We start from the raw sequence: 72,089 nt of genomic DNA on the forward strand, positions 1-72,089 counted from the left end.
AGTTGTGCCCCCTCCAATGAGCTGGCAGTGTTCCAAAACATGACCATATATGTACATAAATGTGTCCTAACTTGTGCCGCCTATCTTTTATTGCCCCAAACTGTATATAAATTGGGGTCACACCGGTGTTCGGTGTGATACCTCTTGCATTACCGAAGGGTGCTGTTTGAGTGTACCACCACCCCATGGGGTCCTAATAAACTTGTTCTTTGCCTTTTACAGTTTCCGTGCCAACAGTTCTTGAATGTAAGTGGGTTATCTTCGGAGCATGTAGGCCTTGGGAACCCTGATTTACTTCAAATTGGCGACCACGAAGGGACTCATCGGCGACTCGGATGCCCGAAGGAGAGGTCATGACGAAGGCTTGGAAACTCGCCATGGACGCGCGCTGCCACGAGTGACCCGAGTCTTGGCCTACGTTTTGATTTGAGTTAGCTAACATTGTGAATTTGTGATCTTTGAACTTATATGTGTAGTGCACTTCACATAGGCAGGCATGTAGAGATGTTTCTCTAACTTTGTTTTTTTTTCCTCTGAGCGGCACAATCGTGTGAAGTACTGTAAGTGCCATTTTGTTCGGTGTCACGCTTTCGTGATACTTTTCGAACATGCCTGTTTTCAGCACACTCCGAGGGATGTGCTGTCTTGGAGAGGGTACCTCAATTAGGTTAGCAGAAGCACAGCCGGCTCCCCCAGAGGGAACACCAAATCGTGAGATGTATATAAAATTTGGCCTTCCCCCTATAATGTACAGCAAATTATGGCATAAGTATACAAAGTCGGAACCTGAATTGCAATGGCCTCTACATGGGTCGTTCGATTTACGTAAAGTACAGTTTGTGGAACAATGTTTGTTTCAACGTAGGTCTAGACAAAATATGTTTGATTGTGTGCGAATGTGGGAGAAAGCGGTGCGTGAGCGAATGAAGCGTGAAGTTGCCTTGGCGGACAAAGAGCAGCGCAAGGCTGCTCGGGATAAGGCTTTACAGCTTGAGGAAAAGGAGGCTCAGGAGAAGAAAGAGAGGGAGGAACGGGAACGTAAATTGCAAACGACTGGTCAATTTCCTATCCGTCGACCGCTTTATCCTGTCCTTAATAATGAGACTGATGATTTTTCATTGCTAGATCGGTCACCGCCTCCGTATGTTTCGCCGACGGCACCAGCTGCAGATTCGGAGGACGATGGACAGGATAAGTCGGAACAGAAGGGGGTATCTGCTCTCAGGTTTACTGCGGAGAGGTCCGCACATTTACGTAGTTGGGCTCGTAAAGTGAATAAGAAGTGTGTTTCTCAGGATCAGTTGCTTGCGGAGAAAAGGGCGTGGTCGGATCTTGAATTGATGTATTTTTTATCTAGTTTGGCAGATGAAGTTGTTGCTGCATATCGTGAACTTTCTGTCACGTTAGAACCTAAATCGTTGTCAGTGTATCGTGAGAATTTGGTTAAAGGTGTATTTGATCTTGCAGATGTTGATGACCTATTCACGCAACTGATCCAGCTGTGAGACGAAACGACGAAATTGCGGGAGGAGCGGAAAAGGAGGCAAAAGGAGTCCGAATTGGAGAATAACGGGCAGGCTAAGGAGTGTTCTCTCCGTGGTTCAGATAAGAGCTCTGCGTTGCATGTTATGCCTATGCGTGAAGCCGCGCCTTTGTATGTTCCACCTAAAGGGGACGGTACAGATGATGATAAATTATCAAAAGATGCGAAAGGGTATTTTGTATATAACTGGGTATACACGCCTTGGAATAGAGCAGATGTTATGGCATTGAAAAACTCTTTACCTGATCTTCGGAAAAATCCGGCGGCATTTTATGAAGGGGTGGAAGGGGCTATTTCGTCTTGTGTGATGACTCTTGTGGATATAGATTTGTTCTTTGGGCTAATTCTGCCACCTGATATGTGGAGACAAATTCGTAAAAATAATGATGAAACGATACTGGGGGGCACATGGAAAGAAATAAATGCTGCCGATTTAGATAGGGAACCGGCATGTAAGCCTTGTCAGTTAATTCTAGATCTCCCGGCGGCTATTTTGAATAAATTAAAGACGCTTGTTCCCTCTAAAAAGATTGATTGGACTATGCTAACGTCGTGCAAACAGAAACCCGATGAAACGGTCTCAGACTTCTTTACACGCTTCGAGGAGGCATTTCATGATTACAGTGGTCAATCTTTAACGGACGATACGGGTCGGCATCTGTTTGTAGATAAGTATGTGACTAATCTCCTACCGGAGATTGCAAAGAGATTGAAATCGAGCGAAAGTTCCTGGGCCACGGCGACCCCTGCGTCCTTGTTAACTATGGCTCAGTATTATGAGCGGCAGGAATTGGAGGCTAAAGAAAGTGTTGAGAAAAAGGCGAAGGAATTGAAAACGAAGGTGATGTTGGCGCAGGTTCGGGGAACACAGGGTAGAGGGAATGATAGAGGTAGACGGGGTGGAGGAAATACGTCGTATGGTCGTACGGACATTGCGGAGGATCAGTGCGCTTATTGTAAGGAGTTTGGGCATTGGGCCGGAGATTGTCCGGTACTTCGTGAGCAGCGTAGTCAGCGTGGTCGAGGAGGTGGAAGGTCGAGAGGAGGTTATACGGGAGCGAGAGGTAGCGGAAGTGATCGTGGAAGGGTTGAGGAGAGGGGCCGTGGCCAGGATGAACGCAATACGTTTGATAGGCGGAATCAATATCAGATTTCGGAGGGAGAGAATGTGGAACACCAGGATTATGTGCATGCATAGGACTGCGTAGGATGGGGTAAGGAATCAGTTGAAGTGCCGGTAGATCAGCAGGGTCCATATGTAACAGCGGGTATTCTGGGTTCTACTGATCAATTTCTTGTCGACACAGGGGCTACACGTAGTGCTTTGCCGAAAAACTTGGTTCCGAGGGCTCCCCTGTCTGGCGAAATGATTACATGTGTAGGGTTTGATGGCACACCCTCCCCCAGCCCATTGTCCAAGCCCCTTGCACTATGTCTTGACAAATACTTTAGTTTTGGTCAATTCTTGTTATCACCCCATACACCAGACAATATCCTGGGTATTGACTTGCTTAAATATTTTCGAGCAACGATACGTTGCGCCCCTGAGGGAGTGCGGGTTATCCTGAATGACAATTATCCTGACCCCGATAGGTTTTACGCCATCTTAGATGTTCCAGCTTTGGCCTCTTTACCGCATACGTTATGGGCGATCTCAGATACGGATGTGGGAGAGATGCGTATTCCACCAATACACATTACTGTTAAGGAGGGGGCCCCTCTACCATGAGTGCCACAATATAAGATCTCGAGAGAGGGTGAAATTGCATTGACACGTATTGTTCAGGATTTGATTTCTGCAGGGGTTGTGGAGGAGGTCCGTTATAATGTTTGCAACAGTCCTATTCTTCCGATTCTTAAGAGAGACACTGACGGCAAAATCTATCGCTTTATTATTGATTTGCGAGAGATCAACAAAATTGTCATTCCCCAATACCCGGTGGTGTCCGATATCACAACCTTGCTTACCTTGGTTCCACCAACGGCCACCACGTTTAGCGTCATTGATTTAAAGAATGCGTTCTTTTCCATCCCTGTTCATCCTGATAGCAGATATCTGTTTGGCTTTACGCTAAATAATAAATCGTATAGATTTTGTCGTGTTCCCCAAGGTTATACTGAAAGCCCTAGCATCTACAGCCAGGCTTTGAAAAGGCAGCTTGATTCGTTTAAATTGCAGTCTGGCGTTGCTCTCATCCAGTACGTGGATGACCTTCTGCTTGCTGCTGACACTTATGCACAATGTGAAGAAAGTACAATTGCGTTGCTTTCCTTTTTGGCACAGAACAATCATAAGGTTTCGACAAAGAAGCTCCAATATTGTAGACCCCAGGTGACCTACCTCGGTCATCTGTTGTCTAAGGAGGGGCGTGCATTAACATCTGATCGAATTCAAGCAATTCTAGACACACCAGTCCCCTGCACGCAGAGAGATGTACGTGCCTTCATAGGGTTGACGTCCTTTTGTAGACAATGGATTATGGGTTTTTCACACATTATAAAACCCTTGCTAGCGTTATTGTCCAAAGCTACACCAATGCCCTTAGCATGGACAGATGAATGTCAGAAGGCTTTTGAACAGTTGAGACAGGCCCTTTGTTCCGCACCCGTGTTAGGCACACCAGACTACACAAAACTTTTCACATTGTACGTGCACGAGAATGATGGGTGCGCGTTGTCAGTGTTAGTGCAACTACACGGGGATAAGCAGAGACCATGTGCATACTTCTCTGCCATTCTGGATCCTGTAGCGCGAGGGTTGCCTGGGTGTTTTCGAGCGGTAGCAGCAACAGCAGTGGCCATACGGCAGAGTGAGTGAATAGTGTTATCACACAAACTGTTGGTGTTAGTTCCTCACGCAGTAGATGCCCTGCTAAACCAAACAAAGACCCAATACCTTACGAGTGCACGGCTAACAGGATACGAGCTGACACTCTTGGCGCCACATATTACACTGAAAAGATGCGCTACTTTGAACCCTGCCACTTTATTGCCCTATCCGGCCGAGGAGGGTCAGGAAGAAAAACACCATGATTGTGTTTTCCTGACCGAGGAGCAGACAAAGGGTCGTGTCGATTTACAGGATGTCCCACTTCCAGATGTGGATGGGGAACTGTGGGTTGATGGATCGTGTGTAAGGCTGCCAGATGGTACGACTTCCGCAGCCTATGCGATCACGACACTTAAGACAGTGGTAGAAACAGCCAGGATACCACAAAAATTGGCTCAGGCAGCAGAGCTGATAGCCTTAACAAGAGCCTGCGAATTGAGTGCTGGTCTATGTGTGAACATATACACGGACAGCAGGTACGCCTTTGGAGTGGCACATGACTTCGGGGTACTCTGGAGAGAACGTGGGTTTTTGACATCACACGGAGAGCACATTATGCACGGAGAGCTAGTGCGTGATCTCCTAAATGCGTTGCTTGGCCCTAAGAAAGTAGCGATAGTAAAGTGCAGTGCCCACAAAAAGATCACGGATAAAGTGGGCCAAGGAAATGCCTTTGCAGACAGCATAGCAAGACAAACGGCTATGTCCCGAACTAGCTCCCCCATGTACGTGATACAGTCGCAGGCTGAGCGATGGAGTGACGCTAGAGCAGAAATACTGGATATTCAAAAATCAGCTACTGAATCTGAACTTGCGGCATGGGCAGTAGATGGGGTACTAGATGACGAGGGTTGTTGGAGAAGCAAAGACATGGAGAAGTGGAAATTGCCTGCGGCTTACTTGCAGGCGATGGTCCAGATGACACATGAACTGGCGCATGTCGGAGCTCTTGCAATCACTCGGCTTTTAACACGAGTTTGGGAACATCCTGAGATTGCTAACACTGCGAAGAGAGTAGTGCAGACCTGCCTGGTTTGTTTACAGCACAATCCTGGAAAGGGGACCCATACTCCGAAAGGAGGGTTCGTTCCACCTTCTGCACCATTTGAGGTACTCCAAATGGATTACATCCAACTCGAGCGCTGCAATAACCTGAAGTACGTCCTAGTGGTGGTATGTGCTTTTAGCAAATGGGTTGAGGCCTACCCCACGAAAGACAATACGGCTCTGACAACGGCTAAGGTGTTGCTTAAGGAATTCTTTCCTCGCTTTGGAGTTTGTAAATTTCTATGGAGCGATAATGGGCCCCATTTTGTTGGAAAGATTGTGGAATATGTACTGAAGGGGTTAGGGATTCAGCAGAAGTTCCACGCTGTATTCCACCCTCAGTCAGCAGGTCTGGTCGAGCGGTATAATGCGACGTTGAAGCTTAAACTGGCCAAAATGGTGGCGTCTACATCGTTGAAGTGGCCTGATGCTTTGCCGCTAGCACTACTCTCTCTTAGATCAGTACCCCACTCACGAACTGGCCTTACGCCCTATGAGGTGGTGTTTGGGCGCCCGATGAATATCTGGGGGGTGCCCAAGCCGCGATTGATACATGATGTGCCTTGCGTTATGATGAATGACTATTTGGCACGATTAACAAATGATTTGCTCTCTATTCATCAACAGGTTCGAGAAGCGCTCCCTGACAACTCTGCTGGAGAGGGCCATGATCTCCGCCCTGGTGACCATGTGATGATTCGCTCGTTTGAGAGAGCAAGCAGTCTGGAGCCCAGGTGGAAGGGCCCCGAGCAGGTCCTCCTTGCAACCCGCACCGCTGTACGAGTGACCAACAGGAAGCGGTGGGTGCATTCGACACATTGTCGTCGTGTCTCCCCGGATCTGGTGACTCCTGCTGTATTGACCGACTACAAAGAGATCTTGGAGAAAGAGAAGAGCCCAGCTGTGACGTCGGCCGAAGTTGAGGGAGCCTTCCCGGACCACGCTGTTGCCGGACGAGAGCGCTACAACTTGCGCCCTCGATAAGAAGATTTTTGTTTTTTATGACTGGTTGGTTACCGCTCCAGGTTTGTGAAACGGAAACCGGGAATTCCAAGGGGGGGGGATCAGTTCTGCCAGTGTAGCGACACCCGTCTTGGCCCGGAGAAGAAAACAACGGCTACCTCGGAGTTCAGCACCGTATTTTTCTTTTTTAGGTATACACGCATGTGTATCTGAGACTTTGCGAACAATTTGTGCTACTTAAGACTTTGCACGAACATTTCTGAACTATGGCATCAATGGCTTCACGTGATAAGAAAGTATTGGGTGCCTTTCTCTTTGTTCTGACTATCGTGGTGATAGCTGTTATAGCCTGGGTAGTTGAACTTGTGGTGCCTGTACGTGAACATTTGCTGCCGACTACCCCGGCTCCGTCTGAACATTTTCATTTTACATTACCCTTTCATGAAGAACGTCATAGGCAAACGTATCTAAATAACAGCTTCATTCAGATTCTTCACCACACACATAACATGACCAATACCTCAAACTGTTGGGTGTGTGGGATGTTGCCAGGGCACCAAAAGAGAGGGGGCACCCCACTTATTCCACTCCCGTTTTCACATAATGGATCATGCAACACCTGGTACACCCTCCTCTTTACTTTGAGATGGCCAACCAAAGGGGGGGTGCTTTTCCGTTTGAATAAAGTATGTTCCCATGACAAGGATGGGTTTCCACGGGCTGAGGGTACTCGATTTGAATGGGAAGAGTACAGGCCCGATAACGTGTCTGCCCCACGTGTGTACAGCAACCAGAGGAATATTAATGTATCAAGTGCACATGTTATTAATGTCATTGCCACAAAAGCCGATTTATGTATCAGAAATAAGGGTTCGATTGCAGTGGGGAAAAGCGAATGTAATACCACTCTCACTTTTGATAGCCCGAATGGCATCTCATTTGTTGCATCACGGAATACGTATTTTATTTGTGGAACGAAGGGTTACCATCAGCTTCCATTGGGGTGGTTGGGCACATGCTATGTATCGTTTGTACTACCTCCTGTATTTATTGCCCCACCAATGTATCACAATGATTACACGTTATATCATGACTTCGTCCTGAATAGGGTTAAGCGAACTGTTGTTCTTGATGACATTGACCAGACTGATACTGCCTTGCAACAGTATGTGGACTTTAATCTGGGACTATTCTCCTTTGTGGGGGCCGCACTGAACAGCCGGAAAATCAGACGACTGACACGTGTTGTTGAGGCTGTAGCGAATGACACTGCCATTGCCCTGGGAAACATTACCGAGGAACTTCAGATTTCTAGGATTGTTACGCTCCAAAACAGGGTGGTGTTGGATGTCGTTTTGGCTGATCGTGGGGGGGCATGTAGAATTATCGGAAGCAGCTGTTGTGTATATGTTCCGGACAATTCTCCATCTGTTTATGATGCCATCTCCAAGCTTCACAAGATTGCGGCTGAAATACACCCAGACAATGGAACTTGGACACTTTCGGGATGGTTCTGGTCCATGCTTGCTACTTGGGGCTGGAAACTGTTGACGATTCTGTGTATACTTGTGGGAGCAATGTTTTTCATATGCCTATGTATTCAATGTGGCCCAGCCCTATGTTCTATGTGTCTATCAGCCTGCATACCATCAAGACGAGCTCTTGCTCATGACAAAATGATGCTTCATAAAGAAGTAACACAAATCATGTTAATAGATATCGAGGACGAACATCCTGATTATGTTCACTATGAGGTAGATTCAGCTAAACGCTAAAAGGGTCGTCTGTCGTAATTGGCCTGGCCGCGTTAGCGATTAGCTGAACCTACACGTTGTCCTCCTTAACTTGGCTATATACGAAAACGCCATCTTGAATACTGCGGCGGCCATCTTAGATCATAAGCGGCCTCGTGGCCGGCGTGCCCTTTAGTCCATTGTCCGTTTCACTGACCACTTCAGTCTGCCCAGCAACAGGCTATTTTTAGTACCGGTCAAGCTTGCACATGCGCAGTCCCCACTGACCAGTAAGCTTTTAGGAATGTGCGCCAAACTGACCAGCGGAGTTGTGCCCCCTCCAATGAGCTGGCAGTGTTCCAAAACATGACCATATATGTACATAAATGTGTCCTAACTTGTGCCGCCTATCTTTTATTGCCCCAAACTGTATATAAATTGGGGTCACACCGGTGTTCGGTGTGATACCTCTTGCATTACCGAAGGGTGCTGTTAAGGTGTACCACCACCCTATGGGGTCTTAATAAACTTGTTCTTTGCCTTTTACAGTTTCCGTGCCAACAGTTCTTGAATGTACGTGGGTTATCTTCGGAGCATGTAGGCCTTGGGAACCCTGGTTTACTTCAGGAGAGCGGTGGAAGATAGAAAGAAAGTGATCAGATCAGAGAGGAAGAAGAGAGACATGGGAGGAGGGAGAGAATGGATGGGTGGAATGGAAGAGATTGTGCGAAGAGACGATGGGAGCAGGGCTGCATTGAGCTTAATTTGCCAGGGCTGCTTTTGGTTCTCTAACTCTGTTCTGGGAGATGAGCTCTCCGAGGCCAGGCAAGGTACACATTTATAGTAAACACTGGAGCATAAAGGCAATATTTCCCCAACCCCACAATTACCAATACCCAGGGTCCCCGTAATTCTGAGCGTGTGGAAGTTAGGATTCCAATAATCTGGGGAATAGCAGGAGTTGGTGTTTTCACCTTCATTTGAGTATGTTTTTCTCAGGTGTTTTCACAGGACAATATTTCAAGCATAATTTATGTACGAAACATCACAGTTTGAAGTCTTGGTGAGGCCAGTAACTGTTGTTAACAGCCCGGTCACACTTACCAGGGACACTCATCATGAGACCCCTGTAGGCAAATGTTAGAATACGACCATAAGAAAGAGTGTAATTCACAGCAAACGTAATTCAATTGTAGCCAGACAGGAAACTCAGGCAATTATTGTTTTACATAGAAAGCAGAACATTAAACATAAAAAGACAGAAAGACACTAAAAGACAGTACATCTTCTGAATTCAGCATACCAAGATGCAGAAAGATATTGGAGCCAACATTTTCAACCCCATCCCCTTTCACTCTGAACAAATCCTCAAGTCGCCTCCCCTACTACTTAATACCATCTCCATCCAACAGAGACTAACCCTTCATCTTCCCTTTGAGATTGTGAGCCCCAACATAGTACCTTCACGCTCGCCCCCCATCCCGAGCCAAATACACTCCACCACATTATTTTATAAGGGTATACTTTCAATGTTTAATGTTATTTGTAATGCTTGTTTCAGGCACATACTATTCCTAATAAAAATCACAGGCTACTTAGGGTGGCGATCCTAGAATCTTTTGCTTTAAACATGGGTACAGTGGAGTCACCCGGGATGCTCTGGGAAGCTTTCAAGGTACCCATAAGAGGAAAGTGTGTGGTCCCAACCGACCGGATGCCCAAATCCTTGGGAAACACTGTTAACAACACCCGAGCGACAGGTAGTGCACATGGATTAACAGGCCATACATACTGCTGAGGTATGGAAGACATGACACAAGGTACAGGGGGAGCTGGATAAAGCCGGGGACTCCCTTGGGAAGCATGTTTACAAGATGCATATAGAAACACTGCACATGCAGGGATACCATCTTGGTAGGCTCTTAGTTTGGTTAGTTTATGTGAGAGAGGCTGCAATTTTGTGGTATCCAATAGAGTGCACATGGGATATCTCTAACTTCCCAAGTAGATATTCTGGCCTGATTTGCGGAATTTTATGAACTACCATACGCACAAACAAGCCAGGATGCTGAGGCAGGATTTACAGCCATTCTTGACAAAGCCCAAATACCTGAGATAGATGCAAATGGAAGAGCAGCACTGAATGCCCCAATTGACAAATCTGATGTCAGATGGTCAATTAAGCACCTGAACATGAGGAAAACACCAGGAATGGACGGGCTGAGTGTTGAGTTTTACCAGACATATGGAGAACTATTGTGGCACCACTACTAGCCCTGTACAGGGAAGCCTGCGAAAAGGGCACACTCCCAGCATCCCTGAGGGAGGACAATATTGTAGTTTTGCCCAAATGAGGTAGGGATCCCACGGAGTGCAAATCCTACCGCCCCCTATCGATGATTAAGGTGGATGCAAAATTATTATGGAAAATATTGATGCACCGCCTCTCTAAAGTAGCTGAGGGGATCATGCACACGGATCAATAAGGGTTTGTGGGCAGCTGTACCTCCACCAATATCCAGAAGGCCTTCCTAATTATGGAGCAGGCAAAAAAAGGAATGGAGTTCTGTTTGGTGGCCAGTTTGGACGTACACAAGGCATTTGATAACTTGGACTTTATTAAACAAACGCTGCGCAGATACGATCAGAGAATGAACTGCTTACAATGGGGGATTTTATTATACAAGAATAGCAGGGCTGGAGTGAAGACAGGCCAGAGAATTTTCAGATTACTGGCTGATAGAAAGGGGGACTCGGCAGGGGTCCGCTCTCTCTTCACTAATATTTGCTATGAATATTGAACCATGAGCCATACTTATACGTTCCAGACATGAAGAGGCCGGGATTCTAAGCAGGAGGTTATCTCACTCTATGCAAAATAAATTTTTCTGATTGTAATGCAGAGGTTGTGTCCTACTCAGGGTTTAGATTGAATACAGATATATCAGTCCTTTGTCCAATCCAGGTGACAAAACCCAGGGGGACGTCTTCAGCCTGTATCAGAGTAATGACAACACCTGTTAAATATCTAGGGGTATACCTAAGCTCAGATATGTCTGAAACCTACACCACAAATGTGGGAGTGCTGTTGGATAGTCTAGAACAAAGCATATGAAAATGGCTGCGATTCCCGATGCCCCTGACGGGACAAATAGAGATAAGCAAGATAATATCGCTCTCAAGGGTACTCTGTGCTACAACATATACCAATGCTTATTCTCAAGTCCTGTTTCCTTAGATTGGACAAGTGGCTCCAGCTGTTATACTGAGGGCACAGGAGAACATGAATCAGCTTGGAGGTTCTACAGCTCCCATGGTATAGTGTGGGATTACAGGGCATATTAAAAGCCAAAGAAGCGGAGATAAAAATATAGCCCTATCAACAACAGTGTGCTAACATGCAAAATCGCATATTACCACCCTTTTTCACTATGCTTCCCTTTGCATCTCATTAGAGATGCAAAGGGGGCAATTCAGTGCAAAATAATAGGAGAAATGTCGCTAAGCGATTAGCCTCCCAAAATGCCGCTTTAGCTAAATTTAGCTAAATTTTTTATCGCCTAGGCGATTATCGCTAGAATCTAACGCCTGCTAAAAAGTTGACTTACCTGTATAGTCAATGGGGCGTGGATTATCGGATTAAGCCCCCATTGGCGTTAATGCAAGAATATTGCTGGATTTCCAGCGACATTCTCGCATTTTGCCGCTATCTCTGGATATTTTAGCACAATGGAGAAAAATGTTGCTACTAGCATGTTTTCCCTGCTAAAATATACATCAATAGACAGGGATAAAAAAAATCATTAAGCGCATTTATCAATAAATATTGCTATTTTTTGCTAATATACCCCCAGATGTGTCCATGAGAGGCTTCATCCAGAGGGTGGGACTGCAGAAAGCTTTGAGAGTCTGTGCAGAGGCCCAGAATGCAGGGAATGATGTCCCAGAGGAGGAGCAGCAGGAAATTGAGGAGGAGAATGAGGAGCAGCTGTGGATTTGGGACTGCCTGTGGAGGGGGGCAACAATTTGCTGGAAACAGTAGTGGTATGCTTACAAGTCCCATTCCAACATGACCAGATAACCACCATTAGCGCTTATTGCTTCTAAGCATAAGAACTCTTTTTATTCTTTAAAAATTCATAACTCAACTTCTATCAATTGGATTTTTGTTGTTTTGGTATAGTTTTATTTATAGGAAGTTGAATTCACCAATCAGGTTACCAATGCTCATTCTCAAGTCCTGTTTCTTTAGATTGGGGTCCCGCTTCGTGAGCTTCTGCTCACCGTGTTCAGAGCTGCTGCCTCCCCAGGCGGGGGAGTAAGGAGAAGTGTCCGCAGTGCCCGAGGCTGTTTCCATCGCAGGGGCTTAGTGAATTCATCAGCGCACGGGACTCCAGGAGCCAGGAGTCCCTGTGGTAGCCCACCTACCCACCTGAGCGGAGGACCGCCCCCTAATTACCGGCCTTTCATTAGAGCTCGCCAGACCTGCTGGTGCGGGTCCCGCTTTGTGAGCTTCTGATCACCGTGTTCAGAGCTGCTGCCTCCCCAGGCGGGGGAGTAAGGAGAAGTGTCCGCAGTGCACGAGGCTGTTTACATCGCCGGGGCTTAGTGAATTCATCAGTGCACGGGACTCCAGGAGCCAGGAGTCCGTGCGGTAGCCCACCTGCCCACCTGAGCGGAGGACCGCCCCCTAATTACCGGCCTTTCATTAGAGCTCGCCGGACCTGCTGGCGCGAGTCCCGCTTCGTGAGCTTCTGCTCACCGTGTTCAGAGCTGCTGCCTCCCCAGGCAGGGGAGTAAGGAGAAGTGTCCGCAGTGCCCGAGGCTGTTTCCATAGCGGGGGCTTAGTGAATTGATCAGCGCACGGGACTCCAGGAGCCAGGAGTCCGTGCGGTAGCCCACCTGCCCACCTGAGCGGAGGACCGCCCCTTAATTACCGGCCTTTCATTAGAGCTCTCCGGACCCGCGGCGCGGGTCCTGCTTTGTGAGCTTCAGCTAACCGTGTTCAGAGCTGCTGCCTCCCCAGGCGGGAGAGTAAGGAGAAGTGTCCGCAGTGCCCGAGGCTGTTTCCATCGTGGGGGCTTAGTGAATTCATCAGTGCACGGGACTCCAGGAGTCCGTGCGGTAGCCCACCTGCCCACCTGAGCGGAGGACCGCCCCCTAATTACCGGCCTTTCATTAGAGCTCGCCGGACCCACTGGCGCGGGTCCCGCTTCGTGAGCTTCTGCTCACCGTGTTCAGAGCGGCTGCCTCCCCAGGCGGGGCAGTAAGGAGAAGTGTCCGCAGTGCCCGAGGCTGTTTCCATTGCGGGGGCTTAGTGAATTCATCAGCGCACGGTACTCCAGGAGCCAGGAGTCCGTGCGGTAGCCCACCTGCCCACCTGAGCGGAGGACCGCCCCTTAATCATCGATAGAATTTAAACAGCTTCCGGGTCACGCAGCGCGGGACGCAGCGCAGGACCAAAGCCGGACGAAGCCCGGACAAAGGGCGGACAGACTGTGACAGTCCGGGACAGGAGGTGACAGAGCTGGGCCAATCCCTTTTTATCTACAACTGAGGTACTCTGTGTGATTATTAATTTTTAGCAGAACAGATTAGTTATCCAAGAGCATGGAAAAACGGAAACTGACAGAAGACTCTGGCGAAGTAGTAGGGGGAGCGCCTAAAGGCGGGAAAAAAGCAAGAAAATGCAAAACCAAGTCATCCGGCAAGCGGCTGTCTCATGCTGGAGCCAATTCTGTCATGGATCGAATAGATGATCTGATACAAGACTGTGGGGACATACTGACTCAAGCTCCTAAAATTGTTGAGCAAACATGTGAGGATATTGCGAAACTGGGGACTAGCACAGGTAAAAGGCAGGATAAGGGGGTGGTGATAATTCCCGACATGTTTCTAAGTAAACCTGCTGTGGGGGTAGGGACAAATATTGTAACAATTGATAAGAAGGAGTTAAGCATAGATCAGTTGAATCCACCTGTGGAACTTGATGTCAGTGTTGAGGACTTAGAACCCTTATTTAGTAACAATAGGTTCTCTGTTTTGTCTCATATGGAGAGTGACAATGCAGTAGGAACCTCGTTGATTGCCCCCCCCCCCCCTTTGAAAAATCCCTCATCTTTGTCTGGAACTATCGGTGTGCATATGTCCCCTGAGATAACAGCCAACCCCCTGTGGATAATTATTAACCAACTGTGCGGTTTGGTTGAGTCATTGCAAGTCAAAGTTGATCTTTTACCTGTTACAGTTAATACCTTAAAAAACCACTCAGGGCAATGTTCACCTAATTTTGTAAAAGCTTGCCTGCCAGGCCCAATGAACAAAAGCGTGGCTGGAGAGAAAAGTACCTGTTCTATCTGCCCCTTTGACTTTCACCCCACCTACACGCAGTCTGTTGGTGAGGAAAGAAAGGGGGATCACGCAATCCATAGGCAATCCAAATGTAAAGGGGAAAAATTTTGTTAATTCGCCCAAAAGAATGATTTCAAAGCCAAATGTTAAGCCAATGGCTAGAGCTAGTATGGGGGAGAATACAAAAGAAAGCTGCCGGCAAGAATTAAGATCATACTCCCTTAAGCCACACCATCTTCATCGTAACGATTATCAAAATCGCTCACAGGCTGTGTATATGGTGAATGTCCCAAAAATATCTATAGGACGAGGCTATGAGACCCCGGACTCCCTAACGAATAAGGCATTCCATTGGATTAGGCACACTAGGGGGTGTAGGTCTGTTATCAGGGAGGACATTGTAAAAACTACAAGAATCACATCACCAGGCGATATCGATGATTGTATTGAGGTGGTTCTAAAAAACCCACAGATAGTGGAGGACTTGCTGGCCTTGGAATATAGAACCTGTTCCCCAGATAACTCCCGGATTCAAATGAGATCACAACCCTACCAGAGAAGGATACTAACTAGCGAAATCCCTGAGAGGAGCATAGGTATGGCCTGTTCTGGATTGGATAATAACGATTGACTGCAGACCCAGATTGGAAAAGTAACACCCAGGGAGATAACTAGTGATGAGGCCCCAGATCACACATTAATTATCCCAATGGATCTCGCTTCTTTTTTAGAACCCCTGCTTCCAGGGGTGCCATCTGTACAGAATAAATCATTAGTCATCACCCAGGAGATTCCTAAATCTATAGAATCTCCTCTACTTACCGGATTAGTTCTTTCATGGAATATTGCTGGCCTGAGAACGAAAATGGATTCCCCTGAGTGGGTTTCTTTTATCAGCCGGCATGAAATATGCTTATTCCAGGAAACCTGGGCTCTGGAGCAGTTGTATTTCCCGGGGTATCTAAACTATGGAATCCTAGCAGAAAAGAAAGGAAAAGGCCGACCGTCAGGTGGCCTGACAATCTGGATCAAGCAAGATCTTGCTGTAATGGTTAAGATAATACCCACTAATCATAGGGATCTCCAGGCCCTTTTGTTGGAGTTTGAGAACCGAGACCCTATTCATATATACAATGTATATGCCAGAAGTACCGGGGGAAAGAACTCGGAAATCTTAACACTTCTGGAAGAACATTTAGAGAGCAATCTTCTCCATTCTAATATTAATATAGGGGGAGATTTTAATGTAACTTTTGAGCCTCTCCTGAATGATAACTGGAACCTTTCAGATGAAGAAGATAGGGTATGGGGGGTTCCTAAATTGGATCTAGTGCCCATTAAAAGGTGGACGCAAATTGCAATACAGCTTAATTCACTCTGCCTAAACAAAGGAGTTAGATCCGCCAATGGTAGAACACCAGGTGATAAAAGTGGGGCTAAAACATTTAAGAACGGCCCCCGGCAGAGTAGAATAGACTATATTCTTGTTAGTTTGAGCCTGTGGAGGTATCTCCAGGACATGCAAATTATAGATAGAGTAGAGAGCGATCATAACCCCCTATCGGCAAAAATGTCATATTGGGAACCACCAGTTAGTCTGGAAAGGGTGATTGATACCATTTCTCCAGTGGACGTTGTCATTAATAATGATATGCGCCATGTCCGCCTGTCTAAAGTTGTAGTCATTCAGGAGAATATTGATTTCATAGCTAGCAAGCTTACTCAGGCAATAAGTGTGTAGTGAGTGAGGAGTGCTCAACTACTAGTATTTAAAGTGGAACCAGAATTCATGAGGCTTTTTTTAAGGACCTGCGTATGCTGTTTGTTAAGCCCTCTCAACAAAGTGGTCCCTGTACTCCCACCTTCCACGTTGGTACTCAGCAGAATGTAGGCAGGCTCGCTTGGATTTAGGCGGAGACCTTAAAAGTGGCTCGAGTGTGAACGTACGTATAGCCAGGGCGGCGTATAAATCTGCTGTCTTTAAATCCAAGCGTCTATGGTATGAGCAGAGGTGGTTAGACCTGCAAGAAGCAGGACGCCATCAAGATCCCAGAAAGTTTTGGAGTGTCTACAAGTGGGGTGTGGATAGTAACTCCGATAAACCACAGAACTGGGTCCCGCAGGATAAATGGGTATCCCATTTCAAACCACAGTTTGCGATGTGAGATGGCTAAGATTCTTCCATACAGGTGTCTTTTATCCCCTTCTTGGAGGATCCATTCACTTTGAGGGATGTTCAGCTGGCTTTGGATGTCATTGTTCCTGGTAGAGCGCCAGGAATTGACGGTATCCCAGCTGATCTATTCTTACAAGACAAAGATTCTTGGGGCCCATATATATTATTACTGGCAAATGCGGTTGCTAGGGGAGCACCGATTCCCCACTCATGGAAAGGGGCCAAAATAATCCCAGTTTATAAGAAAGGGGACAAGTCCCAGCCTGGAAATTATCGACCAATTAGTCTGATCGATACTACCCAGAAGATCATTGGTAGGCTTATTTTAAATAAGGTCCAGGTTTGGGAAAGGAATTACAGCATCTTGTCTCATTTGCAGGCTGGCTTTATAACTTCAGTTAGCACGGTCAATCAGGTCATGCATTTTACTATGTTATACTGGAAGACCGTGCTAATTGGTAATGGCAGCCTTTATGCTGCTTTTATAGACTTAAGGGCAGCATTTGACCCGCGCTGAATGTTGTGGAAAGTGCTTAACGATATGGGTATGCCAGGGGACATCTTGTCTTTAATTAGAAAGCTCCACCAGGAGAATTTTGCCCAGATTAGGTGGGGTAGTCCTGGCAATGTTACATCTCAGTTCCCAGTTGAAACAGGTGTGCGCCAAGGTTGTGTTCTGGCTCCAACGGTATTTTCTTTATATATAAATGATATTGCCAAAATTCTAATTGGTTCTAATGTTGATGCACCTATTCTTGCCGGAGCAAAAATCCCTATTTTATTTGTTTGCAGACGATTGTCTCATAGTATCAAAAACCCTGAGCGGGCTACAGAAGGCTTTGCTAATTTTCGAGGACTTCTGTGTCGCTTGTGGTTTGGAAGTTAATGTTCTTAAATCCAAGTACATGTCTTTTAATGCGCCTAATGCCAACAGGGGTACTGTATATATGAGTAACGGGCCACTTGAGAAGGTACAGGCATTTAGTTATCTGGGTGTCTGTATTCAACAGGATTTATCCTGGAGACAACGAATTGACTTGGCCACCCTGAAGCATCGCCAGATCTCAGGAGCATTGAGCCTAGAGCACTGCAGGTCCTTGACTAGGCCGATAACTCCGGTGTTATCGGTTTATAATGGCAAGGTAGTTAGTTCTACTCTGTATGGTGTGGAAATGTGGGGAAACAAAAAACTAAAGGGGATGACTGTTTCCGAAAACACATTTCTCAGAAAACTAATAAGGTTACCCCAGAGCACCCCATTGAATCCCCTATTTTACGATCTGGGCATAACACCAATAGCTTTAATTGCATCCTTGCGCCCAATCCTATATTGGCGGCGGATTTGGACTACACCTGAACTGGATACATATACCAGGGGGCTGCTGGACGTAGTTAAAAGTGATGGTTCCCGGAAAGTCAAATGGTTGGGACACATCCGGAATCTTTTAAATGATTTAGGTCTAGAGGAATTGTGGGAAGATCCATTGCACGCCAGGTTTCCACCAAAGAAGGTACTTAAGAACTTGTACTGGAACTTGGTGGCTACAAAGGTTTTCAGTACCACCCCTTCACATTCTCTTGTTGGTTTATTTTTAGAAATTAAAGATTGTTCCAAACTTGAGGAATTTTGGGATATCATCACGAATCCCCTTGACCGCAAGCTCTACTTTCAGCTAAGAGTGGGAAGTCTATCGGTAAGGGCTTTCTCTAATAGATGGACTAGTGGGGGCAAGGTGGCTTGTCCGGCTTGCTCAGATGTTCCTGAAACCATTGGCCATCTTTTGTTTGAGTTCCCAACGTATGCGGCGCCCCGTCAAAAGTGGTTACGACCGATGTGTAGGTTATTGGGAACGAGAAGAGGATTGGTTGCAGTTAGAATTATTCGCACCAGCCCTAATATGTTTGTGTATATAGCAGTGGCGAAATTTTTAGGTTGGGCATGGACGATCAGAGCCCAATTGCTGAAAGCATAATATATATTTTATAACCTTGTAGGCCAAGTATCCTTGTCAACTATTGTGTAACAATATTACCCATATTTTGTATTGGTATTGGAATGATTTTATGTATTTTATGAATTTTTACAATCTGGATTTTAACCTGGTTTTATTTTATTTATTGAATTTATACATGTACTTTTATATATATGGAATATGCTTTTATGACAATCGTCGGATAAAGTTTGCTTGCCTTGACTTGACTTGACTAGATTGGACAAGTGGCTCCAGCTGTTATACTGAGGGCACAGGAGAACATGAATCAGCTTGGAGGTTCTACGGCTCCCATCGTATAGTGTGGGATTACGGGGCATATTACCAAGGGCTTTATCTCCGCTTTTTTGGCTTTAAAAGCCAAAGAAGCGGAGATAAAAAAATCGCCCCATCAACAACAGAGTGCTAACATGCAAAATCACATGTTAACACCCTTTTTCACTACGCTTCCCTTTGCATCTCTAATGAGATGCAAAGTGGGTGTTCCAGTGCAAAATAATAGGAGAAATGTCGCTAAGCGATAACCTCCCAAACTGCCGCTATCGCTAGATTTTTTACCGCCTAGGCGGTTAGCATTGTTAATAACGTGATAACCAGGTGATATTATCCAGCTATAGCGGGCGTTAAAAAAATTAACGCTAAGCATCCTTAGCGTTAATTTTCCCTGTTCCTTGTTAATATGCCCCTACATTCGCTGAACTTCAGGGCATATTACTGGGCAGCTCATATGCAGCACATAATACCATAGTTTCAAGGAGGGAAACAGGCCCTGTTGCAGAACTGCTAGCCCAAATGACCAGGCCCGAAAGCTCTTGGTCCTGCCACTAGCAACTCACAAATATAGATTGATTTTGCCGGAAAAGATTCGGACATTATTAACCATCTGGTAATGCACAACGAGGTGAGAGAAGGAGGTATATATTTACTTAGAGCAGTTAGTTCCAATGTACATGGCCATAAGCCCCTCAATACCAATGCCCCTGATGCGAGGGAAGAGGGCACTGTCCCGGCCTGTTTGGGGGATTTGTATGAGGATAGTAGCATGATGGGTAATGCAGACTTTTGAAACCAATGGGATGTCAAGGGCGGCTGCTTCTTCGGGTATACCGGATTTGAGACAGCGATATGGAAGGCTTGGCAGGGGTTTCCATAGGAACCAGACATGCACATACTGAATAAAACACTGCCGGACATAGAGGGAGAACGTAAGCTAATTTTGCGCCTGTATGTGCACTTGTTATGTGCACGGCTACCCGCTTCAGATCACTGAAAACACAATTTGAGGGGATAAGGCTGAGGTGCTCAGTGAGCGTGACTGGGCTTCTGTGCAAGGCAACTGCAGCAGGGTGACCTGTACTTCGCTGTTTGAAGCTGATGCATTGTAAATGCATACAAAGGGATTATGTCACACCACAGTGGTTACATAGATTGGATCCGACAAACTGTACCAAATGTCGATCGAACCCTGTGACCTATATTCACATGTGGAGGACGTGCTCAACAATGGGAACCTTCTGGGGTGAGGTGACTCAGGTGCTTGGAAACTTGACTGAATTACAATTGTCGTCCATGATATGGCTGTGCCTGTTGGGTCTGGTGACCTGATCCAGGCCCATTAAGGGGCTTATTTACAAGCCCATTGCACCGCAGGTGCATCCCTTGTATTGACGCACCAGCAGCGCAATGGGCTTCCCCACATTTATAAGGCCATGTAAAGTCACCCTGTGTGTAATATGTATGTATGTAAATATGTTTCCCTTTCACACACAACTCTACATGAGAGGTACATTCCATGGGTGTTTCTGTGGGTGTTCCCGCACATCTATGAAACTTGACACATTCCCAGATTTACAACATTTTGTAAACCTAGAAATGCATCAGAATTCTACGCCTCCCAAGAGCATTCAGCAGCACACATAGAAAGAGGAAAATGCCTTTAATGATTGTTTTTGTGCAGGAAGGTGTCAATCAAAGAATCATCCCCTCAGCGCAAGTACCCATGCAAAACGAAACAAGGGTGTCTGTGCTGGTGCAGGGTGCTATTTGTGCACCAGCGCAGGAGAGAAGGACAGGAATGCACTGTCTCTTGTAGATACAATGCATTCCTGACCTTTTATTTTGATGCCTCAGCAGTGCAGCAGGAAGGCTTGCTGCGCTGCCGTGCATAGAAATATTGTAAATGAGACCCTAAATATGCAGAAAAGGTAGTAGAATTGTGTTTAGCTGTAGTGAAGAAATGTATAGCATCAATTAGTCACCTACTAAGAAACAGTGGCTGTGGGAACTTGAACAATGGGTGCGTAATGTGGAGTACGACACAGATTGATATACAGCAGGACTGACCAGTGTGGCAGAATAAAGTGGGATATGGTGGAGATCCATTTACAGCATGAGCTTGGGGAATCTAATGTTGAGCATGTGACAGACTCAGAGGATGAAATGTATTTGAAATATATTGATAGATATAGACCTCATCTGAGATCCACAATATAGTAAAATAATATATACAAGTTTCCAAGCCCATTGTATTACAATATATCATAAAAGTCTTTATAAACAACATTGATTATTGTTCGTAGCATATATATCTCTAAAAGAGTGGGAGTAACACTATAAAAAAGTTAAAAACTTTGTAGGATATAAATTCGTCAGGTGGGGTTCTTATGATCTCAATCAGATCCGCATTTATAAGAATATTATATTTTATACAAATAGGTTTTAAAAATCCTGAACGTACCTCAACCAAACTGCTATTTGGACAGACAAATAAAACATGTGCCAAGTCTTGGATTCCTCCATTACACTAATCATATTGGCCTGTTTTATTAAAGTTACCGCCCAACTTTTTTGTTACATCTTTTAGCGGGAGTATCCTCAGCCTTAACAACAGAATACAACGCCTAACCTTGTTTTACAATGTAAAATTCAAATAATTTGGGATCTCTTTATACTCCACACTAGCTAGCGCCAGATTGTAATGCGATAACCGTTGACAATAAAGTTTATCCATTTCAAAGCTAATCCTCTGAGTTAATTTTTTCAAAAAGAACTTCAAGACTTCTGGTCACCAGCTTTGTAAAACGCTCTCTGAGTATTGAAAGTGTTCCAAAGAGAACTCTAAATTTTGTTTAAAAGTATATACTCCTGGATCAGCCTTAAAAGTTTCCTGACATTAAATTGCTCTTAATGTACCATCAGGTACATGTAGTATGTTATATGCCCATCTGACAAGGTTTGCCATAGCTCCTGTGTATGCACTGATTACCCCTAATTCCGAAGTGTCTGAACGGGAGTGGCTTGGCTTGTAGTCGTCAGCATGCACAAGAGTTTTCCGTCCGTGAGATTTAAAAAACCCCAATGATTTATTGGAATATATTCTCAGCCATATGTTAGACTCAGGGTGATCTTTGTTTGATAAACTTCAAGGAGAGCTACAAAATGTCAACTCCCGGTAGAAAGATAAAACGTTTTTATAGCACTTACGTGAGATACTGTCTTTCTGACTCAGGTAAGATGTGTTGGCGCTACCATGTGCGATATGTACAGCTGCAATGATGTCAATTGAACGTTATGCCCTATTTTTTTGTAAAGTACGTCAGTGAAGCATCTGGTTCTTTAGGGAGTGAGGGGAGAGTTGGAGGAAGGTGTAATTATCTTTTGTATTGTTTTATTGGAAAACCAATAAAAGAAATATATAAAACAAAAACAGAGGCTAAAATATCTCTTAATAATTCCCAATATATATATATATTCACTGAAAAAACCATAGGTTTCACACCAGTTATAGTTAGGAATTAGCATTTAAAAAACCTATTAAATTCACTGAAAAAACCATAGGTTTCATACCAGTTATAGTTAGCTGGAAATTTTACTGATATAAAACCATTGAAATTCCCACGTTATAGTTAGATGGACTCACTATAACTTGCGCGTGCAATGCACTGCTGATGACATCACATATTACATCACTCATGACATGGTCAGTGACATCACTCATGACATCACTGATGACACCATCCAGTGAATGTGTGTCTTTCTGAAAAATAAATATATTTTATATATGTATATGTAAAAGTTGATGGAAGAATAAATGTTTAAATAAGTGTCTAAATGGATGGTTTTTAAAAATTGATTGGTTAACTGGCTTAATAAGACATCATCAGCAGTGCATTGCACGCGCAAGTTATAGTGAGTCCATCTAACTATAACGTGGGAATTTCAATGGTTTTATATCAGTAAAATTTCCAGCTAACTATAACTGGTGTGAAACCTATGGTTTTTTCAGTGAATTTAATAGGTTTTTTAAATGCTAATTCCTAACTATAACTGGTGTGAAACCTATGGTTTTTTCAGTGAATTTCATAGGTTTTTTAAATGCTAATTACTAACTATAACTGGTGTGAAACCTATGGTTTTTTCAGTGAATTTCATAGTTATTTAAATGCTAATTCCTTTGTATATCGAGTTTCTAACCTTTTTTTTTTTTACAATTTGCTGTTTTTTTTTAAGTATTCATTTTTTTTATAATTTTTTTCTTTTGCGCTCTGGGTGCGCGCTCCGGGAAGCTTTCAGCTAAGCTCTCCTGTAAGCTTCTCCGAGAGCTCATCTGAAAGCGCACCCAGAGCGCAACTGTCGTTCGTGAAAAAAAAATATGAATGAAAAGTTAATAATAATGCAAAACATTTCGTACCATACAAATAAAATTTGTTTTTTTTAATATGGAAAATGATTATGCATTTCTATTAAAGATTGATGACGTCACTTCGGCGCGCAACGTACGTGCCCTCGGAAGCGCCTACGTGCGCGGCGCCTAAACGCACGCAAAAGCGCCTACGATCGCGCCACGTTTGCGCCCCGGAAGCGCCTACGATCGCGCTGCGTAAACGCACCCGGAAGTGCACCTGAGCGCGCAGCGTAAACGCGTCGGGTCATGTGACCCTAAAATAACACTTTTCATTGGTTGCTAACAGTTTTTTTTTACAATGAATGAAATCCCCACCCATTTCCTTCACTTCTTCTTTCACTTTTGTGACTGAAAGACCTGCCTTTTTTGCTGCTCCATATTCCTGGATTCATCATGGCTGCCAGACCATCCAGCAGTGAAGATGACTCCAATGATTTCATTGATGAAGAGCCTCCTACCCCAAAGGTGAAGGGACATTTCATCTGGAAATTTTTTAAGTTTCCAGCAGACCAGAAGAAGGTGAATGCACCAAAAGTAGAGTGCAGGATCTGCAAAAAGGTCCTGTCACGGGGTAACCCCCTAAAAAAATACTCTTTTGGCAACTTCACCATGATTCGCCATGTGGAGACCAGGCACCCCCAGAATTTTGCCCGGGAAAGTGTCAGGGCTCTGGCACAGGAGGTTCCTAGAGATGGGGCCTCTACATCAACAGGAGGAGCAACTTCTTCCAGAAGAGAACAATCTCAGGGGCAGGTAGCAAACATTCAACCTGCATTCAACCATGGGGTCGTCAGATGCAGATACTGCAATCAACTCCTCACCTATGGGGAGCAAAGTGTCCTGCTCATGGTTCGGGCATTAGAGAACCATCACTGCCCTTCCCACCCCTAATTTTTTTCTTTTCTTTTTGCTCCTGTTGAGCAGTTTCTATTCCCTGTTTTTGTTCCTCTTCAGTTAAAAGAAGAAAACCAAAAGTTCTTTTCAGAACTACCTCCAATTCTCATCAAAGAGCTATAATCTTAAAAAATGAAGAGTAAGTGAAATATAGTGCATTGATAATTGAAAGGAGAATGAGTAAGAAAGAACAGAAAGGTATGAGAGGTGAAAGGAAGTGAAGTAGGAGGACTGAAAGAAGGTGAGTGTTAGAAAAGAAAGTTATGACACAGTGAATAAACTGGAGGCCTCATTTCTGAAAAGTGACGCATCGCTACGTGAAAATAGCGATGCGTCACTTATCTGGACGCACTCCTTATGACATTCCACATATGTCATATTTAATATATGACTAATCAATTCGCAAGGAGTTACAGATATGTCAGTATTTCTGACATATCTGTAAACACAAAAGTAACGCATTGCAGGAGTGCGTCACAAAAGTGACGCAACTCCAGTAATGTGTCCTTTCACATGGAAAAAGCACCATGTGAAAGGTTTGCTGTGAAGCAGGCGCAAGATTTTGGCGCAACTGCATCCTAAAAGTGACGCACTGCGTCATTATTACCAAGCTTTTTGCAAGGAACACCCCCTCTGCATGCATTATACCTGACACTATTTTTTAAAAAGTGACGCATCTAGGTACATGGGTCACTTTTTAAAACTCTGCGCCATATTGTATCTGCATCAGGTATAATGTATGCAGAGGGGGCAATCCCTCGCAAAAAGCTTGGTAATAACAACGTACTGAAATCTATGAGATTTCCCTGCGTCACTTTTAGGATGCTATTGCGTCAAAATTTTGCGCCGGCCTCGCATCACTTTTATGTTTACACATATGTCAGAAATACTGACGTATCTGTAACTCCTTGCAACATGATTCGTCATACATTAAATATGACACATCTGGAATGTCATAAGGACTGTGTACAGAAAAGTGACGCATCACACCAGCAGTGTAATAAAATGTGCCTCGTTGCACTATATTTAAAGGATGCAACAGCATCCTAAAAGTGACGCAGTGAAATCTCAAACATTTCACTGCGTCGCTATTACAAAGCTTTTTGTGGGGGAACACCCCCTCTGCATGCATTATACCTCACGCAGATATAATGTGGCGCTTGATTTTAAAAAGTGACCCATCTACCTAGATACCTCACTTTTTAAATATAACGCAACGCAACACATTTTTTTACACTACTGGTGCAATGCGTCACTTTTCTGTGCGCACTCCTTATGACATTCCAAGTAACGCATTGCTGGAGTGCGTCACAAAAGTGACGCAACTCCAGTAATGTGTCCTTTCAAATGGGGAAAGCAGCATATGAAAGGTCTTGCCTCAGTCTAACACCTGCTGTAAAGCAGGCACAAGATTTTGACGCAACAGCATCCTAAAACTGACGCAGTGAAATCTCAAAGATTTCACTGCGTCGCTATTACAAAGCTTTTTGCGAGAGAACACCCCCTCTGCATACATTATACCTGACGCTATTTTTAAAAAGTGACGCATCTAGGTACATGGGTCACTTTTTAAAACTCTGCGCCATATTGTATCTGCAACATGATTCGTCATACATTAAATATGACACATCTGGAATGTCATAAGGAGTGCGCACAGAAAAGTGACGCATAACACCAGCAGTGTAATAAAATGTACCTCGTTGCACTATATTTAAAAAGTGACGCATCTAGATAGATGCGTCACTTTTTAAATATTGCATAACAATGCGCATTTTTTTACACCGCTGGTGCGTCACAAAAATTGACGCACAGGAAGCGCAAAACTAACAGCGCAAGGCCTTCATAAATATGGTCCTGGATTTTCCCCGTGCTTCCGGTGCGCGTACCATGCGCTTCCCCCGCGCAAAACGAAAAAAAATTTGTAATGCCCTGCAGGACCCTATTTTAGTCCCTACATCAAACCTAGGGGGTCAGAGGGGGTCTACTCTTCCCCCTTATAGTCATTTGCCCCTTTTTTTTTCAAACCCCTTGTGTCTCGATTTTACCGAGACACAAGATGGCGGCCGCTCCGCACTGTTTAGAATGTTTACAGACAACTGAGATCCAATCAGCTTCCTGCGCGCAAGTCGCGTGTCGCGCCTGGAGCGCACTCCCGTGCGCGCACGGGAGAGCGCCTATAGATATATATATTTTTTTGAACCTAAATTACTCAAAATCCACTGGAGCACATATCTTGAGACATAGCAAAGGCACATCGGGCTACCAGTCCCTACAATTTTGCCAAGTTTGGTGGAAATCCATTCAGCCGTTCGGGCTAAAAGTGAAATCGACCGCCCTATGGAAATTAACATGGGGAAAACGCGTTTTGGGACCCCCCTTTTATCTCGGCCCCCGCTTGACGAATCCCCCCCAAACTTTCAGGGAAGGACCGGACCGCCATGAGACCATTTTCCTGAAAATTTCAGGCAGATTCGTCAACCGGCGCCAAAGTTATTCAAAATAGAATGTTGAGATTTAACATTGAAAATTATCCTAACTATAACTACCTACTGGCGACCGCCAGTAGGTAATATATATATATATATATATATATATATATATATATATATATATATATATATATATATATATATATATATATATATATATATATATATATATATATATATATATATATATATATATATATATATATATATATATATATATATATATATATATATTACCTACTGGCGGTCGCCAGTAGGTATATATAGTTAGGATTTTTTCCCTATGGGATTTTTGAAAATTCTATGTCTAATAACTTTGGCGTTTGTGGACGGAATCGGCTGAAATTTTCTGGAAAATGGCACATTTTGTTTCTGAGCAGCCCCTGAAAATTTGGGGGGGGGTTCGTCAAGGGGGGGCCGAGAAAAAATGGGGGTCCCAAAACGCGTTTTTCCCATGTTAATTTCCATAGGGCGGTTGGCCTGACTTTTAGCTCGAACGGCTGAATGGATTTGCACGAAACTTGGCAAAATTGTAGGGACTGTTAGCCCGATGTGCCTTTGCTAGGTCTCTATATATGTGCTCCAGTGGATTTTGAGAAATTAACGTTCAAAAAAAGATATATATCTGTGACAGCGCTCCGGGCTGCGCTCCGGTTCGCGTACTTGACGCGAAACGGAACTTCGCGAAGCGAAGCTGATTGGCTCTTCGGTGTCTGTCAACATTCTAAACAGTCCGGAGCGGCCGCCATCTTGTCTCTCGGTAGGATCGAGAGACAAGAGGAGGCCAAAACAAAGGGGGAAATTACCATAAGGGGGCATAGTAGATCCTCGTTGACCCCCTAGGTTTTATGTGGAGGTTTTAAAAGGGCCCAGCAGGGCAAAAAAAAAAAATTTTTTAATTTTTTTTGCATGGGGAGCGGCCGGTTCGCGAACCAGAAAGCGTTCTGGGCAGCGTACTATAAGGAAAAAAGAATGATAGACTTTTCAAATACTGTATGTTAATTGATTGTTGGTTTTGTTGATTATTTTTTAATTTCTTTATTTTTTAAGCAATTTTTATTATTGTGATTGTGTTTCATAATTTAATAAACTTTCTAACATTTCACTGTCAGAAATGTTATTATTTTAATTGAACATAGTTTGTAGTCTCTGAGGGTGTAAAATGTCCTCATTTTTAAGGAGGTTATCTACTGCTTCCACACATTGCAGTAGTTCTTGGTCCCAAGTTACATTCATAAATTCAATATCATTTGGATCATTGATTTCTTGGCTGCTCTCTTCCAGGACAATTTGAAATTCAACTTTCTGTTCGCCTTCCATTTTGCCTGAAATATGGATATAAAAAATATATATTAGTAGAGATAGGGCACTGTTGGGATTAATTTTAGATTGGCAGTTTTTATCAGTGAATTTATCTTTTGGCAGTGTATAGTATCAGAGTGGAAGTAGGAATATAAAAAAGTGTATGTGATTTAACGTAAGTAAATTCATAATTATACAAGAGAAGCCTAACTCCATCCATAACTATAACAGAGAAGTCTATCTAAATCTATAACTACTACAGAGGGATAGTATATAACTATCAGAAAAAGTTTACCATATTAATTTATAGTGCACAATATACTTCAGTTTTAAAAATAACAACTTACCTTTACAAACAAGTTGAAGTGTTTAGTGATAATTCAATTGAAATGTACAACAAGAAGTAGCAGTCAAAATGGCTGTGTTTCCTTCTCTTCCTTTATATATATTCAGGTATATAACGAATCAAATGTCAGGTAATAAAAGTAGAAAATGAAAGTAACATTTTCATTGGTTGTCAATTCCAACACTTCAGATGTGTTTTGTGAAGTAATTTACCTCACGGTATTTAGAGAGGTCTACAGGCTAAATGGCTAAATGGAATTTCAATCAAATTTGTGAAAATGAAAGGGATTGTTATGTAGTATGAGCTAATCTAAATTTGGTGAGAGTGTCTCTAGTCGTTTTTCTGTAAATTACTTTCCCACCTTTTTTTTTGGACCGCTTCCCGGAAAGCGGTCCGGTTCGCGAACCAGCAGCGTTACGGGAGTCCACCATTTTGTGTTTCGGTCGAATTAAGATACAAGATGGAGGGCAAATAATGTTCAGAATGGGTAGAAGGGGGCACGGTACAAGTATCTTGACCCCCTAGGTTTTCTGAGGGTGGAGGCCCATATGTGCGGGAAAAAAACATTTTTTTTCGAAATTTTGCGCAGTTAGCTTCTGGTTCGCGTACCGGGTAGCGCTCCGGGGAGCGTAGTTTGTTGAAATTTAGAGAAAAAAGTTAGAGTAAAATAATAATTGTGAGTGATCAGATGTAGGGTAGCTCTGAGAAGAGCTTTTGGGTTTATGGTACATTTTGGTACTTATAAGTAGGTACCAATGCACAGTCTTAAATTCAAAATGAAAATTCTGTTGCCCTCATCTGAGAAGTGAACTCCATCTCCTCTGTAGATATCTTGCATGCAGTAACGCAAGTTATTGTTGTACATGGAGCCCATTCCATGGTCTCTCATGTAAGCTGAAACAGATTTGTTTACATGCTTCCTCGACTTCTCAATTTGTGGACAAAATTGGTTGGACCACCTCCATTTCTGTCTTTGGCATATATTTGAATATACCAAGGCAGTTTGAGGAAAAAGTGCCATTAATTGCTCAAAGGTGTCCTTTAAAAGCATTTCCAGACCTACCCCAGTCAAAGTGCCCAAATCATTACCTCCACAGTGCACAATTAACAGGTCAGGTTTTGGCAAATGCATAAAGGTTTTCACCAATGGTATCAATTGGTGACATTTTAATCCTCTTTGGCCCAACCACTTAATTTCCACTTCTTGTAAATTGAGGTTATGTAAATTTCTGTTCTCAGCATACCTTTGAGCCCAGTAGATGTAACTATGTCCAACAATCCAGACATAAAACATGGTGAGAGAAGGTTGTGCTGCAGTCAGATGAAGTGTGGTAATGAAAGGGCAGTTGAAACAGTAGGAGTTTGTAAAGAAAAAAAACTGTGGATTTCCAGTGCTAATGATTCATTAGCAGTGATTGGTGCATTTCCATTTCTGAAAACAGAAAGTTAGGGTGCATGGATGTGTTCTTTGAAAGATGTAATTTGAATGGTCAAGGAAAAAACATTTAATGAAAGATTGCACTGGATACGCAGGTGCACTGAGAGTTCAGAGTTCAATTGAAACATTGTTGTGTGAACTTGCAAACATGAGAGGTCTTTCAGGAGGTGGTTGCTAAGCAAAAAAGGCAGAGAGGGCAGAGGGGGGAAGGGTTTTGATTTGAAAAAAGTGAGGGAAGAGTTATGATTGGCTAATATGAGAGATATGTGTAATGAATATCAGCATTTCTGTGCTTTCTATAGCTGCAGCCTCTGGAGTGCATCGTCTTTGTTCTGCTGAAGACAATTTGGTGTATTTCTGAGACTGTTTTGAAACTCAAAAAGTATTTGCTAAGGTGAGAAAAGATTTATTTAATTTAGATAGAGAATAGTATAATTTAAGGAGAAAATGATGAAGAAAGCTGTGTTTTTAAAATGTTGTTTTGTCTCAAGTGATATACAAATAGATTTTGTTTCTTGGAGAAATTGTAATTGCATATTCTGTGTAGAAATCTTGCATGCAGTAATGCAAGTTATTGTTGTACATGGAGCCCATTCCATGGTCTCTCATGTAAGCTGAAACAGATATGTTGTGTTTAAAAACGATTTTTGAAAACAATTACATTTCTGGATATGTTCTGCTAGAGCTTCATAGGTTGTTTGGGCCATATTTATAAGGCATTTGAGTGTCTCTGATGTTATTTTTCCCATTTTAATTGAAGAGCTTTCTCCATGGGGCAAGTTTCTTGTAAATATGCTCCCACCTGTGCTTGGCAAATTTAGATTTTGATTATGGGAGTTACATAGCCATGTTAAAAATGACCCAAAAATGGTTCAAGGGCAATCAAAAAAACGCTTTCATGTGTCTTAAGGACATTTTTAGTCATTTCCTCTTGAATGTAGGTATACAATTGATTTATATGTTGTGTTTAAAAACGATTTTTTGAAAACAATTACATTTCTGGATATGTACTGGTAGAGCTTCATAGGTTGTTTGGGCCATATTTATAAGGCATTTGAGTGTCTCTGATGTTATTTTTCCCATTTAAATTGAAGAGCTTTCTCCATGGGGCAAGTTTCTTGTAAATATGCTCCCATCTGTGCTTGGCAAATTTAGATTTTGATTATGGGAGTTACATAGCCATGTTAAAAATGACCCAAAAATGGTGCAAGGGCAATCAAAAAAACGCTTTTATGTGTCTTAAGGACGTTTTTAGTTATTTCCTCTTGAATGTAGGTATACAATTGATTTATATGTTGAGTTTTCAAACGTTTTTTGAAATCGATTACATTTCTGGATATGTACTGCTAGAGCTTCATAGGTTGTTTGGGGCATATTTATAAGGCATTTGAGTGTCTATGATGTTATTTTTCCCATTTTAATTGAAGAGCTTTCTCCATGGGGCAAGTTTCTTGTAAATATGCTCCCACCTGTGCTTGGCAAATTTAGTTTTTGATAATGGGAGTTACATAGCCATGTTAAAAATGACCCAAAAATGGTGCAAGGGCAATCAAAAAACGCTTTAATGTGTCTTAAGGACATTTTAAGTCATTTCCTCTTGAATGTAGGTATTCAATTGATTTATATGTTGTGTTTAAAAACGTTTTTTGAAAACAATTACATTTCTGGATATGTACTGCTAGAGCTTCATAGGTTGTTTGGGGCATATTTATAAGGCATTTGAGTGTCTATGATGTTATTTTTCCCATTTAAATTGAAGAGCATTCTCCATGGGGCAAGTTTCTTGTAAATATGCTCCCACCTGTGCTTGGCAAACTTAGATTTTGATTATGGGAGTTACATAGCCATGTTAAAAATGACCCAAAAATGGTGCAAGGGCAATCAAAAAACGCTTTCATGTGTCTTAAGGACATTTTAAGTCAATGAGGAAACACAGGTGATGTAATTCTGAAATGAGGAAAAGAAACTCCACATTTTTCAATTACATCACTAGTGTTTCCTAAGTTTTTGAATGACATTGTGTAGATGAAGTTTAGGTCCGACCACAGATTCAAAAGAGGTCTGCCCTTTGTTCAAGAGTGAAGTGGACATGACTTACTTCATTGGTAGGCCTTCACATGTATTATCTCCTTTGTATTCTTCAACAAGCGAAAATCTCATCTGCAACCGTGTGTTGGCCTCACCTCAAACAAACAAAACAGGGGATGGACCGAATGTGGATCAATGTCACACATTCACCCCAGTCCAAAGATCTGGGCCCAAACAAACCTCTGGATAGGCCACACCTTATCGTCATCCTGAATCAATCATTTAAAATGTTAGGGAGAGATTTATGATAGGTGTATGCCTGTTTTGTACCACTGTGCGTCACTTTTGTGGCGCAGTGGTGGTGCAAAAGATTTGCTATGTTAAATAATAAGTAGGGTGTAAAGTTTTTGATGACTGTTATTCATTTACTGTTTGGTAATAGTGGTTAATAACATTTTTTTTATATTTTATCACAGATTCAACTGCAGATCATTTCAAAATTTGAAAATGCCAACTAAGAATCAAATTAGAAAGGCTAGAAAACATAAAAAGACAGCAAGTTCAGCTATTACTGCAGCAGTCCTCTCCCAAAAAAACTTGTCAAATCACCAAGAAAGCTCCGGGTAAGACCACAAAATCATTCATAAGAAATATTTGTAGTAAAAAAAGTATTTCTACAGAAAATCTTTCAGTCCAGAAAAAGAGAAGCAATTTAAACGGAAAGGAAAGACCAATCAAAAATGTTACTGCAAGAGCAAGAGATAACTCTGTGCATGATAGTAGAAGGAAACAACAGTTTAGGGACATTCGAAAACGAATGTTCCGCAACAGGATAATAGTTAATTTATTAAAAAATATTAAGAAAGGCCAACAGAAAGTGGCATTTTATAAGAAAAATAAAAATGTAGAGAAAATTATTGATCATGCTTTCGAAATTAAGCGAAAGTTATTTATTTTGGTAATCAATAGAATTAGGAAACTAAACAAGGTAATTTCTGATTTCAAATCAAATAGTAGATGGAAGAGAGTAGTTAATCGAAGTAATTTTTGTGAAGTTTTTTCCGGAGAATGGATGCATAGTTCAAGTTGTGAGGCAGTTTTTTAATGAGGAGAGTTATTTTCAGGATAATGATTTGGTGCTTGCAGTTGACACCAGTGGTCGAGCTTATGAAGTGAAGGATGGTTGTCCAGTTGAAAAAGAAAAACTTGTGACAACAGAGATAGAAGAGGTGTTAGGTAATGAGGTTTTAGAAAGACGTCCTAAAGGTCCTGTGTACATTTGGAAGTGTAGTTCTATTTGCAGTGTGCGACAGGATTCCATCCATTTGCTTTGTGATTTTGTACGGACATTTAATAAGAAAAGTTTGAAGCAGAAAATGAAGTTGTTGCAAGAATTAGATCCTTGCAGAGTGAGAGAAGTGACAGGTTTGCGTAGTCATTCACTGGCTTGTCTTTCCAGGAGAGTATGCCAGAGTGTTTTTCATCATTTCAGGATGCTAGCAGTGCATCATAATAAAGTGAGGAAATTAGTCATAATGTTGTATTATGCTAAGAGTCCAGCAATTATGCTTAAACAATTATGTGCTGCTCTTTTGCATGGTTCTGAAATAGATGTCAAGAATATTTGTGAAGAAATTGAGTTTTGTTACTTTGGAAGTAAAGATGAGAATGTTCAAATTGACCCAGAAGTAGAGGGTAATGTTGAAGATAATGTACAGGTTTCCAGTACAGATAATTTTCAGAAGGAAATTGCCACGTTTTAGGTGAAATCAAGTGAGAGGCCTAATTTCACTTGTGTGTGTTGTCGACGCACTTATTATAAGAATCAGATTAAGTTAGTGGATTTATATGCAAAAAGTGAAAGGGAAAATAATAGTGAATGGAAGGATTTCGCAACATACTTGATGGTAGAAAATTGTTTTGATTTGGGATCGGATCAACGTGTGTGTACTTATTGTTGTAACAAATTAAACCAAAACCAGATGCCTGCTAGGGCGGTTCATAATAATCTGGAATTGGTTGAGATTCCTTCTGAATTGAAGGATTTAAATACTTATGAATCTATTTTGATTCAAAGTATCCATCCCTTTCAGGCTATTGTAAGAATGGAGCCAAAGACAGGGAAGTTGCCTCCATCAGATTTACAGAGAGGATTAAAGGGAAGAGTTGTTTATTTGCCTCTAGATTTGAACAAAAACATTAACACAATTGGAGAAGAAAAAGTGGAAGAGGAACCTCTGGTTATCTTAGTTAATGGGGTTCCGACAAAGAATAAGAAAATATGGCAAGATTTAGTGGATGTTAGGAAAGTCAAAAAGGCAACATTTTATTTGAAACAAAATAATAAGTACTATAAGAATGTATATGTTGCAGAAGAGGAAGTAAGTGATGAAGACGATAGCGATTTGTGTGCCGGCCAAATTAAGAAAGTAGAAGCCTCTAAAAGTGAAGAAATATATGAACATTATAGTGTTCATCCTTTGCATTCCAAGGAAGTCATGGGGAATGCTATTGAGTTGTTTCAAATGAAACAAGCCAAAGGGAGTCCAATCAGTGTTTGGGAGGAAAGATTGGAAGCTCGGTGTTTCCCACAGCTATTTCCAACAGGTCAAGGAGGAAGATATGATGAGCGACCACATCAAATTCCTGCTTCTGAATACCGGACTTTACGTTTGTATGCAGAAGATCCTAGGTTTCGTCAATGCATTCCCTATTTGTTTCATCTCCTGTTTGAAAGCGATCTGTCTGGACTGTCATATGCAGTGAACCACATCTTGAAAAGTGGTATACAGATGCGAAACATCTCGGCAAGTGACTTTATGCATAAAGTCAATGTCCAAGACAGTATTTTGGATTCTCACCTAATTAATCTCATGGCGTGTCAGCGTGGTACTAATGAGTACTGGTACCGTCGTCATGGTGATTTAAAATGTATGCTGAGGAACTTAGGAACTCCGACATGGTTCCTCACTCTGAGCTGTGCAGAGTATGGCTGGGAAGACTTACTTGAATTTCTACGAGAGGCAAATGGAAACATTTAAAACATTGAATTCAAGACACCCGGAGAACTGTGTTCTTTGGATCCAGTGAATGTATGCAGGTACTTCAATCATAGATTTGAAGCTATGATGTCTTTCATCATGAATAAGAAGAATCCACCTCTTGGAGAGGTGTTGGATTTCTTCTGGAGAAAGGAGTACCAAGCAAGAGGTGCTCCTCATATACATATGTTGCTGTGGATCAAGGATGCACCTAAATTTGGAACAGATCCGGATGACTTAGTGATGAGTTTCATAGAACAGTATTCTACGTGTGCTGTTCCAAACGCAACGGAGAAGAAAAGCCTAAGAGAACAAGTTCTACGTTTCCAAAGCCATCGTTGTGGAAAGTACTGTTGTCGTAAATTCAGAAACAAGGACAAGTTCTACACCAAATGTCGTTTCAACTTTCCACGACCGGTGATTTCTAAAGGAAGAGTGAACAGTTTGATGTCTTCTCTGCGACATAATGTGACGAGGAAATCACCCAAAAATACATACAATTTGAAAAGGAACGAAGAGTCCAAGTACATCAACGACTACAACCCAGTGATTTTGTCCATGTGGAATGCTAACATGGATATACAGTTCGTGGCTGACAACTGTATGGCTGTGGCTCGGTATGTGACATCTTACATCACCAAAAAAGAAAAGACAGAATTGAAGGATATGTGGGAGGACATTTCCCATGAAAAGAGCCTCAGTAAGAAGTTGTACAGTTTCAGTCTGAAGATGTTGTCGCATCGAGAAATTGGAGCTTACGAATGTTCTGACCGGTTGTCTTCAACAAGTCTTTATGCCAAATCCAGGAGTATTGTTTGGGCGAGTCTTGGTCTTGCTGCAACGCGTAATCGAGTTCTGAAACCTGTGCGGGAAATTGAGTATTTGGCGGAAAAGGAGCCAAACAGTACCGACATTTTGAAGACCAACATGTTGGATACATATTATCCAAATCGAAGCAGTCACCTTGAGAATGTTTGTTTGTATGAGGTTCTACAAAATTACATATTCAAGAGGAACATCAAAGAAGATATTGAGAAAGGAGTGTATGCTGTAATTGGAAGTGAGGGATGTCTGGTCAAGCAAAGAAAATGCCAATTAGTAAACCATCGAAAATTGAGTGGCGAATTTCCAGAAAAAAAGGAGTTTTTCTATTTAGCACTTTTGCAACTTTTCAAGGCTTGGCGTGCAGAAGAGGAACTGCTTGGAGATTTCCTCTGTTACGAAGACTCTTTCATTGCCGCCAAGGAGACCATAGAATGTTCTGCTTTTCCCAAATATCAAGAAATGTTGACTTTGGAAATTGAGCAGGAAGCAACGATTGCAGCCGAGATTGCCAGAGACAATTCTCAGGACAGTCAGAGTTCTGTTTCATTGAGTCAGGATCCACTAGGAGGACCTATTATCGAAAATGAAGCTGCCACTGCTATGAATGAAGTGGAAAGAGCCATGGCCCATGCTCAGGAGGATGCGGTTAACTTAGAAGACTTGGAAAAACAACTCAACGTTGAGCAGAGGAAAATATATGACGAAGTTACCAAGCAAATTGATCATGGATTAAGTCATGAGAAGAAAGAGTGCTCATGTACGTCGTTGAAGCCTGTCCGACTGTACGTGAGTGGAGAAGCGGGAACTGGAAAAAGTTTTCTCATTAAAGCAATTTCTTGTTATTTGCAGGAAAGGACTGAGTCATCGCTGTCTTGTGTTGTTACCGCTCCAACTGGACTGGCAGCACATAACATTAAAGGTATTACTTTGCATCGTCTACTGATGCTGCCAGTGGAGCATGACAACAAAATACAATACCACAAGTTATCTGGAGATGCTTGTTGTGAAGTTTCAAGAGTCTTGAGGAAAATGAAACTTCTTATCATTGACGAAGTAAGCATGGTTTCCAATGTCATGCTTGCCTTTGTGCATTTGAGAATGCAAGAAGTTCTTAAAACTGAGTATGATGTGTTATTTGGTGGCAAACACATCATTGTTTTCGGAGATCTTCTGCAGCTGACACCAGTAAAAGGACAACCTGTGTTCAAAATACTCACGCATGAAGATACCAGGAAGTGCCTAGGGAGCATTGGCAACGTCAATATATGGTTAAACTTCAATTATGCTGAACTGCATGAAAATATGCGTCAGGCAAAGGATGAAGATTACAAGAATATTCTACAAGATATTAGAATTGGAAAAGTGACCGAGCATGGGAAAGAAGCTTTAAATACACGATTACTGTCAAATTTATATCCAGAACAAGACGTTGTGCCTGAGAATATTTTCCAGAAAATTACTGAGAAGAAATCCGGAATATGTTTGATGCCATCTCTTGCAGAATGTGCCATCTTCAACAACAAAATGTTGCATTTAGAAAAGCAAGAGATTGTGAAACTGGAAGCTATTGACAGAATAGAGCATATGGGATCAACAATTATTTTGTCTGAGAATTTGAAATCAATATTGGATGCATTAGAGAAGACAATATCTAAAACAGCGGGTTTTGAAAAGACTTTGAATGTGTGTTTAAATTGCTGAATCATTTTGAGAAGGAATTTACATGTTGAAAGAGGTCTGGTAAATGGATCAATGGGTAATGTTGTTGATTTTGAGAAATACAGAAGTAGAGATGGAATTGAATTTTTAAAAATTAAATTTGATGGCATTGAGGAAGTACAGCTAATTGGTCGTTGTTCTGCTAGGTTTTTGCTTGTTAAAGACTTATATGTTCGCCGTAAGCAGTTTCCTGTTTGCTTGGCATATGCGGTGACAATCCATAAATCGCAAGGTTTAAGTGTAGATAGTGCATTGGTGAATATTGGCAGTTCTGTGTTCAAGGAGGGTATGGCATATGTGGCATTGTCACGAGTTAGAACTTTATCGGGATTGTACTTGATTGACTGTGATGTGACAAACATTTGTGCGGATCTAGATTGTGTTAAGGAATACAATAGGTTAAGAAGAGAGTATGCGCCACATTTGCCTCAATATCCTTTGTTTGAGAAACGTGTGGTAGGCCGGAAACGAAGAAATATCAGTAAAAGTAGGGAGGTTGTAGCAAAAAGCCCAAAAGTCGATGAACCGAAAATTGTAAGCAGAAAGAAAACGGATTCTGTTGAAGATGTTGTCGGTTTTCAATTTGAAAACAGTTCTGGTGTCAACTGCTATGCAAATGTAGTGGTTAATGTTCTCTTTTCACTAGAGACTTTAAAAGAACAGATTGTGTTCAATTCGGAACAAAGTTTATGCTGTTTGTTGAATTCTGTGTTAGAGAAATGTAGCACTGATCGAACAAAAGTAGAAAGTGTGTCTGAAGTTCGTTATCTGTTAGACGAATGTTCAGGTCAAACAGACTTCTCTGAAAATAATCAGCAGGATTGTCAGGAGTTTTTAATGTATATGCTTGATGTATTGCAAGATGAGGGTGTAGATGTAGATCACCTGTTTGGGCTTTCTTATCAATGGCAGCATGAGTGCGAGAACTGTAGGGTATCAAGTACATCTAGTGTAGACTCAGAAAGATTTATATATTTAACTTTGCCAGACAGTAAATCAGTGTCCTTTAATAAGCTAGTAAAAGCAGCTGATCACAACATGGAGTGTAGCCAATGTAAATCTGAAATGATGTCAACATTATTTATACGAAGATATGGCCAGTATGTTATTTTAATGTTCCAACGATGTAGGCCTGATGGAACAAAATTGACAACTTTAATAAAAAAATGTGTTGCTTCGCAGTTGTCAATATCAGGAAGGACTTTTGTAACTGTAGCAATAATCTATCATGACGGTCCTTCAACAACATCAGGACATTACACAGCTTATTTAAAGTCTAGAAACGGCTGGTCATTCTGCAACGATTTTGTTATAACTTTAAAAAAAAAATTGCTGTATGACCTTAAAAATTCTTACCTGGTGTTTTTAAAACCAAAATTTTAGGGAAAGAATCTCGGGATGTGCTCTGAGGAATTTCAAGAGGTTCATGGAGTAGAGGGAATGTAAGTCTGCAATGCTGTCTAGATTATTGGTCCAAAATTTTGATTATAATGTCATTTTAAAAATCCAACTATATAAACCTGATGCAAGTAAGTCTGCTTCATAATAAGCAGTATCAGTGTGATAGGAAAAGTAGAACATGAGTGAGCAAGAAGAGTAAGATATTAGTAGTCCAGGATTGTGAAAGTAATCTTAAACGTTTTCTTTCTGAAAGTTGTGAAAATAGAAAATGACGGGATTTGGTTACAAGAATTCCAAAAGTTGTAAATCGCTCTAACATGATTTGGCCATGTGGAAACATGTATGTAACATATTTTTCAAAACGATGGAGGTTTTCTTTCAGAAAGTGGCGGGCTGAAAATATTAATAGCACAAAGGAGTGTAAGCTATTCATAGGACATCCTTCGACGTCATGGAAAGTAAGTTAATTTTTATGAGTTTTGAATTCAGATTTCTTATGTTGTATGGGTTTTTTAAACACAATCATTTTGATTGTGTTTTTTTCCCCCCGCTGTTACATGATGAATACCTTCAAGTCACTGTTTAAGTGAAATTTGATACATTCTGAGAACAGCAAAAATAAACCATTTAACATGTATAATTAATTCTCTACTTTTTGTACTTATGATATACATTTAGAAATGTGAGGTAGATATGGAGAACCTGAGGCTTCTGTAAGTGTCAAAGTTAATGCTTACAGTGCTGCACTTCTGGGTACTGTTTTTTTTTTAAACTTGAATAGGCCTCACCTCAAACAAACCTCTTATTTGCGCATCCTGAAACAATCATTTAAAATGTTAGAGACAATTTTATGATGGCTTTACATCTCTTTTGCGCTGCTATTGCATCACTATTGTGAGACATCAGCAGTGCAAAAGATGCACCATGTTCCAAAATAGGCCTCACTTCATCAGCATCAAGATACTGTTTGTTTAATATATATATCTTTAGGACTGTGTAGGGGACGTAGAGAAGCAGAGGCTTCTGTAAATGTCAAAGTTGTTGAAAAACTGTTTGTTCTTGATCCTTTTCCCTTGTCTTTTCTAATTTTTAAATACATGTTTTAATATTTTTGAAATGTTTGTTCTCTCTTTCACAGATTGAAAGTATGAAAAAAGAATTGTAAAAGTTATCAAGAATTATAAGGAAAATGTTTTCTACTCTTTTCGTTACATTTCAATCACATTCACCTACTATAGGGCTTCAGACTATAGAGCCTTAAACAAAGATTATTTAAATGTGCAAATTTGGAGCTGTGCCCGTGGGTTTTGGTTCAATACACAAGTGCATTGACCTAAAATGCGTGTGCACATTACCAAATCGCCGTCTGTTTCCTCAGGCGTACTCCTCCCACACCTTTGAAGTGAAGTTTAGCTTCACTATAAACGCCCCGGCTGCTTTACCTTCTCATTCTACTGTCCCCGCTTCGTCCCCTCTCCTGTCTGCCGTGTGCATTTCTCCTCTCCCCCCCCTCACAGTAATGTCACTCACACACGCAACGCCATTCACACACGCAACGCCATTCACACACGCAACGACACTCACACACACAACGCCACTCACACACACAACGTCACTCACACACACTACGCCATTCACACACGCAATTCATCCACGCAATGCCACTAATCCACGCAATACCACTCATCCACGCAACACCAATAATCCACACAACGCCAATTATCCACGCAATGCCTCTCATCCACACAACGCCACTCATCCATTTGCAAAACCAAACGAACAAACTCTTCTATTGTGAAACCTATTGCATTTTCAATGCTTGATTCTTTCACTTCCTTATGTATTTTGTTTTCCACAATTATATCCTCTTCCTTCTTTTCTTAGGTAAATAAATCTATTAAACACCATTTCTGGTTTAGTCCCTATAGCTGTCTTTCTTTTAACATTACTCTCTGTTTTCTTCTCTTGTACTTACTCCTTTATTATTTTTTTTAAAAAATTGGGGTTAGCCCCCGGTTCGCGAACCGGTGAGCGAACCGGAAAGCGAACTAAAAAAAAAAACAGCTTGCCAGAGTGTTACACTTTCAAGCAATTTTTGTAAAAAGGGGAGGTAGTTCTGAAAAGAACTTTTTTTTAATGTTTTTGTTGTTTTATATTTTTTTTTCTTTTTTAAACATTATTTGTTTTTTTTGTATTTTTTGAACACTTTTTTGTTTTTTTTGGTTTTTTTCAAAGGGAAAGAACAGAAAGAGGCATTGAAAAGGGCTCAACAGGAGCAAAAAAAAAATTAAAACTTGGGGCGTTTAGAGCATCGGTGTTTCTCAAATGCCAAATTAATTAATTTCACACTCATATTTGCGCATGAAATTAAAGTGCCACAATATAAGAAAGTAAGCTTCATATGGACAATTTTTTTTTAAATATTTGGCACTGTTTCGCTTGCCTCTGCAACTGTGAGAGAAATATCAGTAGATGTTCTGGCCATCGAAGTTGGGGGGTTCTCTTGTAGTTCACGCATCTCTGCCCGACTATAATTTAATGGATGCCACCTCTGCATATGTCGGTGCATCGTGTAGTTTCCATAGCTGTAGTTTTTATTAGTGCCCCTGGATAATTTATCTTGGCATATAAGGCACGTAGCATAGCGTGCATTGACTTTTTTCTCTCCTGGTGGAATGGAAAAAAATTGCCAGATAAAGCTAATTTTGTGATGAGATACCCGGGGTAACTCTTTGACAAATCCTGGTGCCTCTTCTTCCTCTCCCTCTTCTGGATCCTCTTCCTCCTCTGTGTTTCCAAGAAACTGTGCAGGTGGTCCTCTCTTCCTATGAGGAGATGGTGGTGGTGGTGGTGGGGGTGCAGCAGCTGAAGCTACTATTGAAGCCATTTTTTAATCAGAGCAAATGATCAGGTCTTCCTTTCTCAAAGTTGAAAGTCAGAGTGAGAAAAAAGGTGGGGGCTTTCATCATTTGGGAAAAAAATAGTTCTAAACCAATGAAAAGTGTTATTTTTAGGTCACATGACCTAGTCTTACATCATTAGGAAACCAAAAGTGAAATGAACCAATGAAAACTTTAATAAACTAGTCACATGACCTGTTCCACTCACGTTACGCGGTGCGCGCCGCGCCCCGTATCGCTTCCGGTTCGCGGTCCGGAGCACTTCCGGGAGCGCTAACGTGGCGCGTCATAAGACGCATTACGCGACAACGTGATATGTCGCGTTTCCGCGATGCGTCACGATGTTGATTTCTGATGCGGTAGTTGCGTAAACGGAACGTTTACCGGTTAGCGGACCGGGTCGCAGCATCAAATTGAGCTAACGGAAAGCTTCCCGGTTCGCGAACCAGGAGCGAACCCAAAAAATATTTTTTAAAAAATTAATCATAAACATATAAAATATAATTTGGGATATAAAGAAAAAGACATTTTACAGCTACAGATATTAGCTTTTAAAAAACCATTGAAATTCACTGAAAAAACCATAGGTTATAGACCATATATAGTTAGGAATTAGCATTTACAAAACCATATTTTACTCACACAAAACCATTGAAATTTCATATATAGTTAGTTGCCCTAACTATATATCGCGCACCCGCAATCCACTGCTGATGATGTCACATATTACATCATTCATGACATGGTAAGTGACATCACTGATGACATCACTGATGACATCTCAAATGACATCACTGATGACATCACTGATGACATCTCAAATGACATCACTGATGACATCTCATTTGACATTACTCATCACATCACTGATGATATCATTCATGTGATAATACGATGAAACTCTTCAGATTCTAATATAACCTTAGATATAATCAGTGTAAACAGACACTCACAGACTGTCACTCATCCATGGAGTTACTCACACACCTAGTCATTCGTGCAAAAAATCAATCACACCTCCATTTTCTCAACTATACAGTTATACACACTTTACTTATTCAAACATATACTAACACATATTTACTCTCTTATACAATCCCTGATACAAGCTCACAATGATATATATATTATGCACAGTTATTTATATATGTCAACTCTCACATGTACTGTGTTTTACATATGTACTTACTTTGACATGTAGCACTGAGATATCCATTCACTCACCAATACACTCATGCACACAGTCAACCGCCCATACAGCTGTTTCCACATGCACTTTTGAACCCATACATCTAGTGAATCAACTGCTCACATATCTATGCACAGAGTCATACACCTCCCAGCCACCCACACACACATCCAGTCTCCCATACAAATACTTGGGCAACCAACCAATAACCCATATAGTTACTCAAATAGCTCCTGATCAACACATGCAGCAGTTTACAGAACAACAGACATAATGATGTACAAATTAAGACAGTTTAGTCACTAACTCATGCCCTCAGTGAGACACATTTAATCACTCACTCATACAGTCAGTCATGCACCAACTAAATCCTTCATCCAGACACTTATACATCCACTCATTCTTCAATATGTAAGACATATTTTAACTTTACAGAAACACACAGTCACTGGATGTTGTCATCAGTGATGTCATCAGTGATGTCGTTTGAGATGTCATCAGTGATGTCATCAGTGATGTCACTGACCATGTCATGAATGATGTAATATGTGACATCATCAGCAGTGGATTGCGGGTGCGCGATATATAGTTAGGGCAACTAACTATATATGAAATTTCAATGGTTTTGTGTGAGTAAAATATGGTTTTGTAAATGCTAATTCCTAACTATATATGGTCTATAACCTATGGTTTTTTCAGTGAATATATATATATATATATATATATATATTACCTACTGGCGGTCGCCAGTAGGTATATATAGTTAGGATTTTTTGTCTATGGAACTTTTGAAAATTCTATGTCTAATAACTTTGGCGTTTGTGGACGGAATCGGCTGAAATTTTCAGGAAAATGGCACATTTTGTTTCTGAGCAGCCCCCAAAAATTTGGGGGGGTTTCGTCAAGGGGGGGCCGAGAAAAAAGGGGGGTCCCAAAACGCGTTTTTTGCATTGAGTTTTCCATAGGGCGGTTGGACTCACTTTTAGCTCGAACGGCTGAATGGATTTGCACGAAACTTGGCAAAATTGTAGGGACTGTTAGCCCGATGTGCCTTTGCTAGGTCTCAATATATGTGCTCCAGTAGTTTTTGAGAAATTAACGTTCAAACCAAGATATATATCTGTAACAGCGCTCTGGGCAGCGATCCGGTCCGCTTACTTTTCGCTTATCGGAACTTTGCGCGCAGAAAGCTGATTGGCTCTCCGGTGTCTGTCAACATTCTAAACAGTCCGGTGCGGCCGCCATCTTGTCTCTCGGTAGGATCGAGAGAGAAGAAAAGGTGAAAAAGTAAGGGGGAATTTAATGAAAGGGGGCAAGGTATCCCCCTCTTCACCCCCTAGGAATGTTGTTGGGGTTATTAAAGGGTCCCGTGGGGAAAATAAAAAAAAAAATGATTTTTCACGGTAGAAGCGCTTCACGGGCCGGGAACTGGGCCGCAAACTGGTAGCGAAACGGGAATTCGCCATTTTGAGCTTCGTTAATTAAATTACTAGGTATAAGTGGGTGCGGGAGACGTATCCTAATCCCCTATGTTTCCTGAGGGTGGCTGAGGAGGCTGATATATGTTGATACATCTCTTCCAGCGGCTGTGCGTGAGCTTTTTTTTTTTTTGCTGCGTGACAGTCCGGAGCGGCCGCCATCTTGTCTCTCGGTAGGATCGAGAGAGAAGAAAAGGTGAAAAACTAAGGGGGAATTTAATGAAAGGGGGCAAGGTATCCCTCTCTTCACCCCCTAGGAATGTTGTTGGGGTTATTAAAGGGTCCCGTGGGGAAAATAAAAAAAAAATGATTTTTCACGGTAGAAGCGCTTCACGGGCCGCGAACTGGGCCGCAAACTGGTAGCGAAACGGGAATTCGCCATTTTGTGCTTCGTTGATTAAATTACTAGGTATAAGGGGGTGCGGGAGACGTATCCTAATCCCGTATGTTTCCTGAGGGTGGCTGAGGAGGCTGATATATGTTGATACATCTCTTCCAGCGGCTGCGCCATCTTGACTTTTTTTCGAATGCCACAATTTTGTCATGCACGGCAGCCATTTTAGATGCCAGGCTGGTCCCAGGCTATCACCTAACCCTGCGGATGTAGTTTATGGCCCCAGCTGTAGAGAATTCAGACATGCCAATCCTCCTGATTCAGGCGTGTGACTACTGATTTCAGTGCTAGTCTCCCGCCTCCCGATTTCTGCAAGCAAAAACCCGGGGGCATATTACGAACAACTAGCGATAATTTTTGTCTCTAACTTGTTTAGAGACAAAAATTATCGCCGCACATCGGCGATTTTTATCGCAGATAAACCTTGCTATTATCGCAGAAAAGTCAGCAATATTCATGTATTATTGACCTAATGCTCTTAGCCATGTTATCCACCTCCCATTGGATAACATGGCTAAGAACTGCTCAGGGCAGGTGTTAGATTTTGGAGATATTTGCGCTTAGCGCGAATATCTCCAAAAGTTGGTAATAGAAGGTAGCAATGTTAGGGACTGTTTCCAGTCGCTAACATCTTGGCACGCCACTTTGCATGTCATTAGTGATAAATATCACTGACATGCAAAGCGGGGCCCAAGATGGTCGCTATCTCCTTTTAGCTGTCACTAACTGGTGTTAGCGACAGCTTCGTAATAGGGAGATAATTTTATCTCCGCTTTCATGGCTTTTAAAGCCAAAAAAGCGGAGATAAACCCCCTTGATAATATGCCCCACGATTCCTTGGGGGTTTCAGCCGACAGGGCTTGGTATTGTGTTACATGGTAATTTTTCCATGAAACGTCAGAGGGTCGATGCAGGGGTTCTAGAAGAGGTGATAAACCATTTAAGCCTCATGAACAAGCGCATGGTCTTTTAAAGATATGTGAAGTACTCGGGGCGGCGGTGTGTGTGTGCCCTCTTTCAGGAGCGGGCGGGGGGGCACTGCCAGCAACTTGCCAGGTCAGGTAGTGTTCAACACGTGCATCACCCTTTCTCTGCCTGCTATTGCGCTCCATGCTTCGGAAAGGTAAGAAAAAGAACGTGCATTTGAGTTTGAAATGTCCGATCCTGCAGCAGCACACTTCCAAAGCCCACACATGACAATAACCCGATTCAAGGCCCCATTCACCCGTTTTTCAAAAAATAGATAACACTCCAACAAATTAAGGTTATAAAACTTTATTAACTTTTAACGATAATGAACAGAACAAAAACTAAAAACATTTAAACATTTATTAACACAAAAAGCAACAATGGTTAGAAGCTGTCTTTTGTGCGAATAGTCCCAAGGCAGCACAACGTGCAGAGTTCTGGACGGCACCCAGGTGATGTCGCCTGGGTGCCGCACTGGTTTAGGGATCCTACAATGCTGCTCCGAAAATTGGCGTGGGGCGTCCCGGGTGGGGCGGGGGGAGGCCTCGTCAGTAGCGGTCTGTTGTGCGAATAGTCCCAAGGCAGCACAACGTGCAGAGTTCTGGACGGCACCCAGGTGATGTCGCCTGGGTGCCGCACTGGTTTAGGGATCCTACAATGCAGCACAGAAAAACAGCGTGGGGCGTCCCGGGTGGTGCGGGGGGAGGCCTCGTCAGTAGCGGTCTGTGTCCAGTGTCACATGGCTGACACAACATGTACGACAGGCACCCAGGTGATGTCCAGTAAACTGCCGCACTGGTTTTGGTATCCTACAATGCTGCTCCGAAAATTGGCGTGCGGCGGCCCGGGGGGGGGGGGCGTGGGGGAGCCGGCGTGAACGGGCCTCCCCAGGTGGCGGCCATCTAGCTGAGTTGCGCTCGCTCTTGCGGCCACAGCGTCTCGCTCACCATGTTGTGGAGTTGCTCCCACTCTTGCAGTGCAGCGATAGGCGGCTGCCACATGGCTGTCAAAATGGCGGACGGCTCTTCGGTTTTGGGCCTGGTCCACTGAAATGGCCCTGGGACACCTTGGAACTCGGACGCTTGCCTGCTAGGGCTTGGGCTCCATTCTCGAAAAGCGTCCCCTCAGCCGTGAAGATTGTATAAAAGTCTTGGGGGCCCCCGACTCCCGCAGGCTTCCGGTGGGGAGCGGCTGCCATGATTGCTCGCGGAATGACCACGACGGAGCCACGAGATGGTGGTGCTCTCATGCTGACGCCAGCTTCAGTCTGAATGATCCAGAAACAAGGTGGGGCTTTCATCGTTTGGGAAAAAAAAATGTTCTAAACCAATGAAAAGTGTTATTTTTAGGTCATATGACCAAGCCTTCCATCTTTAGGAAACCAAAAGTAAAATGAACCAATGAAAAGTTTTATAAACAAGTCACATGACCTGTTCTGCGACATAGGGCTACAAAAAGCGTAGAAAATCCGTTGGCACGTGAGGCGGCGTCAGTAGCGGACCGATGTGCGAATAGGCCGAAGGCAGCACAACGCGCCGAGATCCGGATGGCACCGAGGTGGTGTCCAGCAAATTGCCGCACTGGTGTGGCCATCCTACAATGCTGCGCCGAAAGACGGCGTGTCCAGCTGAGTTGCGGTCACTCTTGCGGTACAGTGACTCGAACGCGCCGAGATCCGGATGGCGCCGAGGTGGTGTCCAGCAAATTGCCGTACTGGTGTGGCCATCCTACAATGCTGCGCCGAAAGACGGCGTGTTCAGCTGAGTTCCGGTCACTCTTCCGGCACAGTGACTCGAACGCGCTGAGATCCGGATGGCACCGAGGTGGTGTCCAGCAAGTGGCTGCACTGGTGTGGCCATCCTACAATGCTGCGCCGGAAGTCGGCGTGGGGTGCCCCGTTGGCTTATGAGGTGATGTCAGTAGTGGACTGATGTGTGAATAGGTCGGAACCAGCACAAGGCGCCAAGATCCGAATGGCAAGTCCTGGATGTTGAGTGCCTCAGTTGAGATTTCTGAGCAGTGCTTGTAGGACTGTCTGAAGCTTATTTGCACCTGCTGCAGCTTCACTAGGTCCGGCGGAACTTTTTGCCTTTTCCTTTCTGCTTCTTTTCCTACAATGTGTTTCTTCTGAAGACACGACCAGGTCCCTGAATGTGTGCAGGGGGACGCTATTGATTGAATGAACGCGCCGAGATCTGGATGGCACCGAGGTGGTGTCCAGCAAATTGCCGCACTGGTGTGGCCATCCTACAATGCTGCGCCGAAAGTCGGCGTGGGGTGCCCCGTTGGTTTATGAGGTGATGTCAGTAGCGGACCGATGTGTGAATAGGTCGGAACCAGCACAAGGCGCCCTGCACTGTTGAGCCTTTTTCAATGTCTGTTTTTTGTTGTTTCCCCTCCATCAAAAACAAAACAAAAATACAAGGCGCCAAGATCCGAATGGCAAGTCCTGGATGTTGAGTGCCTCAGTTGAGAGTTCTGAGCAGTGCTTGTAAGACTGTCTGAAGCTTATTTGCACCTGCTGCAGCTTCACTAGGTCCGGCGGAACTTTTTTCCTTTTCCTTTCTGCTTCTTTTCCTACAATGCGTTTCATCTGAAGACACGACCAGGTCCCTGAATGTGTGCAGGGGGACGCTATTGATTGAATGAAAATGGCGGCTTGACACAAAGCTGACTCAAGCGTTACTGTTGGTGCTATACAGACAAAAATTGGTTTTCAGTTTGTACATTCTTCAGGTTTTTTTTTCTCCATCCAAGTCTGATTGAGAGTTTGTAGAAAAATGGCTTCAGATTTTCCACATACTACTCTTCAACATTCTTCCTAAATGTAACAATGTGAAACTCACTAGGAGAACGGCTGTTTCTGTTTCCTTTCAAAATGCTGCCACCAATATTTTCTGAATGGAAGACACCATCTTGTAACATAAAGGGCCGAAAGGGGTTCTGGTCTGGCCGATGGTTGGTGGAGACATTTTGACTATATCTTGGACCTGCCCGGCCTCGCCCAAAATGGCGCCGGTATAAATGGGACTCGTAACTCTTTGCCCGCAAATGTATATCTAGAAAATGTTATTGTAAGTGGCCCTGTCGTATTTTAATTACAAAATGTACGTCCACCGATTCCGCAACTGTTAGACACCTTTGTTCTTGTCACCTAATGGCCCGCTCGTTACGTTCTTCTACAGTGTAAATGTCTCCTCATCATATACGATTTCAGTTTGCTCCGTGGCCGGCCCACGTGGTTATAGGCCCGTATTTGTATACTGACATTTTCACAATAAAGGTTTTTAAAACAAAACACGGTAGTAGTATTTTCATTTGTAAAGTTTTTACTTTTAGTGACTGTTTTCGAATCAGTAAAAGGCAAGTGAAATAAAGCAGTCCAATTACATGACGGATAAAAGGTATAATATGTAGGAACGCAGTAAAGATAAATGGTCAAGGGCAGTTGTGTTTTTCATGTCTGCAACATAAAGTGATCGATAAGAATCTGATAATCAGGCGTATCGGCGACTAAGACAGCAGGCCGAATCTCTTTTACTCAACGGCTCCGTCATGGAAGGAAGAAACGCCCTCTTTCTCGAAAAAGGAATATATTTTACTTGCAAGACAGTTGTAAATTTTCCGGGAAAGTACATTAGCCTGGAATATTATAACATATGTTTGAAAAAAAAATATTGTTCGAAAATAATAAAAAGCGTAATTTTTAGGTCATATGACCAAGCTTTTCATCATTAAATTAACAAAAGTAAAATGAACCAATGAAAAGTTTTGTTAACAAGTCACATGACCTGTTATGCTTACGTTACGCGCTGCGCGCCGCGCCTCGGATCACTTCCGGGTGCGCTAACGCGGCGTGTCATAAAACGCATTACGCGACAACGTAGGTCAAGAATATAGTCTAAATGTCTCCACCAACCAGCGTTCAGAACACAACCCCTTTCAGCAGTCCCAAAAGTTCTGTTAAATGACAACAGAGGGGACAGGCAACAAGAACCATCAGTCAAAGAGGGGAGGGCAAGTTCTTCTCTTCCGGGTCATGTTGGGGCGCTACCGGAACTGATCGAATTGGTAGTCTACAGTGTTTCTGGATGTTTCAGACTAAAGCTGGCGTCAGCATGAGACCACTACCATCTCGTAGCTCCGTCGTGGCCATTCCACGAGCAATCATGGCAGCCGCTCCCCACCAGAAGCCTGCGGGTGTCGGAGGCCCCCAAGACTTTTGTAGAATCTTCACGGCTGAGGGGACGCTTTTCGAGAATGGGACCCAAGCCCTAGCAGACAAGCGTCCGAGTTCCAAGGTGTCCCAGGGCCATTTTAGTGGACCAGGCCCAAAACCGAAGAGCCGGCCGCCATTTTGAGAGTCCTGTGGCAGCCGCCTATCGCTGCACCGCAAGAGCGGGCGCATCTCAACTACATGGTGAGCGAGACGCTGTAGTCGCAAGAGCGGGCGGAAAACAGCTGAATGGCGGAAGAGGCACAGTGTAGCAAAAGCGGGCGGAATGGCAACTAAAACGATAAAGGGGCGCCCCACTACAGCTTGTCTTCAGGTCAAACGGATTGTGGGACAAGGTCCAGAATTGAAGAGTCATCAAAAGGCAAAAAGTTCCGCCGGACCCCGGGAGCCGGCCGCCTATGTCGGGGGTGATCTCAGGCTACACCAGTGCTATAAGACTTGGGGAGGGTGTCGGAGCCAAGCGTCTTCTCCGAGTCCATGGCCATCACACCGCCCCTCAGGGGCCTCCGTCAAGCTGTTTAGGAAGGTAACATATCACATTGTTTTCTAATGCAGTCAGGTCCACAAACGACACTCACTTACTTTGAGAATAGTGAAGCTGCAGTAGGTGGAAATAAGCTTCAGACAGTGTTACAAGCGCTGCTCAGAACTCTTAACTATGGCACCCAACATCCAGAACTTATGCTATTTGAGAATGGTAGTGACATCGAAGCATCTCAGGGACCAAAACCATTAACGTACTTTCACGTATGAAAATCTTACTTGGGGAGGGGGCAGGAGCGAAGCGCCCCCTCCCAGTCAGCGCCACCACACCGTATGTTGAAAATCTGAAGCCATCGTTCTACAAAGTCAACCAAACTTGGATTGAAAAATCTAGAAAAATGTACAAACTGAAAACCAGTTTTGGTCTGCATAGCATCAGTAACAACGTTTGAGTTAGCTTTGTGTCAAGCCGCCATTTTGATTCAACAAAGCACAGGCATTGAAAAAGGCTGAAATTCAGAACTCTAAACTATGGCACCCAACATCCAGGAGCTTGCTATCCGGATCTTGGAGCCTTGTGATGTTTTCGATCTATTCACACATCGGTCCACTACTGACATCATCTTATAGACCAACGTTATGTAAATAGTTTTTTAATAAAATGTTTTACCCTGTTTCTTTGCTGGTGTGTTGTCTATATTTTTAATATTTGCATAGGGTTTGTCGTTATTTTGTGCGGGATGGGTGATGGAGCCGAGCTGTCTTGCAGCCCTCATGGTGTGGAGTTCAGTTCATCTCACTATTTTCGTATTTCTCAAGAAGGGTTGTTCCTAATATTTCTATTTTAGCGAGGTCAAAAAGAGATCCAATTAGTGGCCTACTGATTTTGTTCGATTACTTTTATTTTTTTACACGATTTTTCACTATCTGCAAAGACTAAACAGAGTATTGCGACTTTGTGCTTGTTTGTAAATAGAGAATGATCCAAAGAGAACCAATTCTAAAACAGTAAATGCTTGGACAACAATCAATCAAATGGAGAGACAAGGAGGCACGACGGATTACAACGGGGGTAAAGGCCTGCGTTAACTACCCTTCAGTATCTGCAAAGAGAGAGTACTACTAAGGCAAAAGAGGGGAGGGGGGGGGCAGCGTTCAAAGCACATCAGCGTGCATAAATACGAAAATGTTTTTATCTATCACGTACTTGACATTTTAAAGCTTTTCATATTTGCTATTAAAAAACCAATGAAATTCACAGAAAAAGCCATAGGTTATAGTGGATATATAGTTAGGAATTTGCATTTACAAAACCTTGAAAATTCAATGAAAAAACCATAGGTTATAGGCCATATATAGTTAGGAATTAGCATTTACAAAACCTTATTTTACTCGCATAAAACCATTGAAATTCCATATATAGTTAGCTAACTATAAGTGCTAACTATATATCGCGCACCCGCAATCCACTGCTGATGATGTCACATATTACATCATTCATGACATGGTCAGTGACATCACTGATGACATCACTGATGACATCTCAAATGACATCACTGATGACAACTCAAATGATATCAATGATGACATCTCAAATAACATCACAATTGACATCACTGATGACAACTCAAATGACATCACTGATGACATCTCATTTGTCATCACTGATCACATCACTCATGTGATAATACAATGAACCTCTTCAGACTCTAATATAACCTTACATACACTCCGTATAAACAGACACTCACAGACTGTCACTCATCCATGGAGTTACTCACACACCTAGTCAGTCATGCAAAGAATCAATCACACCTCCATTTCCTCAACTATACAGTTATACACATCTTACTTATTCAAACATATAATAACACATATTTACTCTCTTATATAATCCCTGATACAAGCTCACAGTGATCGATACAGCCACTCACACATTCACTGGCTCTTATGTTCAGTTATTTATATATCTCAACTCTCACATGTATTGTGTTTTACATACGTACTTACTTGCACATGTAGCAATGAGAAATCCATTCACTCACCAACACACCCATGCACAGTCAACCGCCCATATAGCTGTTTCCACATGCACTCTTGAACTCATACTCCTAGTGAATCAACTGCTTACACATCTATGCACAGAGTCACGCACCTCCCAGCCACCCACACACACACTCAGCCTCCCATTCAAATACTTGGGCAACCAATCAATAACCCATATGGCCACTCTTATAGCTACTGATCAACACATGCAGCAGCTTACACAACAACAAACATACTGATGCACGAATTAAGACAGTTTAGTCACTAACCCATGTACTCAGTGAGACACATTTAATCACTCACTCATACAGTCAGTCATGCACCTACTAAATTCTTCATCCAGACACTTATACATCCACTCATTCTTCAATATGTGAAACATATTTAAACTTTACAGACACATACAATCACTGGATGTTGTGATCAGTGATGTCATCAGTGATGTCATTTGAGATGTCATCAGTGATGTCATCAGTGATGTCACTGACCATGTCATGAATGATGTAATATGTGACATCATCAGCAGTGGATTGCGGGTGCGCGATATATAGTTAGCACTTATAGTTAGCTAACTATATATGGAATTTCAATGGTTTTATGCGAGTAAAATAAGGTTTTGTAAATGCTAATTCCTAACTATATATGGCCTATAACCTATGGTTTTTTCATTGAATTTTCAAGGTTTTGTAAATGCAAATTCCTAACTATATATCCACTATAACCTATGGTTTTTTCTGTGAATATATATATATATATCACAGCTCCGAGTTGCCCTCTGCTAGAACAGCACTCAGAAACTCAGCGAGTAGGTGGCAAACCTTTAATTTAGGGTATGAGCAGACGCCTGTCTGCTGTTGTGTTGAAGACAGTCATTCTCGGCGGCAATAGCCTGACGCGTTTCAAAGGTTACTTCCTTCTTCCTCAGAGGCTTGGCGCTGGGAATAATTGCGTGCAGCGGTTTCAATCTCTCCCAAATGCAGTTTACGCCCTTTATGGGCTGGTCCACCAGGGCATTATGGGAGATGTTGTTCCGTTTTCTTCCTCCTGTATGGTGGCACTAATTTCTGTCACGTTTCAAGCCACTGTATGGGCCACGGCAGGCAGAGTCCGCTCTCGATCCCTTCGTTGAGTTTCACTGCACGGCTCCGTTACATCGTGCCGCATGGTCCCCAAGTTGGCGGGGTGGTGCCCGTTCGGCGGCTGGGCGGCCGCCCAATATCACAGCTCCGAGTTGCCCTCTGCTAGAACAGCACTCAGAAACTCAGCGAGTAGGTGGCAAACCTTTAATTTAGGGTATGAGCAGACGCCTGTCTGCTGTTGTGTTGAAGACAGTCATTCTCGGCGGCAATAGCCTGACGCGTTTCAAAGGTTACTTCCTTCTTCCTCAGAGGCTTGGCGCTGGGAATAATTGCGTGCAGCGGTTTCAATCTCTCCCAAATGCAGTTTACACCCTTTATGGGCTGGTCCACCAGGGCATTATGGGAGATGTTGTTCCGTTTTCTTCCTCCTGTATGGTGGCACTAATTTCTGTCACGTTTCAAGCCACTGTATGGGCCACGGCAGGCAGAGTCCGCTCTCGATCCCTTCGTTGAGTTTCACTGCACGGCTCCGTTACATCGTGCCGCATGGTCCCCAAGTTGGCGGGGTGGTGCCCGTTCGGCGGCTGGGCGGCCGCCCAATATCACAGCTCCGAGTTGCCCTCTGCTAGAACAGCACTCAGAAACTCAGCGAGTAGGTGGCAAACCTTTAATTTAGGGTATGAGCAGACGCCTGTCTGCTGTTGTGTTGAAGACAGTCATTCTCGGCGGCAATAGCCTGACGCGTTTCAAAGGTTACTTCCTTCTTCCTCAGAGGCTTGGCGCTGGGAATAATTGCGTGCAGCGGTTTCAATCTCTCCCAAATGCAGTTTACGCCCTTTATGGGCTGTTCCACCAGGGCATTATGGGAGATGTTGTTCCGTTTTCTTCCTCCTGTATGGTGGCACTAATTTCTGTCACGTTTCAAGCCACTGTATGGGCCACGGCAGGCAGAGTCCGCTCTCGATCCCTTCGTTGAGTTTCACTGCACGGCTCCGTTACATCGTGCCGCATGGTCCCCAAGTTGGCGGGGTGGTGCCCGTTCGGCGGCTGGGCGGCCACCCAATATCACAGCTCCGAGTTGCCCTCTGCTAGAACAGCACTCAGAAACTTAGCGAGTAGGTGGCAAACCTTTAATTTAGGGTATGAGCAGACGCCTGTCTGCTGTTGTGTTGAAGACAGTCATTCTCGGCGGCAATAGCCTGACGCGTTTCAAAGGTTACTTCCTTCTTCCTCAGAGGCTTGGCGCTGGGAATAATTGCGTGCAGCGGTTTCAATCTCTCCCAAATGCAGTTTACGCCCTTTATGGGCTGGTCCACCAGGGCATTATGGGAGATGTTGTTCCGTTTTCTTCCTCCTGTATGGTGGCACTAATTTCTGTCACGTTTCAAGCCACTGTATGGGCCACGGCAGGCAGAATCCGCTCTCGATCCCTTCGTTGAGTTTCACTGCACTGCTCCGTTACATCGTGCCGCATGGTCCCCAAGTTGGCGGGGTGGTGCCCGTTCGGCGGCTGGGCGGCCGCCCAATATCACAGCTCCGAGTTGCCCTCTGCTAGAACAGCACTCAGAAACTCAGCGAGTAGGTGGCAAACCTTTAATTTAGGGTATGAGCAGACGCCTGTCTCGGAGCACCTACTCGCTGAGTTTCTGAGTGCTGTTCTAGCAGAGGGCAACTCGGAGCTGTGATATATATATATATATATATATCTATATATATATATATATATATATATATATATATATATATATATATTACCTACTGGCGGTGGCCAGTAGGTAGTTATAGTTAGGAATATTTTAAATAGGGAAATCACAACATTCTATTGGGAATAACTTTGGCTCCGGTTGAGGAATCTGACTGAAAATTTCCTCAGATTTGCCTCGCGGCGCTCCGGTCCTTCCCTGAAAGTTGGGGGGGGATTCGTCAAGCGGGGGCCGAGATAAAAGGGGGGTCCCAAAACATGTTTTCCCCATGTTAATTTCCATAGCGCGGTCGACCTCACTTTTAGCCCGAACGGCTGAATGGATTTCCACGAAACTTGGCAAAATTGTAGGGACTGGTAGCCCAATGTGCCTTTGCTATGTCTCAAGATATGTGCTCCAGTGGATTTTGAGTAATTTAGGTTAAAAAAAATATATATCTATGGCCGCGCCCCGGTACGCGCACCGGGGCGCGAACCAGCGCGCTACGCGAGTTCGCGCGCGGAAAGCTGATTGGCTCTCGGGTGTCTGTAAACATTCCAAACAGTCCGGAGCGGCCGCCATCTTGTGTCTCGGTAGGATCGGGCAAAAACAAAGGTGGCAAAAACAAAGGGGAAAATGACCATAAGGGGGCAGAGTAGACCCCCCTGACCCCCTAGGTTTGATGTGGGGGCCATAAAAGGGGAGCGTACCATGGGGAAAAAAGAATGAGTTTTCAAAAAATGTAGCCTTTTTTATAATTTGGAGGTAGTTCTAAAAAGAACTGTTTTTTTTCTTTTTGTTGTTTTATATTTTTTAAATGTTTTTATGAACATTTTGTACTTTTTTGGGCTTTTTTGAACTATTTTATATTTTTTTTGTTATTTTTATGGGGAGAAACAAAAAACAGGTAATTGAAAATGGCTCAACTGGAGCAACAAAAAAACCAGGAAAAATTATGGATTTTTGAAGCATTTGTGGTTGTCACCAGCACGGTTGATGAGCGTTATGCTCTGCTCACCATAGGTGATGGTCTTACCACAAAAAATACAAGTGATCTTGTATTGCCCAAACTTTGGTTGAATGTTTGGGACCATCTCCCTTGTCTCTGGTCCCGATGGAGTGCTTTGCTTTCATTTGGAGGTGCTGGGTGAAGATTGGGGAGGGTTGCTGGCCAGTTCTCTCACCTCTGCTGCAGCATAGTTGTTGGGATGCCTGCGCTGCATGTGCCGAATCATGGTGTTATTGCCAAATTAGTATTTTTTATTAGGGTTACCCCTTGAAAGTTCCATCTTACAGATTAAGCAAGTCACCTATGGCGCATCCACTTTCTTCTTGCCCTCTGGGATGGAAAAAAACTCCCATACAATGTGCTGATTTGGCCTATATGGGGTATTGTCTTCTGGTAGGAATGTCCTACTCCCCTCCCCTTCCTCCTCCTCCTCCTCCTCCTCTTCTTCATCTCCACCACTGTGGTGTTGTGGTGGTCCTCTTGGTGGTGGTGCAGATGCTCCAGCTGCTGCTGCTACTGTAGCCATTTTAAAGTACAAAATATTATTAAGAGATCAACAAACAGGTCTTCCTCAGTCAAAGGACAAAGTCAGAATAAGGAAAAAAGGTGGGGTCTTTCATCATTTGGAAAAAAACTGTCCTGAACCAATGAAAAGTGTTATTTTCAGGTCACATGACCCGGGCTTTCATCATTTGGATACCAAAACTGTTCTGAACCAATAAAAAGTGTTATTTTCAGGTCACATGACCTGACGCGCTTACGCTACTCGCCCCCGGGCACGCCCGGTGGCGTCGCGTAAGCGCGTCGGATGCTTATGTTGCGCGATCGTATTCGCTCAAGTGCTTCCGGGTGCGCTTACGCCATGCGTATCACGCGGACGTGGCTACGCGATACGTCATGATGATGTTTTCGTTCGCGGCAATAGCGCTAACGGGACGCTCACCGGTGCGCGCCCCGGGGCGCGCCGGAAAACTATATAAATATACAAAATAGGATTCATTATAAAAAAAATAACATTTCATAGGTTTGAGGCCCTATATATAGTTAGGAATTAGCATTTAAAAAACCCATGAAATTCACTGAAAAAACCATAGGTTTCACACCAGTTATAGTTAGGAATTAGCATTTAAAAAACCTTTGAAATTCACTGAAAAAATCATAGGTTTCACACCAGTTAAAGTTAGGAATTAGCATTTAAAAAACCTATTAAATTCCCTGAAAAAAAAAACATAGGTTTCACACCAGTTATAGTTAGCTGGAAATTTTACTGACATAAAACCATTCAAATTCCAATGTTATAGTTAGTTCGACTCACTATAACAAGCGCTCCTGCAATGCACTGCTGATGACGTCACATATTACATCACTCATGACATGGTCAGTGACATCACTCATGACATCACTGATGACACCATCCTTGTGACAGAGTGACAGACCTCCTTTCAGTGTAATGTAACCCTTGAAACACATATTCAAAAATAGAAACTAACATTTTCAAAAAAATGGAGATACCCATACCAGTTACAACAACCAATTCAGTAATTCCACCATCTATATACACATCCACTCATTCACCAACAGTTCTTTATAGTCACTCATACATATACTCACTCATCATATGTAGTGATACACCAATACATCCTGTTACACACCGACAGTCATCCAAAAGTTACTCACACACATACTCACACATGCAAATAAACTATTGAACATCCATTTATTTGCATATACAACTATACACACACTACCACCTTACTTCTAAGGAAACTTACACATACTTACTCTCTTAAACAATCACTTATAGAAACACATACTTATTTAAACAGGAACTCTTTCAATCTCTCACTCTCACATATACTCACTTATATACATCAATACTCACATATACTAGATTAAAACATATGTCGTTAGTAATAAAGACACTAGTGAGGTAGGCATTCACTCACTAACACACACATATACACACTCATCCACTCATACAGTCCTGCACATATGCTGTCTTCAAAACACATACAAACAGTGAGTCAGTCATTGATGCATCTATGTGCTAAGTAATACCCCCACCAAACCATACAGACACCATACTGATACTAAAAAAAAACATCTATTAACCCATAGACACACAAATGTAGCTACTCACCAACCCATGCAGCCACTTATACACAAAGTGAAACACTGATACATATATTTAAATATTTAAACATTAATCGCTAATATATGTATTCACTAAGATACACTTAATAAGCCAGTTAACCAATCATTTTTTTTAATAAAAAACATCCATTTAGACACTTATTTAAACATTTATTCTTCAATCGACCTTTACATATACATATATAAAACATATTGATTTTTCAGAAAGACACACATTCACTGGATGGTGTCATCAGTGATGTCATGAGTGATGTCACTGACCATGTCATGAGTGATGTAATATGTGATGTCATCAGCAGTGCATTGCAGGCTCGCTTGTTATAGTGAGTCCAACTAACTATAACGTTGGAATTTGAATGGTTTTATGTCAGTAGAATTTCCAGCTAACTATAACTGGTGTGAAACCTATGTTTTTTTCAAGGAATTTAATAGGTTTTTTAAATGCTAATTCTTAACTATAACTGGTGTGAAACCTATAGTACAAAACACATAATGAACATAGCACCCAAGTGGGCCAATGGTATTAAATCCTATAATCTTTAGAAATGTTCTACATTGTAAACCCCAATGGGCATGTATCAATTGTGGCACAGAAAAATCTAAATCAAGGTACATCTTCGTCCCCAGTGGGTAGACATTTTCTTAAGCGCTTAAGAAAATGTGTTTGTAAATCTTTACTTATTGTTTCAAACTCCATGCACAAACCACCCGTGAGCAAGGCGAGTGAATCGCTGAAACGCGCTGGGTTGTTTTTCCATTGCCACGATTCATCATGCTGGAAATGAACTAAATAAATAAACCTTGAACTGCAAGAAATGCATTGGAGTGGTAATTCCGCTTGGATGGAGTGCATTGGTATAAATTTCTTTATGCTGGGTGAAACTGGATATTACTTACAGGGTAACCTCTAACCCTGTGGTGCACCGCTGTCCTGGCGTCCTGACAATCTTTGGAGGAAGTGCAGATAAACCAGAGTCTCTTAGTAGTCTACTACAAATAGTGGGTCAAGAGATACAAGAAATGTTGTCTTGTTATTGTCTCGCTTAATCTGCATAGTCAGTTTAGAATATTGAGTGATAATTTAACCAAAGTGGCCTCTTTGGGACAATATTACATGATGAGAGAAAAACCTGGGAAACCCACAAACACAAGATCTACGTTGCTCTAGGTAAGGCATACAATACATGAATTAGAGAGAATGTCTCTCCTGTTATCATCCCCACTTTTCCTGTATTCACCAAAAAGTCCAAAGATAATTGCCGCAGCTAAGCACTGGTTTGATGTCTTTCCAATCACTTACACAAAGCTATGCTCGAGAGCAAAAACCCATCCAACAGGGCAAACTGCATACAGCCTCACACACCAGCTTTGATTCTAGCAGAAAGAATTACTGACCCTTCACGAGCCAACCTACGCTCTGGGATTACTCTTAGACACATTAATAATTATGCATCCTTGCTCAGAGTCTACAAGCCTTAACTTTAAGGGAATTCAATGCCTGAAAGACAAGTTTCAGCTCTTTTCATGGAGTTTGGATTTTTAAGCACATTGATGACAGAGTAAGTAGGTGATGCAGCATGGGAATAACATTATTTGAAACTAGTATATGAATACATATCAGTGCTAACATATGAAATGCTCATACTTTTTTGAAGACTGCAACCACCACTGTACCACAGTCAGACATTACAAAATACCTTAATGGAAGATTCCACATACCAAGAGCATCCTGCATGCTGTTCACAATCTTATATGATCTCTTGTTACTAAGGGACTTTCCATTATATGTAAAATTTAGATTTGTTAACATCAACCCCTCAAGAATATCTGCTCCTTGTGGCTTCCCAAGGGCATCACTGACAGGACCCTCAAGTTACTTGAAACGGCTCTCCAGAGATGGACTTCGAGATGTTTTGTTCATCCGTGCACTGGTGCCTAAAAGTTGAGATTTGTTTATAGCTGGCTCCATACTGAGGTGGCATGGGGTGCAAAATAATGATGGATTGGGATGAGACCAGAGCAATTACCAGTTACTGGGATTAATTCTAGAATTTGATCCATCACTGTTTTGTATACTTATTATGTCACCCAAAGTTGTACGGGTATGCTCAGACGTCTGGTACTCACAGTGTCACTGGAACCAAGCTGTACCCAGCTGATGAGCCTATAACTAGGCTAAAACTGCTCCTGGATTGCTAGTATTCCAGTTCACTGAAGACCTAGCTTGGCAGTTTGGGCTGGACTGTTCTGATTGGAGCAGAGGCAGGACTGAGATGACATGGTATGCAAATTAAGGATGGATTTGGATGCGGCCCAAGTGATTACCAGTGGCTGGGATTAATTCAAGCTTTCAATCCGTCACTGTTTTGTATACTTTTAAAAAGCTTTACCTGGGCACACTTCTTACCTTTCTTTAATCCTGGTCTCTGGGTCCCCTTTGCTACTTCAGTGGCGTATATGTCACCCTGTAGAATGTGAAGAGGGACCCGCAGTCTCCCATATCTCACAGAAATGTATTGGCCTTTGGCTGAATGTGACCTACTTAACTGTTAGGGGGCCCTGAAAGTTTGCATGCCCCCCTGCCCGCAGCGGCTGCTGGGGCTTGTGTTATAACCCTGAATAGTGGCTCGGTCAATATGTGAAAGATCTCTATTGCCAATCCACGATTGAATATCAGTTCAGTGTAGACTCTCAACTCCTACTTACTGCCTTAGTATCAGGTCCATTTGAGCTGACATATCCTTCTTGTTGCAGTAGCTTTCTCTATATCTACATTTTCCATTATATATGAGACTTCAACTGCCTTCAGAATGGTCAGTGTAGGAAGACTAAAATTATGCTCAGAAACACATAAAAGATTGACAGGTGGTGGACGTCTGTTAAGGAGTAATAAAGGTAGTTGTATTTCCTGGTTTATTTGAAGGAGTTCAACATTTTCATTAGTTTAGAGATGATTTGTTTTATTTCTGCTTAGTGGGCACCATGAAGATTACAGTTCCCATTTTGTCCTTCATCCAAGCCCCTGCACCTCACAAATACTGTGAAATAAGAAGTCAGTTGTACCGCACTTGCCATGATCTCCTTGTGATGAATCGAACCCGGATGACCGTATATATTTATCTCTCAGTACAAGTTATGTAACAAACCTTAATGTTTGTAGACTTAAACTTTTAGTTGATTTTCATCACAAAGTAGAGTTTGGGTAATTACAATTTGTCTTTATGTGATATAGCCCGTAGAGAGGAGTAGGCACTGTTCTTGTTAGTTTCAGTACCAACTTTCACTTCCTGTCCTTCAGACTCCTCCTCCACGCTTGAAAACTGCCAGGTCATTTTGATACTAGAAGGAAAGCAACATGTATGGCTGCATGCATGGTTCACGCTTGTGTATCATCGTGGGGACATCGCGACTATCGACATTGTCGTGAATATTGGTGGAAATATAAAAAAAATCAGTGAATCATTATTAGGAATTCTTATAGAGATATTGAGATTCTGATAAATGTTTTTATAGTTGTTTATATAGTGAGTTATCTACTGTGGTGGTCAGAATTAATTGCATAGTTTTAATTGTTGAATGTGGTGGTCTCTATTGAATTCCTGCTTTTGTTTTCTGTTTTAAGGATGTGTTCACGGGGATTGCAACATTGTCACAAAGATCCTCAAAAACAAAAGAAAAAACAAACACCCTTTAAAAAAAAACTTCACAACATTTCGGGTACCGGGGCGCCTCTGACAAGAACCATTGTGTTGGTTGTGTGTATATTGATCCTATACATAAGACCGGATGCAAAGTTTCAGGTTACTTAGAAACAACCTGTTGCCTTCATCTGTAAAGTGCACACCATCACTTCTATAAATTCCATGCATGTCAAAACACATATTGTTGTTATAGATACAGCCCATGCTATGGTCTCTGAGGAATGCAGAAATAGTTTTCTTAGCATCTTTCCTGGCTTTGTCAATCTGTGGACAGAGTTGATTTGACCACTTCCATTTCTGTCTTTGGCATATATTAAAGTACACTAAGACACTGAGAGGGAAAAGCGACATCAGTTTTGCAAAGGTTTTTTTCATTAGGATTTCCAGCCCTACCCGAGTTAATGTGGCTAGGTCATTGGCATCAAAGTACACACTCACAACAAGGTGAGGAGCTTGGGAATCCACAATAGAATTCACTAAAGCCAGCAAATTATGAAACTTTAACCCCCTCTGGTCAAACCAAGTAATCTGCACATTTGGCAAACCAAGTCCCTGTCAGTAACTCTCTATTTTGCAGCCTCTTTTGCCCAATAGATATAGTGGTAACCCACAATCCATACTCTAATCATTTTGAAGTAAATTAGCAATAGTAGTCAGGAGAAGGCTAGCGCTGAATGAGGTAGTTTTCTAAAGGGAAAGCAGTAAAATGTATATAATATATATATATATATATATATATATATATATATATATTTCCCCTTGCACTTATGAATTGAAAATAAAAGGATTTCATTCACCACCAACAAGCGTATTTAAGAGTCTGTTTTTCTCCTAATGGTGCCTGCAATAAGCATTTGGAGCGCAACTTGATATATATATATATATTCACTGAAAAAAACATAGGTTTCACACCAGTTATAGTTAGCTGGAAATTTTACTGACATAAAACCATTGAAATTCCCACGTTATAGTTAGTTGGACTCACTATAACTTGCGCACCTGCAATGCACTGCTGATGACGTCACATATTACATCACTCATGACATGGTCAGTGACATCAGGCAGGCGGGCAAGTTATAGTGAGTCCAACTAACTATAACGTGGGAATTTCAATGGTTTTATGTCAGTAAAATTTCCAGCTAATTATAACTGGTGTGAAACCTATGTTTTTTTCAGTGAACTTAATAGGTTTTTTAAATGCGAATTCCTAACTATCACTGGTGTTAAACCTATGGTTTTTTCAGTGAATTTCTTAGGTTTTTTAAATGCTAATTCCTAACTATAACTGGTGTGAAACCTATGGTTTTTTCAATGATTTTCAAAGGTTTTTTAAATGCTAATTTCTAACTATAAGTCTCACTTTATAAGTAAGACTGTTAGCGCTCTAATTGTTCTTTAGAACACTCTGGGACATTCTTTCATTGGGCTATAGTTGGGCTACATCTGGCTGATATTTGGGCTACATTTGTTTTTTTTTGTCTCTGGTGGCCATCTTTGGGCTACATTGGGCTACATTGGGCTACATTTGGGCTCTAACATATATATATAGCCCAATGTAGCCCAATATATATTTTTTCAAAGTTAATTTTCGTAAAAACCACTGGAGCATATCTCTTGAGACATAAGAAAGGCACATCGGGCTACCAGTCCCTACAATTTTGCCATGTTTGGTGGAAATCCATTCAGCCGTTCGGGCTAAAAGTGAGTTTGACCGCCCTATGGAAATTAACATGGAGAAAACACGTTTTGGGACCCCCCTTTTATCTCGGCCCCCGCTTGACGAATCCCCCCCACATTTTCAGGGAAGGAGCGGAGCGGAGCAGGCCACCTACTTTGAGAAATTCGCGCCAAAGTTATTCCCAATAGAATGTTGCGGATTTCCTATGGAAAGTAGATCCTAACTATAACTACCTACTGGCGACCGCCAGTAGGTAATATATATATATATATCAATCCCACTCCTGACCGCTTACGAAGCAGCGATACAGCAGACGCGGACCTCTTCTCTAATGGGTCAATTAGCAGGAAACTAAGACGCCATCACGCCATCTTTACAAAGTAGTGGAAATTTATTAAACAAAATTGCAGAGCTAATGCTCTCCCTGACGTGTTTTGCTCCGTGGGAGGATCTTGGCCACATGACGCGCCCAAAGCAAATGTGTCAATAAATAGTGTGTAAAAAGCTCTATCACCCATAGAAACAGGTATAAGTGCATAACAAAAACGATTGGCATAATATAAATGGCATGGAAAAAATACCACTTGTCTATATAAGTGTTGTGAGCAGCAAGTGTATATTCCAACAAATTAAAGAATAGTGCTTAAGTCGCAATGTTGAAAAGATATAGATTTTTTTGACCGCAATCATGCTTAATCAAAACAAAACAAAACAAAGTATAGGGGTCACTCACTAAAATAATCTACGCATAGTGCTTATGTATGTAGACGTGAGGTTGAAATACATTATTTAAAGTTCATACAGTATAATTTCCTGCAAAATGCTTACTACCAATAAGAATTCATCTGCAAGTAATGTTGATACAAATTGTTATCTTGCACAATTAATGTGCTACAAGTAGAAATTTCCATGAGGCAGTAAAAGTCTCAACCTAGTTATACAAGAAGTGTGTCCTCCTAAGAACAATATGCTGCACACAACATAAGACATGATCCATAGTATGTCAACCGAAAAAAGTGCTTATGTGATTAGAGTGAAAAGACTAAAATTGTAAACAGTGAATAAAGTTCAAGGGTTCAGGTTGAAGCACAGTATTAGAAAATCATCAAAGTTCATATAATGTAACAATCAAATTCATACATTTTCTACTCATATGTTATTGATTTAACTGACTATGAGTGAGTAAACCTTCTCAAAAACTCAAGAACAATAGATCCAGATTGATTTTATAAAAAATTATGCAGTTCATCAGTGGCGTTTCGGCCATTAGGTGCCTTAGAATCGAGTAATAGGATGAAGTGGGTCTCCTTTTGTCTTAGGAGTTTCTCCCTGTCTCCCCCCCGTCCGGGGTTGGGAACAGACCCTAAAAGTGTATATTGCAAATCTTTTAATCTATTATCATGAACAGCCTTAAAGTGGCGAGCCACCGGATAATTGCTGTCTGAGTTTACAATCGCACGTATATGTTGTAGAATACGTTGATTGGCTGGTAGCTTAGTGCTACCGATGTAAGTAAGATTGCAAGTACACTTAAGTTGATAAATCACATGGTCACTCCGACATGTCAGATATTCTAAGATTGGAATAGGTTTGTCATTGAATGCTGACTTATAGTGGGTCCCATTAACCGCAAAAGTACATGCACGACAGGACGTGCATTTGAAAAAACCTGTTTTTGCCAACCAGGTACGTTTGGATGTCAATTCTGGTTGGGCCTGGTCCAAGGCGTCCTTCATGGAGGAAGCCCTCCTGAAGGTAATCGCCGGTTTATGAGGTAGAATGGGACCCAAAATGACATCCTTCAGGATAATAGGCCATTCTGAATTGATAATGCGTCTCAGTTTGCGTTGTTGGGAGCAAAAGGTGGTAATGAGACCAACTACCTTTGTATCATTTTCCTCAGTAATGGTCACAATTTTGGGAGTCAAAAGTTCATCCCTCGAAAGTAGAGATGCTTTCGAGAGGGCGCGTTGTAAAAGATCTGAACTATAACCGCGCTCTTGAAATCTCATAGTGGATTCTTTTAGGCATTGATCTGCTGTGATAGGATCACTACAAATCCTTTTAATTCGGACAAATTCGCCGAATGGTATGCTGTTAATTGTGTGAGCAGGGTATATTTATTTATTTATATTTATCCCGCTCAAAACTTCTTTTCCCGACAAAAGGAAAGAATGGCCACACTCGCAGGGTCTTTCTTACTCAAAGAATTATCCCCTACTCCCTACTGTGATAAAGTGCATACAAAATAAACACCATTTTATCTCAAGTCCCCACATTGTTTTTGGCACAATTCATTAACATAAAACATATAATGAGAGTTAATTGGCAGTGATTTAACAATAAAGTAAGCTGACTTACTCTGACTGGGATTCAAGGACTCATTTTTACATAAAGGAGACAGTGTTTATTTAATTAGCATACCTTGCACCACCTGTGGTATGGTGCAGACCAGCAAACTGCAATACAGTGTGTGAAGATAAGAGGCTGGTCTGCCCCCGAACCTGGAAGGGAGAGGAGGAGGAGGGACGAGTTTAGAGCTGCTAGCCATCGCTGCAAGGAGAAAGCAATCACAGCTGGGAGGCAAGTGTTCCTCAGTGACGTCATTTGAGATGTTATCAGTGATGTCTTTAGTGATGTCATTGACCTTGCCATTAATAAATTAATATGTGACGTCATGAGTAGTGCATTGCGGGGGCGCAAGCTATAGTTAGCAGAACTGACTATAATGGTGGAATTTCTATGGTTTTGTACGATTGAAATGTCCAGCTAACTATAACACCCCTGCAAACTATGGTTTTCTCAGTGAATTTCTAAGGTTTTTAAATACTAATTTCTAACTATAAAGGCCTGAAACCTATTTCTAACTGCAATATCCCTATAACCTATAATGTTTTTTAAGTAAAGTTTGAAAACACATGTATAGTTTTTATAGTGAAAACAAACTAAACAGTAGTCTTTTATAACTTATAGCTATGGCTCCTGGTTTTATGGTATTGATTTTTTCGGCACTTCCGTCTGTATTTATCTATATATTTTTTTTTAATAATTGTATTTGTATTTACCCATATATATTATGGGTTTTGTGAAAAATTATTCTGAAATGAGTATATTTCCACATTTATTTGTCTGATAAATATGCACTCATGGCTGAAGGAATGACTGTTTTCAGACAAATAAACACTCTTAGATGATAAACTATACACAACCTTGATATTACAATGTGCATGTTTTCTTATACAAACATATATATTGCTCTTTAAGGTTCTTTGATAAAAGTCTTTTTATTGTTTTAACCCCTTTACTTTTAGAACAACAGACCTATTGGCCTGGTACTCATCATTGACAGCAGTTGGAATCACTCAAAAAATAACCCAATTTCTGTTTTTTTATCCACATTTTAAAATAAATACAGAGAGGAAAATAAATACTTTTCTGTCTGTATTTTTCTGTAAAAATCAGTAAAAACAGAAAATAAGGAGCCCTACTTATAATTTAACAACGTTTTCAACTTAATTAGCAATAATTAACATATATGTGTGGTAAAAGTATGACGCAGCACCTATAATACGTGACTTTGGACAACAGCGTTCACAGTTCGATTCCCGACTCCAGCAGCATCTTAGCCCACCACTATCTCACTGTGGGTAACACCTTGCTTAATCTTCCCAACGCCCCAAGCACCGGCACACCTTTCCGGGGGTAGCTTTATGCTTTAGAAATGCTGGCATTTTTATAATTTAACAGCATAGGGAGATCTTTTTTCCTGTTGGCTGTGATTGTGCCAAACGAAGCAGGGTTCTTGAAGCAGCAGAGCGAGCCGAGAAGAAAAAGCGCCGAAGCCGCCCCAGCGCTTTTCATCTGTTAGCGCATTTGGCAGCGCTTGTTTGACACTACTGCTCGCGTTTCCCGCTTCGCGGGAAACACTCGCCAGGAACTGCCTATTGACCGCTGGGTCTAAAGAAACCACATTGACCAGAAGCCTCTGGTAACACGAACTGTACCGGACACGCCCCCCCTCACCTGCCTTCATTAGCGCCTGAGGTGCGCTGAGGTGTGGAGATCTTTTTTCCTGTTGGCTGTGATTGTGCCAAACGAAGCAGGGTTCTTGAAGCAGCAGAGCGAGCCGAGAAGAAAAAGCGCCGAAGCCGCCCCAGCGCTTTTCATCTGTTAGCGCATTTGGCAGCGCTTGATTGACACTACTGCTCGCGTTTCCCGCTTCGCGGGAAACACTCGCCAGGAACTGCCTATTGACCGCTGGGTCTAAAGAAACCACATTGACCAGAAGCCTCTGGTAACACGAACTGTACCGGACACGCCCCCCCTCACCTGCCTTCATTAGCGCCTGAGGTGCGCTGAGGTGTGGAGATCTTTTTTCCTGTTGGCTGTGATTGTGCCAAACGAAGCAGGGTTCTTGAAGCAGCAGAGCGAGCCGAGAAGAAAAAGCGCCGAAGCCGCCCCAGCGCTTTTCATCTGTTAGCGCATTTGGCAGCGCTTGATTGACACTACTGCTCGCGTTTCCCGCTTCGCGGGAAACACTCGCCAGGAACTGCCTATTGACCGCTGGGTCTAAAGAAACCACATTGACCAGAAGCCTCTGGTAACACGAACTGTACCGGACACGCCCCCCCTCACCTGCCTTCATTAGCGCCTGAGGTACGCGCACCGCGGAACGCGCGCGGGCGGCGCCGGGCTAAGCCCGGGCAAAGGGCGGGCCCTCTGAGGTCCTCAGAGGCCGAGGTAGGCTGGGCTGGGCCCAATCTCTTACACTCAGTTTTTAATTCAATTACACCTTCTATCTTTATAGTCGAAGGATTCTTGGCATTGTGAACATTCACTCATTGGTCCTGGTTCTTTTAGCCTAAACACGTGCACAGATTTTAATTCAGTTGAAGTTAATCCATCTCTAATCTTCTAAACTGAATCCTATTTTAATTACCAATTTGCGTCTAACCTGAAAGTCACTAACTGGTAGTTGCAGAAAGCACTATGTCAGTGAGGAAATTACGTTCTGGAAGAACACTCGAAGGACGGCCAAATACATCAAGAAGATCGAACCCATTGCAAAACAAATACGCTAACAGCTTGTTGCTAAAGGGCCAAAGGCAACTAATGGAAATTTGGGAGAATTCGGCTAAAAAGGAAATGGAAACTCCTCCAAAGGTTGAGGGGTTGCTCCCACATATAGTTTTTCCTTTAGACTCTGACCTGTCGCAAGATTCAAACTTAAGGTTACCTCTAATCTCTAAGGAGACAAGTATCATCCCACCCTCTACCGATAGTGAGCTCTCTAAGTTGAAATCACCAAATCCAGAAATAATTCAAATAAATAAGAAGGTGGGACAGATGGATCAGGATGCAGTGGAATTATCTATGTTGTCCAGTATTGATTTAGAACTTTGTGGCCGATATATGGATGAGAGACAGGGGAATCAATCTGAATTAAATAAAACTCCCAATAAAACCCATCCACCTGGACTAACATTATTTAGTAGTACTCCATCCATTGCACAAAACGATACTCCCTCTTTACAAAGCGAGATGAAATCTCCAAACCTTAATCTTTCGGGGATTCGTGCTTACGTAGAGACCGAATTCCCAAGAAATGAAAAACCCATCTCAGACTCCTTAATAGCGCTTGAGGACCTTCTATCCTCCATTTTACTGTTACTAGGAAAATTTGCTGTGAGTACGGACTGTATTATGGACTCAGTAACTGAGATATTGAAGGTTCTAATGACAAAGTATACGGAGAATGGAAAAGCTATGTCTACTACTCCAGTAAAGCCTAATCTTGTGGAAGACGATATTATGTTAATAACAACCTCTGCGAACCAAATACCTGCGGTAGGCGACAACCTGTTAAGCGCAAACACTGTGGGTGGACCAAAGCTCAAGGTAGAAGTGCACGAGCAGGTCGAATCTTTATTACCATCCCCTCTAATAAAGTTGAATGAGAAACAAAGAGACTCTATAGTGATGGATGAAAGCTCACGCCTCACATCCGATACAACATCAAAGAGTCAAATAAAGGAGGAAAACGGTTGTCTAGTGAACAACCAAACCACAGGAAATGCGTTATTCCCTATCTTTAGTCATGACACTAAGGGTATCAAAAAGGGTAAATGCAAAAAATATAAAGGAAAGAACAGGAAGCCAGTTCGCAAATACTCAAGAAGACGCCAAAGGCAAGTTATCTTCCAACAACATGTAAATGAAGCTTTGGAGGACCTAGAATTCTCAGAACACTCCATAGTAAACACTAATATGATAGTGGCAGAGGTATGCGCCCCCACCTTGTCTGTGAAAGACACTCCAGCTGCCAAAAAAACTGAAGGAAGAAGACAAAGTTCAGAGATTAATGAGACAGAACCTTGTGTCCCATTAGAAGAAAACATAAGTAAGGAAACCACGGTAATAAGGACACTTAATCCATCTGCGCCTATTTTTCAATTGCCTTTAGAAGCTCCACCAGAACCAATTAATGTGCAACAAAAAGCTGCTCCAGTATGGATGGATACACTGTCATTGGACTTTTTTCCATTGTTTGATTTTGACCTAACCCTAAACAGGTCATGGTTGCTTAACTGTCTCAAAGATATTGAAAGCTTAAAACTAATTCAGTCAAGTGACATTGATCTGGTTTCAATTATAAATTGTGAGAATGGTCAACGTGCAAGGGTTAGATTCTGCTCAAAAATAATTTCCAATATTGTATTACAACAAGCAGAAGCTTTTCAATGTCGAGGTATAGATGTATTACCATTTACTAGTTTTTATAATAGAGAAGGACCAACTACTTTGGGTATTAATCAACATGTCTTGAGTGCTAATAATAATGACTTAAAAATCTGTGTATCAAGGGGAAAGCGTATGGTGTCTAAGATTCAAACACGTAATGAGAATGTGAACTCATCCCAATGTCATGACCCCCAGAAATGGAATTGGCTACCTGGGGCATTATCGAGTAATACCTCGTTGAGTAAATGCTTATTTCAGCATCTTTAACAGACATCTTAATATCATCTCCTGGAATGCTGCAGGTTTATACAATTCCCCCGAGAAATTGAACTACCTCCTTTCTCTAAACGCCGACATATTGTGTATCCAAGAAACATGGTGTAAAGATATACAATATGGGGGGAAAGACTATTTTGTTTTTGAGGCCCCAGCTACGCCATCCCATAGAGGTCATGCAAAAGGGGGAATTGTCTGCTTTTTATCTAATGCTTTTCAATGGCAATTCTCTCACCATGTTGATACTAGTAAACTTTTTCAAGTAATATCCATTAACAATTTAGCTTTAAAGAGTCCTCGAAGTTCATTGGTGATTGTAAATGCGTATATACCTCCAGAACAAAAATTTAGCACTGTTTTAAAGCGAATGTTCTTATATATAAAACAGTTGATAGAGGGGCCTGCCCCTCCTTATATTCTCCTTATGGGTGACCTGAATTGTAAAGTCTCCAACTTAAGCCTAGAGCTATTTAGAAATAAGACAAAGGAAGAAGCGTATAATATTCCTCAATCTCTTTTTCCCAATAAAATAAAAACCAACAAAAGAGGAAAGCTGTTACTAGAGGAATTAAGCTCGGTAGAGGGGCTCATAGTTAATGGCAGAATGCCCTCTGATGTCCCAGCTAAGTTTACACATGGGTCTTACAAAGGTGAATCTATTTTAGATTACATCATCACAGACTATGAAACCTACTCATTTATTCAGGATATTGTGACCTTAAACTCTACATTGAGCGATCATAAAATTATTAATTTAACTATTTCCCTCCAACCCTTGGCGACTGAATCCTGGTCTTTGAGTAATACAGGATTTAATATTAAGTGCAATGGAGGCAGATGCTTTTGGGACTCTAGATCCCTAAAGAATGTTCAAAGTATCTTGGCCCAAACCATATTGGAACTAGAGGATTGGCAAGGTGCAGAACTCCTCCAGTTTGAATTATTATCACAGAAACTAAGAAGGATGGCAAAGACAAACTGTAACCCTAAAAATCCTCCACGCCCTCCTCCTCTATTGCTAACCTTAAATAAAGAAGTAAATAAACTCGTCAGGCAAAACTACCTAAATAGAACTCGAGAAAACGAGCGAAACTTAGCCTTACTCAAAAGAAGGAGGAATAGATTGAAAATTAAACTAAAGAAAGAAAAAGAAGATAAATTATGGATATGTTTAAGAGAGGCTTCTGTCCATAATAATTCTAGAGACTTCTGGTCTGTAATAGGAAAAGGATGTGGAACAAGAACTACTCCGACTCCAGTTACTATAGCAGA

Source organism: Lissotriton vulgaris, chromosome 7 (genome assembly GCF_964263255.1).
Source record: "Lissotriton vulgaris chromosome 7, aLisVul1.2, whole genome shotgun sequence".
In the NCBI taxonomy this organism is placed as follows: Eukaryota; Metazoa; Chordata; class Amphibia; order Caudata; family Salamandridae; genus Lissotriton; species Lissotriton vulgaris.